This window comes from Bos taurus, chromosome 3 (assembly GCF_002263795.3).
Source record: "Bos taurus isolate L1 Dominette 01449 registration number 42190680 breed Hereford chromosome 3, ARS-UCD2.0, whole genome shotgun sequence".
Lineage (NCBI taxonomy): Eukaryota > Metazoa > Chordata > Mammalia > Artiodactyla > Bovidae > Bos > Bos taurus.
This window is the reverse complement of record NC_037330.1, coordinates 10,260,391-10,332,479: the sequence shown is the minus strand read 5'-3', so window position 1 is coordinate 10,332,479 and position 72,089 is coordinate 10,260,391. Positions and strand designations below refer to the sequence as shown.

Here is a 72,089-nt window from a genome sequence, read left to right as displayed (position 1 = left end):
ACTCTACACGCGAACATCACCAGATGGTCAATACCAAAATCAGGCTGACTATATTCTTTGTAGCCAAAGATGGAGAAACTCTAGATGGAGATACAGTCAGTAAAAACAAGACCAGAGACTAACTGTGGCTCAGATAATGAAATCCTTATTGCAAAATTTAGACTTAAATTGAAGAAAGTAGGGAAAACCACTAGGCCATACAGGTATGGTCTAAATCAAATCCCATATGATTATACACTGGAAGTGACAAATAGACTCAAGGGATTACATCTGTAAAACAGAGTGCCTGAAGAACTATGGACAAAGGTTTGTAACACTGTACAGGAGGTGATGGTCAAAATCATCCCCAAGACATAGAGAATTAACATATGGACATGGGGAGAGGGGAGGAGAGGATGAGATGTACAGAAAGAGTAACATAGAAACTTACATTAAATAGATAGCCAATAGGAATTTGCTGTATGGTTCAGGACACTGAAACAGGGGCTCTGTATCAACCTAGAGGGGTGGAATGGGGAGGGAGATGGGGGAGATGGGAGGGAGTTTCAAAAGGGAGGGAATATACGTATACCTATGGCTGATTCATGTTGAGGTTTGACAGAAAACAGCAAAATTCTGTAAAGCAGTTATCCTTCAATAAAAAATAAATTAATTAAAAAAAATCATCCCCAAGAAAAAGAAATGCAAGAAGGCAAACTGGTTGTATAAAGAGGCCTTACAAATAGCTGAAAAAAGAAGAGAAATGCAAGGCAAAGGAGAAAAGGAAATATATACCCATGTGAATTCAGAGTTCCAGAGAATAGCAAGGAGAGATAAGAAAGACTTTTTAAGTTTATGATGCAGAGAAATAGAGGAAAACAATAGAACAGGAAAGACTAGAGATCCCCTCAAGAAAATTAGAGATACCCAGGCTTCCCTGGTGACTCAGATGGTAAAGTGTCTGCCTGAAATGCAGGAGACCCAGGTTTGATGCCTGGGTTGGGAAGATCCCCAGGAGAAGAAAATGGCAATCCATTCCATTACTCTCACCTGGAAAATTCCATGGATGGAGGAGCCTGGTAGGCTAAAGTCCAAAGGGTTGCAAAGAGTCAGACATGACTGAGCAACTTCATTTTCAAGGGAACATTTCACACAAACATAGGCACAATAAAGGACAGAAATGGTATGGATCTAACAGAAGAAGAATATACTAAGAAGAGGTGGCAAGAATATACAAAATAACTATACAAAAAAGATCTTAATGACCTGGATAACCACGATGGTGTGATCAGTCATCTAGAGCCAGACATTCTGGAGTGTGAAGTCAAGTGGGCCTTAAGAAGCATAACTACGAACAAAACTAGTGGAGATGATGAAATGCCAGCTGAGCTATATCAAATGCTAAAAGATGATGTTGTTAAAGTGCTGCACTCAATATGACAGCAAATTTGGAAAACTCAGCAATGGCCACAGGCCTGGAATAGGTCAGTATTCATTCCAATCACAAAGACGGGCAATGCCAAAGAATGCTCAAGCTACCTACCACACAATTGCACTCACCTCACATGCTAGTAAAGTGATGCTCAAAATCCTTGAAGCTAGGCTTCAAGTATACATGAACTAAGAACTTCCAGATGTACAAGTTGGATTTAGAAAAGGCAGAGGAACCAGAGATCAAATTGCCAACAGCCATTGGATCATTGATGAAGCGAGAGAATTCCAAACAAACATCTACTTCTGCTTCATTGACTATGCAGAAGCCTTTGTCTGTGTAGATCACAGCAAACTGTGGAATATTCTTAAAGAAGTGGGAATACCAGGCCACCTTACCTGCCTCCTGTGAAACTATACGCAGGACAAGAAGCAACAGTTAGAACCGGACATGGAACGATGGACTGGTTCAAAATTGGGAAAGAAAGGAATATGTCAAGGCTGTATATTGTCACCCTGCTTATTTAACTTATATGGAGAGTACACCATGTGAAATGCTGGGCTGGATGAAGCACAAGCTGGAATCAAGATTGCGGGGAGAAATATAAATAACCTCAGATATGCAAATGACACCATCTTTACAGCAGAAAGTGAGAAGGGATTAAAGAGCCTCTTGATGAAGGTGAAAGAGGAGAGTGAAAAAGCTGGGTTAAAACTCAACATTCAAAAAATGAAGATCATGGCATCTGGTCCTGTCACTTCATGGCAGATAGATGGGGAAACGGTGGAAACAGTGCCAAATTTTATTTTCTTGGGCTCCATAATCACTGTGGATGGTTACTGCAGCCATGAAATTAAAAGACACTTGCTCCTTGGAAGAAAAGCAATGACACATCTGGACAGCATATTAAAAAGCAGAGCCATTACTTTGCCTGCAATGGTTCATATAGTCAAAGCTATGGTTTTTCCAGTAGTCATATACAGACATGAGAGCTGGACAATAAAAAAGGCTGAGGATCAAAGAATTGGTGCAATTGAACTGTGGTGTTGGAGAAGACTCTTGTGAGTCCCTTGGATAGCAAGGAGGTCAAACCAGTTAATCCTAAAGGAAATCAATGCTGAACATTCACTGGAAGGACTGATGCTGAAGCTGAAGCTCCAATATATTGTCCACCTAATGCAAAGAGCTGATTCATTGGAAAAGACCCTGTTGCTAGGAAAAAATGAAGGCAGGAGAAAAAGGGGATGACAGAGGATAGATGGCATCACTGACTCAATGGACATGAGTTTGAGCAAACTCTAGGAGATGATGATGCAGAGAAGACAATGGCACCCCCACTCCAGTCCTGGAAAACCCATGGACAGAGGAGCCTGGTAGGCTGCAGTCCATGAGGTCACGAAGAGTCAGACACGACTGAGTGACTTCACTTTCACTTTTCACTTTCATGCATTGGAGAAGGAAATGGCAACCCACTCCAGTGTTCTTGCCTGGAGAATCCTAGGGATGGGGGAGCCTGTTGGGCTGCCGTCTATGGGGTCACCGGACACGACTGAAGCGACTTAGCAGCAGCAGCAGCAGCAGGAGATGATGAAGGATAGGAAAGCCTGGCATGCTGCATTCCATGGGGTTGCAAAGAGTCAGACATACTGAATGACTGAACAGCAACAATTTGACTTAAAATACAACCATGTAACAGAACCAAAAATTGTATTTATGGACTTGTATAAAGTTGTATAAAGATATTATATATATATATATATATATATATATATATATATATATATATGTAGGAAATGGCAACACACTCGAGTAGTTTTACCTGAAAAATCCCATGAACAGAGGAGCCTGGTGGGCTACAGTCCATGGGATTGCGAAGAGTCGGACATGACTGAGTGACTGAGCACACATGTATGCGTATATGTGTATATGTGTGTGTATATATACACACACATATATATGTCAACACTTGTGCTAGTGGTAAAGAACCCACCTGGCAATGCAGGAGACACAAAAGACTTGGGTTCAATCCCTGGATCAGGTAGATCCCCTGAAGGAGTGCATGGCAACCCACTCCACTATTTTTGCCTGGAGAATTCCATGGGCAGAGGAGCTTGGTGGGCTACAGTCTATATGGTCACAAAGAGTCAGACACGACTGAAGCAACTTAGCATACATCTCAACAATAGCCTAAGGAGAGGTGAGGTAATTAAGCTATATTAGAACGAGGGCTTTGCATACTTTGCAAATTAAGTGGATGGAACAACAGACTGATCCCAAATAGGAAAAGGAGTACGTCAAGGCTGTATATTGTCACCCTGCTTATTTAACTTATATGCAGAGTACATCATGAGAAATTCTAGGCTGGAAGAAGCACAAGCTGGAGTCAAGATAGCCAGGAGAAATATCAATAACCTGAAATATGCAGATGACACCACCCTTATGGCACAAAGTGAAGAGGAACTAAAAAGCCTCTTGATGAAAGTGAAAGAGGAGAGTGAAAAAGTTGGCTTAAAGCTCAACATTCAGAAAACGAAGATCATGACATCTGGTCACATCACTTCATGGCAAATAGATGGGGAAACAGTGGAAACAGTGTCAGACTTTATTTTTTGGGGCTCCAAAATCACTGCAGATGGTGATTGCAGCCAGGAAATTAAAAGACTCTTACTCCTTGGAAGGAAAGTTATGACCAACCTAGAATGCATATTCAAAAGCAGAGACATTACTTTGCTAACAAAGGTCCGTCTAGTCAAGGCTATGGTTTTTCCAGTGGTCATGTATGGATGTGAGAGTTGGACTGTGAAGAAAGCTGAGTGCCAAATAATTGATGCTTTTGAACTGTGGTGTTGAAGACTCTTGAGAGTCCCTTGGACTGCAAGGAGATCCAACCAGTCCATTCTAAAGGAGATCAGTCCTGGGTGTTCTTTGGAAGGAATGATGCTAAAGCTGAAACTCCAGTACTTTGGCCACTTCATGCAAAGTGTTGACTCACTGGAAAAGACTCTGATGCTGGGAGGGATTGGGGGCAGGAGGAGAAGGGGACGACAGAGGATGACATGGCTGGATGGCATCACCGACTTGAAGGACATGAGTTTGAGTGAACTCTGGGAGTTGGTGATGCACAGGGAGGCCTTACGTGCTGTGATTCATGGCGTCACAAAGAGTTGGACATGACTGTGCCACTGAACTGAACTGAACTGAATAGGAACTAGAACTTTTAGTGTAAAAAATTACGTGCAATCTTTCTCAGGGCAGCCACTAAAAAAATCATTTTTAAAAATCTAGAGAAGGAAAAACAAAGAGAATGACAATGTTACACTAGAAAATATCTATTTAACAAATAGAAGGCAGTAAGAGATGACAAAAGGAAAAAAGAATGACATATAGGAAATAAGTAGTATAATGGGAGATTAGATCCTTCCTGGCCAGTAACTACATTAAATAGAAGGAAGCTTGATAATCCAATAAAGAGGTAGAGACTGGAAGAGTGAATTAAGAACATGTGATCTGACTATCCAGTGTTCACAGGATACAGACTATAGACTCAAAGACACAGATAGTTGTTACAGGTAAAAAAATGGAATAAGAGATACCATGCAAACAGTTACCAAAAAATAACATGGTACATTAATATCAACTAAGTTGACTTAAGACCAAAGTTGTTACAAGAGAAAAGATGTACATGTTATAGTGATAAAAGTTCAATCCATCAGGAAGACATAATGATTATAAATTGTACACATTCTGGATAACAAATCCCCAAAATACATGGAGCAAAAACTGACAGATTTGAAGGGAGAAATATACATAATAGTTAGAAACCTTAGAACTTCATCTCCAACAACAGATAAAACAACTAGGCATAAGATCAACATGGAAAAAGAAGACTTTAACAATACTACAAACCAAATAGAACAGACATCCAAGGAACATTCCAGTCTATAAAAATCCACATTCTTCTCAACAAGGACATTCTTTAGGACAGTCGATATATTAGGCCATTAAGTAAACATCAGGAAATTTAAAAGGATTGATCAAACAATGTATATTTCTGTGTAAAGAAATTAATTAGAAATCACTTACAAAAGGAAATTTGGAAAATTCACAAATATGTGACTATTAACACACTCCTAAATAATAACCAATGTATCAAAGAAAAAATCATAATGAAAATTAGAAACTACTTTAAAGGAAATGAAAACACATGCCAAAACTTAAGGAATACATAAAAATCAAGAGAGAAATATGTAAATGGGTATATTTTAAAAAAAGAAAGTTCTCAAGTTGGTAACCTAAGATTCCACCTTAAAAAAATGTAGAAAAAGAGCAAGCTAAATCTAAATAAACAAAATGAAAAAAAAAAAAAAAAGGAGTGGAGGAGAAGCAAATGATATGGATAATGAAAAACAATAGAAAAATTAACAAAACCTAAAGTTAGTTATTTAAAACAATCAACACAGTTAATGAAACTTGATGCTCGACTGACCAAGGGAAAAAGAGAGGACACAAGCTGCCAAAGGATGTGAAAGTCACTCAGTCGTGTCCGACTCTTTGCGATCCCTTGGACTGTAGCTTGCCAGGCTCCTCTGTCCATAGATTTTTCCAGGTAAGAATACTGGAGGGGGTTGCCATTCCCTTCTGCAGGGGATCTTCCTGTCCCAGGGATTTGAACCCAGGTCTCCTGCACTTCAGACAATTTTTTTTACCATCTGAGCCACCAGGAAGCCCAGAGAAAAGGAGAGAGAACACAAACTACCACAATCGGGAATTAAAGAGAAGATATTACCAGCGACCTCACAGAAATTTTAAAAGATCTTAATAGAATTATATGAACAACTGTATGCCAACAAATTAGACAGCCTAGATAAAATGGACAAATTCCCAGAAATTCATAAGCTATCAAAACCCACTTAAGAAATAGAATATCTGAATATACCTATAACAAGAACAAACTTCCCATAAAGAATAGCCTGGGACCAGATAATTTCCCTGGTGAAGTCAATGAAACATTAAGAATTTATTCCAATCGTTTATAAACTCATCCAAAAAATGAGAAGGAAATATTTTTCAGTGCATTATATGAGACTAGTATTGTATTTTTTTTGAGACTAGTATTATCTTAATATCAAAACCAGACAATGATATCACAAGAAAAAAATACTATCGGCCAATATTCCTTATGAATATAGATGCAAAAATCCTCACCAAAATGAAATCCAGCAATAATTCATTTCTAGGCATATATCCAAAGGAAATGAACACATGTTACTTTCATAACACCTAAAAAGTGGTATCAGTCCAAATTTCAATCAACTTGTGAATGGATAAACAAAAAGAGTTTATCAACATATTAGAATATTATTTAGTCATAAAAATGAGTGAAATATTGATACATGCTACAATATGGTTGAACCTTGAAAACATTACACTAAGCAAAATAAGCTAATCACAAAAAACAACATATTGTATGATTCCATTTATATAAAGTGTTCAGAACAGGCAAATCCATAGAGATAGAAAGTAGATTAGTATTTGTGAGCAGCTGAGAACGGGGAGAAATAGAGCAGCTGCTGATGGCTAATGCAGGGTATCTTTAGGGGTGATAAAAATGTTCTGAAATTAGACAGTGGTGATAGTTGCACAACTCTGTGAATTTAGTAAAAACCACTAAATTGCACACTTTGAAAGTCTGAACTTTATGTTCTGTGAATTATAGCTCAATAGAGCAGTTATATAAAAATATCCATTTACAGCAATAACAAAAACACCCGAGCACCTTACAAAAATACAGCAAAAATAGACAAGATCCTTCTGTAGAATATTACGTCAGTTTACTGAAGGACACAAAGAAATCACTGCATAAATGGAGCCATATCCATTGATGGGAAGATTTAAAGATGCAAAGTCAATCCACAAATTCAGTGCAGTCCTATTAACAAGCCCAGTAAGATGCTGCACACACACTGAAAAACTAATTCTAAAATTAGTGCATTCCTTTATTTAACAAATATTTATTGAGTGCTTACACTGTGTCACTTTTATTAAAGCTTCTAGGGGTGCAGCAATCAAGCTGATAAACAGTATCACTGCTTTCATGGGGCTTATATTTAGTAATGTGCTAAAATAGACAAAACTATTTAAGAAAAAATTACAATGGGTTTCTTCATCTGGCAAATATCAAGATATATCATAAATCTATATTAATTAAAACAACATAAAATTGGTACAAAAATAGCCGAAATTGATCTACACAAACGAATAGAATAAAATAATTTGTGTATAGATGTGTACACATATACTAATTTGACACATGGTAAAGAAGAAAGGAGTATGACTGAATAGACATGGCTTAGATATATGCAATAGTGAAGCTCTTTATCTTTAGACTTTTTAAACTGTACTTCTTGGCTCTGAACTGCAGTGCCCTTAGAGCCAATAACTTTAGAAAGGAAGGAAGGAAGGGAGGGAGGGGAGAAAAAGGGTCTCCTTTGATTCTCAGCAACTGATGTTACTAAGCACAGCGTAGGCTCTAATTTGCTGGCTGGGATTTAGGAATAAGAGAAAATCTACAAGAAAACAAATTTTGTAAAGCCCATCTCTTACACGTATACCAAAAAATAATGAGTGATGAGCGCCCCTTAGAACCTCTTGATCCCAGCTCTACATCTCATTTCCTCCCCTCCCCCATTCAGGCATTTTTTAATGCCACTTCCAATGGACCACAGAAATGCCCAAAGATGAAAGAGGCCCGTGACCTCCTCATTGGTCCCTTTACTTTCAAAAGTGATGCTTCCCTACTCCTACATCTAGCTCCTTTTTAAATTCTAAAGTCAGCGTGGTCAGGGCAAGGAGAGGAAACCTCAGCAAACACAGTTCACAACAGGTAGACAACATCTTACGCACTAGCTCAGACATGCTCAGAGTGGTCAGGGGATTCTTTTCAAGAGGTCTGTCAGGTCAAAACAATTTGCATGAGAATACTGACATTAATTCTCTTTTTCACTCATTCTCTTTTGTGAGAGGAGTTTTCCAGAGGCTACATAATATGTGAAATGGCATTGGTTGATATACAGAAATACACATGAGAATCCAAATATCTTCTGTTAAAACCAGATTTTAAAAAAAGATTTTCAAAAATCTAAATCAGTACCACTCTTGTAAATATGTTTTTGATTATACTTTTTTTCATAACATTTCATTTATGTTAGTATCTAATAGGCTTAATGCTATTTTTAAATTAATTAATAAAAAATATTTTCATTTTTTTTTTAGTTTTAATTCCTGCTAAAGTAAAATAATATAAACAAAATCTCTCAGGGTCTTCAATAATTTTTAAAGAGTTTAAAGTGTTCCTTGATCAAAAATTTTGAGATGGCTCCAGGCTTCTAAAAGCTAATTACACCACATCAATATAGACAGCTAATGAAGCCCTCAATAAACATCACTTAAATAAATGGGTGAATTAAAGGATAGATATACTAGGTTTTGAAGGATACAATACAGTTTAAATTATATAACTAGGGGTGGTCCTAAGATGGCAGAGGAATAAGATGGGGAGACCACTTTCTCCCCCACAAATTCGTCAAAAGATCATTTGAACGTTGAGCAAATACCACACAACAATTTCTGAACGCTGGTGGAGGACACCAGACACCCAGACAGGCATCCCATTGTCTTCAAAAGGAGGTAGGACAAAAGATAAAAGATAAAAAGAGAGACAAAAGAGTTAGGGGTGGAGACCCGTCCCTGGGAGGCAGTCATAAAAGAGGGAAGTTTTCAAACACCAGGAAACCCTCTCACCCGCGGGTCTGTGGGGAGTTTTGGAATCTCAGAGGGCAACATAACCAGGAGGGAAAAAATAAATAAAACCCACAGATTACATGCCTAACTGCAACTCCCAACGGAGAAGTAGCCCAGACACTTGCACCCGCCACCAGCAAGTGGGGGCTGCATTGCTTAGGGTAAGGACCGGGCCTGAATGCCCTGAGGGCAATCTGAGGGAGCTAATGTGAGATAGCAACCTAAACCTGGGATAGCCAGAGAAAGGGGGGAAAGAAGCTTTCCTGTGAAAAGCTCTAAACTAAGGCACTGCCAGGGCCTCTCACAGAACAAAGGACTGAGCGAATACCAAAGGAAAGCTAGTGGGCTGTGGACCGGCCCATCCCCTGCCAGAGGCAGGAAGGCAGGCAGGAGACAGCCAGAGCCAGCAGGCAAGGGGCAAACTTGGCCCCAGAGGTGGAATCCCCTACCAAACTGCGAGCAGGCTCCCAGTTGCTAACCAAGTCTTCCTGGGATCCTGGATGATTGGCATCCACCAGGAGGGTCGTGGCCAGGGATCAGGTCCCCAAAGGAGACACACTGCACACCTGAGATGGTGCTCCTGCTGCACACACAGGAAACTGAGCGACTGGGACGGGGAGGTGATAAAACGCACCGCCCCACCTGGGGAGAGTGAGCTTGCCAAGCACCTGGTCGCCTGAACTGCTCGGACCTGGAAAGGACACAAAACGCAGGCCCAACTGAGTCTCTTCCTTTTTGGAGTACCCAAGAACTTGAACCTGAATGGTTTAGACCTGGGAAGTACATGCAACCCAGGGCCCGCCTTAGACAGTTCCCCGGCAGAGCAACCTGGAGCCTAAGCAATGTAGACCGGGAAAGCACACACACCATGAGTGGGGGCAAACCCAGTGTGGCCCAGACATGCCAGTGATATTTGTTTGCAGTGTTCCTCCCTCCCTGCAGCACAATTGAACAAGTGAGCCTAAATTAATGACCACCTTCGCCCCCTTGTGTTAGGGTGGAAGTTAGATACTGAAGAGACTTGCAAACAGAGGAAGCCGAAATAAACAAAGAGGAGGGAACGGCTTTGGAAGTGACAGGTGCAACAGGTTAAAACTCTGTAGTTAGCACTAGTTACATTGGAAGGGACCTATAGACTTTGAGAAGAAGTATAAGCTGGAACAAGGAACTATCTGAAACTGAATTGACCCCACACTGCCCTCAACAGCTCCAGATAAATTCCTAGATATATTTTACTATTATCATTTTTTGATTTTTAAGTTCTTTATTACTCCTTTAATTTTCATTCTTAAAACCTATTACCTTGGGATAAAAAGACCCTAGTTTTAAAGCAAATTTATATTTTTAAAAAAGTTTTGTGATTCTGTTTTGTTTTTTGAATATTGTATTTTTGAGAGTCTAACCTCTACTATAGATTTCTATGCTTTTTGGTATTTGTTATCAATTCTGTACCTTAAAGAATCCAGTCTTCAGTACCCATTTTTACTTAGGAGTGTGATTACTGGCTTGATTGCTGTCTCCCTTTTTGACTCTCCTTTTTCTTCCCCAGGTCACCTCTATCTCCTCCCTCCCCCTTCTCTTCTCTACTTAACTCCTCTGTGAATCTCTTTGGGTGTTCCAGGCTGTGGAGAATACTTAGGGAACTGGTCACTGGCTAGACTGGTCTCTCTCCTTTTGAGTCCACCTCCTCTTCTCCTGGTCACCTCTATCTCCTTCCTCCCTCTTCTCTTCTCTCTGGAACTCCGTGAACCTTTCTGAGTGTTTCAGACTGTGGAGAGCAAATAGGGAATTGATTACTGGCTTGATTGCTCTCTCCCCTTTTGATTCCCCCTCTTCTCCTCCTGGTCACCTCTATCTCCCTCCTCCCTCTTCACTTCTTCATGTAATTCTGTGAACCTCTCTGGGTGTCCCTCACTGTGGAGAATCTTTTCACCATTAACCTAGATATTTTATCATTGGTGCTGTATGGATGGAGAAGTCTTGAGGCTACTGTAAGAATAATACTGAAAGCCAGAGGCAGGAGGCTTAAATCCAAAACTTGAGAACACCAGAAAACTCCAGACTCCAGCGAACATTAATTGATAAGAGGTCATCCAAAAGTCTCCATACCTACACAGAAACCAAGCTCCACCCAAGAGCCAACAAGTTTCAGAGCAAATCATACCAAGCTAATTTTCCATCAACGCAGGAATGTAACTCTGAGCACAAAAATACAGGCACCCAAAAGTCACACCAAACCCATAGAACCTCAAAACACTACTGGACACTTCATTGCACACCAGAGAGAAAAGATCCAGCTCCACCCACCAGAACACCGATGCAAGCTTCCCTAACCAGGAAACCTTGACAAGCCACTAGTCCAACCCCACCCACAGGGAAGAACCTCCACAATAAAGAGGAACCATAGACTTCCAGCATACAGAAAGGCCACCTCAAACACAGCAACCTAAACAAGATGAAAAGGCAGAGTATTTATCAGGTAAAGGAACATGATAAATGCCCACTAAACCAAACAAAAGAGGAGGAGATAGGGAGTCTACCTGAGAAAGAATTCAGAATAATGATAGTGAAAATGATCCAAAATTTTGAAAAGAAAATGGAGTTACACATAAATACTCTGGAGACAAGGATTGAGAAGATGCAAGAAATATTTAACAAGGACCTAGAATAAATAAAAAAGAGTCAATATATAATGAATAATGCAATAACTGAGATCAAAAGCACTCTGGAGGGAACCAACAGTAGAATAACTGAGGCAGAAGATAGGATAAGTGATGTGGAAGATAGAATGTTGGAGGTAAATGAAGCAGAGAAGAAAAAAGAATTAAAAGAAATGAGGACAACCTCAGAGATCTCTGGGACAATGTTAAATGCCCCAACATTCGAATCATAGGAGTCCCAGAAGAAGAAGACAAAAAGAAAGGCCATGAGAAAATACTTGAGGAGATAATAATTGAAAACCTCCCTAAAATGGGGAAGGAAATAGCTACCCAAATCCAAGAATCCTAGAGAGTCCCAAACAGGATGAAGCCAAGATGAAACACCCCAAGACACATAATAATCAAATTAACAAAGATCAAACACAAAGAACAAATATTAAAAGCAGCAAAGGAAAAACAACAAATAATCCACAAGGGAATCCCCATTAGGATAACAGCTGCTCTTTCAATAGAAACTCTTCAAGCCAGAAAGGAATGGCAGGACATAGTTAAAGTGATGAAAGAGGAAAACCTACAACCCAGATTACTGTACTCAGCAAGGATCTCATTCAAATACAAAGGAGAAATTAAAAGCTTTACAAACAAGCAAAAGCTCAGAGAATTCAGCACCACAAAACCAGCTCTTCAACAAATGCTAAAGCATCTTCTCTAGACAGGAAACACAGAAAAGGTTTATAAACTCAAACCCAAAACAACAAAGTAAATGGCAATGGGATCATACTTATCAATAATTACCTTAAATGTAAATGAGCTGAATGCCTCAACCAAAAGACAAAGACTGGCTGAATGGATACAAAAATAAGACCCCTATATATGCTGTCTACAAAAGACCCACCTCAAACCTAGGGAACCCATACAGACTGAAAGAGAAGCCTGGAAAAAGATATTTCATGCAAATGGAGACCAAAAGAAAGCAGGAGTAGCAATACTCATATCAGATAAAATAGACTTTGAAATAAACGCCATGAAAAGAGACAAAGGATACTACATAATGATCAAAGGATCAATCCAAGAAGAAGATATAACAATTATAAATATATATGCACCCAACATAGAATCACCAGTATATGTAAGGCAAATGCTAACAAATATGAAAGGGGAAATTAACAGTAACACAATAATAGTGAGAGACTTAAATACTCCACTAACACCTACAGATAAATCAACTAAACAGAAAATTAGCAAGCAAATGCAAACTTTAAATTATACAATGGACCAGTTAGACCTAATTGATGTCTATAGGACATTTCATCCTAAAACAATGAATTTCACCTTTTTCTAAAGTGCACACAGAAACTTCTCCAGGATAGATCACATCTTTGGCCATAAATCTAGCCTTAGTAAATTCAAAAAAATGAAATCATCTCAAGTATCTTTTCTGATCACAATGCAGTAAGATTAGATGTCAACTACAGGAAAAAAAAAAAAAAAAACAATTAAAAATACAAACACATGGAGGCTAAACAACACACTTCTGAATAACCAACAAATCACAGAAGAAATCAAAAAAGAAATCAAAATATGCACACAAACGAAAGAAAATGAAAACACAACAACCCAAAACCTATGGGATTCAGTAAAAGCAGTGCTAAGGGGAAGGTTCGTAGCAACACAAGTCTACCTCAAGAAACAGGAGAAAAATCAAATAAATAACCTGCTGCTGCTGCTGCTAGTCACTTCAGTCGTGTCTGACTCTGTGCGACCCCATAGACAGCAGCCCACCAGGCTCCCCTGTCCCTGGGATTCTCCAGGCAAGAACACTGGAGTGGGTTGTCATTTCCTTCTCCAATGCATGAAAGGGAAAAGTGAAAGTGAAGTCGCTCAATCGTGTCCAACTCTTCGCGACCCCATGGACTGCAGCCTACCAGGCTCCTTTGTCCATGGGATTTTCCAGGCAAGAGTAACTCCAACCAAATAAATAACCTAACTCACCTAAAGTAACTAGAGAAAAGAAGAAATGAAGCACCCCAGGGTTAGCAGAAGGAAAGAAATCATAAAAATTAGGACAGAAATAAAGGCAAAAGAAACAATAGCCAAAATCAACAAAGCTAAAAGCTGGTTCTTTGAGAAGATAAATAAAATAGACAAACCATTAGCCAGACTCATCAAGAAAAAAAGGGACAAGAATCAAATCAACAAAAACAAAAACAACAACAACAAAAGAAATGAAAATAGAGAAATCACAACAGACAACACAGAAATGCAAAGGATCATAAGAGACTACTATCAGCAACTATATGCCAATAAAATGGACAACTTGGAAGAAATGGACAAATGCTTAGAAAAGTGTAACTTCCCAAAACTGAACCAGGAAGAAATGGAAAATCTTAACAGATCCATCACAAGCACAGAAATCGAAACTGTAATCAGAAATCTTCCAACAAAAGCCCAGGACCAGATGGCTTCACAGCTGAATTCTACCAAAAATTTAGAGAAGAGCTAACACCTATCCTACTCAAACTCTTTCAGAAAATTGCAGAGGAAGGTAAACTTCCAAACTCATTCTATGAGGCCACCATCACCCTAATACCAAAACGATACAAAAGAGGCCACAAAAAAAGAAAGCTACAGGCCAATATCACTGATGAACATAGATGCAAAAATCCTTAACAAAATTCTAGCAAATAGTATCCAGATCAGATCAGATCAGATCAGTCGCTCAGTTGTGTCTGACTCTTTGCAACCCCATGAATCACAGCACGCCAGGCCTCCCTGTCCATCACCAACTCCTGGAGTTCACCGAGACTCACGTCCATCGAGTCAGCGATGCCATCCAGCCATCTCATCCTGTCATCCCCTTCTCTTCCTGCCCCCAATCCCTCCTAGCATCAGAGTCTTTTCCAATGAGTCAACTCTTCGCATGAGGTGGCCAAAGTACTGGGGTTTCAGCTTTAGCATCATTCCTTCCAAAGAAATCCCAGGGCTGATCTCCTTCAGAATGGACTGGTTGGATCTCCTTGTAGTCCAAGGGACTCTCAAGAGTCTTCTCCAATACCACAGTTCAAAAGCGTCAATTCTTTAGCACCCAGCCTTCTTCACAGTCCAACTCTCACAACCATACATGACCACAGGAAAAACCTTGACTAGATGAACCTTTGTTGGCAAAGTAATGTCTCTGCTTTTGAATATGCTATCTAAGTTGGTCATAACTTTCCTTCCAAGGAGTAAGCATCTTTTAATTTCATGGCTGCAGTCACCATCTGCAGTGATTTTGGAGCCAGAAAAATAAAGTCTGCCACTGATTCCACTCTTTCCCCATCTATTTCCCATGAAGTGGTGGGACCGGATGCCATGATCTTCGTTTTCTGAATGTTGAGCTTTAAGCCAACTTTTTCACTCTCCACTTTCACTTTCATCAAGAGGCTTTTGAGTTCCTCTTCACTTTCTGCCATAAGGGTGGTGTCATCTGAATATCTGAGGTTATTGATATTTCTCCCGGCAATCTTGATCCCAGTTTGTGTTTCGCATTTCTCATGATGTACTCTGCATATAAGTTAAATAAGCAGAGTGACAATATACAGCCTTGATGTACTCTTTTTCCTATTTGGAACCAGTCTGTTGTTCCAAGTCCAGTTCTAACTGTTGCTTCCTGATCTGCATACAAATTTCTCAAGAGGCAGATCAGGTGGTCTGGTATTTCCATCTCTTTCAGAATTTTCCACAGTTTATTGTGATGCACACAGTCAAAGGCTTTGGCATAGTCAATAAAGGAGAAATAGATGTTTTTCTGGAACTCTCTTGCTTTTTCTATGATCCAGTGGATGTTGGCAATTTGATCTCTGGTTCCTCTGCCTTTTCTAAAACCAGCTTGAACATCAGGAAGTTCATGGTTCACGTATTGCTGAAGCCTGACTTGGAGAATGTTGAGCATTACTTTACTAGCGTGTGTGACATATCAAAAAGATCATGCATCGTGACCAAGTGGGCTTTATCCTAGGGATGCAAGGATTCTTCAATATTTGCAAATCAATCAATGTGATACACCACATTAACAAATTGAAAGATAAAACCATACAATTATCTCAATAGATGCAGAGAAAGTCTTAGACAAAATTCAACATCCATTTATAATAAAAACCCTCCAGAAAGGAGGTATGGAAGGAACATACCTCAACATAATAAAAGCCATATATGATAAACCCACAGCAAACATTATCCTCAATGGTGAAAAATTGAAAGCATTTCCCCTAAAGTTAGGAACAAGACAAAGGTGCCCACTTTCACCATTACTATTCAACATAGTTTTGGAAGTTTTGGCCACAGCAATCAGAGCAGAAAAAGAAATAAAAGGAATCCAAATTGGAAAAAAAGAAGTAAAACTCTCACTGTTTGCAGATGACATGATCCTCTACATAGAAAACCCTAAAGACTCTACCAGAAAATTACTAGAGCTAATCAATGAATATAGTAAAGTTGTAGGATATAAAATCAACACACAGAAATCCCTTGCATTCCTATACACTAATAATGAGAAAACAGAAAGAGAAATTAAGGAAACAATTCCATTCACCATTGCAAAGAAAAGAATAAAATACTTAGGAATATATCTACCTAAAGAAACTAAAGACCTATATATAGAAAACTATAAAACACTGGTGAAAGAAATCAAAGAGGACACTAATAGATGGAGAAATATACCATGTTCATGGATTGGAAGAATCAATATAGTGAAAATGAGTATACTACCCAAAGCAATTTATAGATTCAATACAATCCCTATCAAGCTACCAATGGTATTCTTCACAGAGCTAGAACAAATAATTTCACAATTTGTATGGAAATACAAAAAACCTCAAATAGCCAAAGCAATCTTGAGAAAAAAGAATGGAACTGGAGGAATCAACCTGCCTGACTTCAGGCTCTACTACAAAGCCACAGTCATCAAGACAGTATGGTACTGGCACAAAGACAGAAATATAGATCAATGTAACAAAATAGAAAGCCCAGAGATAAACCCATGCACCTATGGACACCTTATCTTTGACAAAGGAGGCAAGAATATACAATGGAGAAAAGACAATCTCTTTAACAAGTGATACTGGGAAAACTGGTCTACCACTTGTAAAAGAATGAAACTAGAACACTTTCTAACATCATACACAAAAATAAACTCAAAATGGATTAAAGATCTAAACATAAGACCAGAAACTATAAAATTCCTAGAGGAGAACATAGGCAAAACACTCTCCGACATAAATCACAGCAGGATCCTCTATGACCCACCTCCCAGAATATTGGAAATAAAAGCAAAAATAAACAAATGGGACCTAATTAAAATTAAAAGCTTCTGCACAACAAAGGAAACTATAAGGAAGGTGAAAAGACAGCCTTCAGAATGGAAGAAAATAATAGAAATGAAGCAACTGACAAACAACTAATCTCAGAAATATACAAGCAACTCCTGCAGCTCAATTCCAGAAAAAAATGACCCAATCAAAAAATGGGCCAAAGAACTAAATAGACATTTCTCCAAAGAAGACATACAGATGGCTAACAAACACATGGAAAGATGCTCAACATCACTCATTATCAGAGAAATGCAAATGAAAACCACTATGATGTACCACTTCATGCCAGTCAGAATGGCTGTGATCCAAAAGTCTACAAGCAATAAATGCTGGAGAGGGTGTGGAAAAAAGGGAATCCTCTTACACTGTTGGTGGGAATGCAAACTAGTACAGCCACTATGGAGAACAGTGTGGAGATTCCTTAAAAAACTAGAAATAGAACTGCCTTATGACCCAGCAGTCCCACTGTGGGGCATACACACTGAGGAAACCAGAAATGAAAGAGACACGTGTATCCCAATGTTCATCACAGCACTGTTTATAATAGCCAGGACATGGAAGCAACCTAGATGTCCATCAGCAGATGAATGGATAAGAAAGCTGTGGTACATATACACAATGGAGTATTAGCCATTAAAAAGAATACATTTGAATCAGTTCTAATGAGGTGGATGAAACTGGAGCCTATTATACAGAGTGAAGTAAGCCAGAAGGAAAAACACCAATACAGTATACTAACGCATATATATGGAATTTAGAAAGATGGTAACGATAACCCTGTATACGAGACAGAAAAAGAGACACTGATGTATAGAACAGTCTTTGAACTCTGTGGGAGAGGGAGAATGGCATTGAAACATGTATAATATCATATATGAAACAAGTCGCCAGTCCAGGTTCAATGCACGATCTGGATGCTTGGGGCTGGTGCACTGGGACGTCCCAGAGGGATGGTACGGGGAGGGAGGAGGGTTCAGGATGGGGAAGACGTGTATACCTGTGGTGGATTCATGTTGATATATGGCAAAACCAATACAATACTGTAAAATTAAAAAAGAAAAATAAATAAATAAAATAAAAATAAAGAATTTTATCATCAGTGTGATATTAAGTCCCAGTCTTTATGCCCCATGTTAATGGTGGTGTAGAGCATGAGGTGGTAGTAGGGAGGAGAAACAGTATACAGGCGTGGCTCAGCACAGCTTCTGCAGGGTGGGGGTGAGAGAGAAGGGTACTTGTACCAAAGTTCATAAGCAATAACATGATGGGAAATGGTATAAGCAACAACTAAATTGACAAGTCTCAGCTTCCTTTCTGGAGGTTCTCCAACCTCAAAGCAGAGTAAAATTTCTAGAGCTTTTTCCAAGGTGTCTTTAACATGATTCTCACCTGTTTTGTATTATTTGGCAGGAGTAAGAGCTGACCTTCTTTTGATTATTTGACAGAAGTAAGAACTGACACTCAGTACCTTTTAGCTGGTGTTATGGGAATATGACTGGCAGTCTGAGGGGAGACATCTCCTGAGACAACATTGCAAGAACAGATCTCACAGGAGACTCCTGGTGTTGTGGAGAATGTTCCTGATCGTAAACACTTTGGCGGGGTGAGTATGTGAAGAGAAACTCTCACAGTCGGGATGCACTGACGGTTGAGTGGTATCTTCAGCGTGGCTGTGTGAAGCGCATCTCTGACCTCCTTGCTCCTTAGGTTGAACATGACAAGGTCCACCAGAGAGTGGACTGGTTGTTTCTCCGGAGAACTCTAATACAATGAGTGAATCCCAAGGAGGGGCATTGCAGATGGCCACATAGTGTTCATACTGCATAGCTGTGAGCAGAAAACAGTTGTTGGTTGCACAGAAATAGAAGAGCTGGATGGCATAGTTTTGAATGGCAATGGGCTTTAGAGTTCAGGATGATGGTCAATGCAGGGAATAAAAACCAGAGTATAGCAGGTCTCAGAGATGGACAACATGTTCAGAAAGAAGTACAACAGAGTGTAGCTGTGATGGCTCAAGCCAATTGTCATGAGGATATCATTGCCAGAGAGAGTCAGCAGGTACAAAGGCAAAAGGTCAAAAAACAGAACAAGCCCATGCTACCACCTAAAGCTGGAGAAATCTTTAAAGAAAATCTCAGTAACAACAATAGTGGTGGTGGTGGTTTAGTTGCTAAGTCATGTCAAACTCTTGCAACCCTATGTACTATAGCCTGCCAGGCTCCTTTGTCCATGGGATTTCCCAGGCAAGAATACTGGAGTGGGTTGCCATTTCCTTCTCCAGGGGATCTTCCCAACCCAGTGATTAAACCCAGGTCTCCTGCATTGGAAGGTGGATTCTTTACCAACTGAGCCACGAGGGAAACCTCAAAAGCAAGAGTTTGGCACAAACTCTAAGGAAGATCTGGATCTGAATGAGGTGGACAAAGGAAAGGGAGGGGTGAGGCTCTAACCACACAATGGATTACACAGTACTCTGAGAAGCACTCTTGAATAATGTTCCAGGAGCAGGGGAACATCAGTGCTCTTCCACTGGCCAAAAGCTCCAGCATCCTTGGGAATAAATCAAGAAATTTCTAATGATTCACTGAATTTGGGACAGGGGTTGGAAGAAGGAAATTTTTCAACATAAAATAAACAGCAGAATTATGAAAACAACTACCCTACTTGACCATCACAGAGACAGGTTCAGGTCAAAGAAGATGAAGGTGTTGAGTGAACTTCACACTTCAGCTCCTCCTGTATTCAGCTTTGATCTGGGCCTTTGATGAAAAAATGAGGAAGCAGCAACACAGTGAAGAATGATGAATATCTGTGACTGATCCATTCATGTCTGTCAAAATGTCTGCCAACACAAAGTATGAGACCCGGGAATATGTCAGAACAGTATCTTGAGCCCTGGGCTCTCCTTTTCTCAGCCCTGCTACTTTGTGTAGAGAATATGACTAGTACACAGTCAGGTTTTTGGAGGGTCATTCAGGCTACCATACTAGCCATGTATCAAGACACAGAGGTCAATGTTCTTTTAAGGTAAATTTTGACATGCCTCTTTCTTGATTTGTACAGCATACTCCCTAGAGAGAAGAAAAGTTATGACCAACCTAGATAGCATATTGAAAAGCAGAGACATTACTTTGCCAACAAAGGTCCATCTAGTCAAGGCTATGGTTTTTCCAGTGGTCATGTATGGATGTGAGAGTTGGACTGTGAAGAAAGCTGAGCACCGAAAAATTGATGCTTTTGAACTGTGGTGTTGGAGAAGACTCTTGATAGTCCCTTGGACTGCAAGGAGATCCAACCAGTCCATTCTGAAGGAGATCAGCCCTGGAATTTCTTTGGAAGGAAAGATGCTGAAGCTGAAACCCAAGTACTTTGGCCACCTCATGCGAAGAGTTGACTCATTGGAAAAGACTCTGATGCTAGGAGCGATTGGGGGCAGGAGGAGAAGGGGATGACAGAGGATGAGATGGCTGGATGGTGTCACTGACTCAATGGGACATGAGTCTGAGTGAACTCCGGGAGTTGGTGATGGACAGGGAGGCCTGGCATGCTGTGATTCATGGGGTCACAAAGAGTCGGACATGACTGAGCGACTGAACTGACTGACTGACTGACCTGGTGTTAAAAGAAAATGTTTACTTCTCTAAATCTCTTCCTAATGTGAAAATTTCCATGAAAATTGTACATAGAGGTGAGTGAGTTATTTTTCAAGGATTTTTTTTCTGCCCCTAAGCCTGTACTTCATCACAATGGCTGATAATGTCATCCCTGGGACTATAATCCTCAGTGGCTTTCACTTTCACATCCCCCCTGTGTTTCTTTTAGTGTCCTGTTTCCTTCAAAGATCTTCAGCATGAACAGTATCTCATTTTGCTTTCAAGTCTTGTAGATGAGAATCCATATCTCCATGGGGAACTCTGAGACCTGAGCATCATCTTTGCTTTCTTATCACCAACAGTAATGGGGTAGTCCCATATCATGGGCATCTGCAAGCCACTCTTACTCAATTCAAGAACTGGAGGACCTGTGTGTCTTCTGCTGGCATCCTCACTGTGTACAACAGGATTGCTTCTATCACTGGTTCAGGCTGTGGCCCTTCTCTAGCTAACCTTTTGTGATCCACTCACTGTTCATTTTCTCTATTATGTGCAAGTCATGTTGAACTTGATTCTGCTAGTCCAATCACTGATCTTGCTACTGAGTCTTCTGACTACTACTTTTGCCATTGTCTTTTGACTCTTATGCCTTCATTATCTCTACCATTTTCAGAACAGCATTAGCCAAGGGCCTAAAGAAGGCATTGTCTCTGTGTTTCCCATCTCACCATGGTGAGCATCTGGTAAAACTGTACCTTTAGAGCTTAATTCAAACATGGTAGTGAGATAAGCAAAGGGTACAATTAGTCGATCTCAATGACCAACTCTAATCAGAGTCCGCAACACTTAAAAATAAAGGTGTCAAGAATGCCTTGACAAAGTTGTAGATAATAAAGCTCTTTCCCAGGATTATTAAAAAGGTATTAAAATATCTTCTCAAATAGTTTCACAAATTTTTCATACAGAAATATTGTAAATAAAGCCATTGGAGTCAGTTTCAGGTTAACTGGTAACATGTCGTGACACAATGAGGACTAGCATAAAAGTGAGCTTTAAGTACAAACTTCAAAATAAAAGTTCTTACAATCTCAGCCTATTGTTAATGAAAGAATATAGATTACTCCACAGGCCTCTAAATTGATACCCACTGATTCTAGTCCCAAGAGATTTCTATGAGGACAAAATATGGTCTATAGCATAAAGTTCAAGCTTAAAGTGTTGAGTTTATAGCATACATTGAAGAATTCAGTTCAGTTCAGTTCAGTCGCTCAGTCGTGTCTAAAACTATAATAAAACATATGTATATTAGTTTATACATGATATATGTATATCACGTCCAACTCTTTGTGACCCCATGGACTGTAGCCCGCCAGGCTCCTCTGTCCATGGGATTTCCCAGGCCAGAATACTGGAGTGGGTTGCCATTCCCTTCTCCAGGGAATCTTCCCAATCCAGGGATTGAACCCAGGTCTCCTGCATTGCAGGCATATTCTTTATCATCTGAGCAACCAGGGAAGCAATAAAACATATAGCTAAGTAAATCTAGAATTAATTCAATTTGGATGTTTGAAAGGGAATTTATTTGAAAGATTTTTGTTAAAAAAAAAATCTGATTGGGAATTTTGGTTCAACACATAAGGAGCAGCGAACACACACCATTCTATCCTAACAACGAATGAAAGGCTGAACAGGCTGAACAATCAACAGTTCTTGAATCCATAAGAAAGGTGAAGACACAGGAAAACCTACTACCCTTAAGACTGAAGATACAGGAAAATATAAGGAGTCAAAGTTCATGGGAGGAGAGATGCATGCATGAAACCACTATGGGAGCCAGAGCTGGAGTAGGAAAGGAAAGGTATATGATCACTTTCGATATTAAAATATAAGTTAAATAAAAGCATACATTTATGCTTAATTTCAAATAATTTATTACCATTGGTACTTTTAATTTTTTGTATGAATTCCAATTATTGTAGTGTCACCTCCTTACAGCTTGAAAAACTTCCTTTTTTACTCTGCTAGCAACAAATGCTCTCAAGTCTTTGGCTACCTGAGAGTGTCTTTATTTCACCTTCATTGCTTAATGATAGTTTTGCTAAATATAGAATTCTCGATCTTAAGACATTATTATTTCAAAGTTTCAGATTGTGTTTAAGAGGAGGCTATAGATCATTCCCTACAGACATTATTCTTTCAAAGTTTCAGATTGTGTTTAAGAGGAGGCTATAGATCATTCCCTACAGACATCCTTGAGATCCACAGTCACTTGCATTTCTTTTCCTGAAGTCACTTTTTATGTTTGGCTACTTTAAACAACAAACTTCCCTGGTGGCTCAGATGGTAAAAGCATCTGCCTACAATGCAGGAGACCCAGGTTCGATCCCTGGGTTGGGAAGATCCACTGGAGAAGGAAATGGCAACCCACTCCAGTATTCTTGCCTGGAAAATCCCATGGATAGAGGAGCCTGGCAGGCTATAGTCCATGGGGTTGCAAAGAGTCTGACACGACTGAGTGACTTCACTTCACTTCACTTTAAACATCTCCTTTAAAAGAAAACTTGGAGGAAAAAATAAAATTGATGAACAGGATTTTCCCCTAACAATTTAGATGTGTCCCATTGACTCTGGGCTCTACTGTCCAAAGAGAAGTCAGCTGTTCATTGTATTTTGGGTCCATGTGTCTCATCTTTCTTGGATGAATAGATTAATGTCTCTCATCAAATTTAGAAGGAAGATTTGACACTGAAACCCACAGGGGTAACTGAGGAAGGAAGACACAAGAAAACGTCTTTTCTTTGGAGAAAGCAGTTGGTGCTGGATCTCCAACTTCAGCTCCAGCTGTTTTCTCTTTCTGCACAGCACTTTCTTTCCAGACAGCATCCAGACCACTGGATTTGTTGAGGAAGAAATGGAATGCCAGTGTGGCAAGTTTACTCTTTGTCTTGCTTACCTGAATTGGTGCAGCTGGAATTTTTCCTCCTCTCCAAAGAATGACTCAGTTACTTAAAGAAATAATGAATATAGGGGGATTAAAGTTTACTTGCTTCTAAGCTGTTCTAGAATTCATGGAATTTAGTCACCATTCATGGAATGTAATCTCAGCCACAAACATAAATTGCATTTCTCCTCTCCCTTTCTTCTACAAATGGCCCTGCTTCAATCTAAGAAATTTAGAGCATTCTGAACTTTTTTTTTTGTTTTAACTCAGTCATATCACAGATGCTCTTTCTCTGTTGGTTGCTTCTACTCTGCCCCTATATATTGAAATGACATAGGACCTAGATCTGGGATTTTTCAATTATTCTCTCTGAATTGCTTCCATCTAATGATTTAGTTTCTTTCATTCTTTCTTCCTTTCTTTCTTCCAATTCTTTTGTTGAACAAGCAATACAGAGACATTGTACAACAATCCAAAAGTAAAATAGGTTTATAGTTAAATATTAGTCTTCTTTCAGTTTCCTTCCTGTTACCTTTAGAATACTGATTCCTTGAAAATGCTACCCAAATAACCTACTGATAAACAAGGCTGAGTTTATCCTTACTTTGATAAGGGAGAATACCACCCTGACCAAGTATTAGTACAAGTTAGATGGAAGTGAAAAGTAAGGCTATTTATAAAGTTTTGGAGTATGCTTTATATCAGTCTTTCAATTCATGGACTTAATTAGGATTGGGTAAGGAGCATGATCTAATAGTTTTGGACTGGTAAACTCAAAAAAGTAATACTTTTGAGACTGGAATTTCAATTGCCTTAGAGAGTTAACAGTCATTTGATGTTATTTATTAAAAAGTTGAACAATTCAGATGTGGTACAAATATACAGTGGAATATTACTCATCCATAAAAAGAATGAATTTGAGTCAGTTCTAGTGAGACTTTTATACAGAGTGAATTAAGTCAGAAAGAGAAAAACAAATATAGTATATTAATGCATATATATGGAACGTAGACAAACGGTGTTAATGAACCTATTTGCAGGGAAGGAATGGATACGCAGATATAGAGAACAGACTTGTGGACATGGTAAGGGAAGGAGAGAATGGGACAAATAGAGAAAGTAACATCGACATATATATGCTGCTGCTGCTGCTAAGTCGCTTCAGTCATGCCCGACTCTGTGCAACCCCATAGACGGCAGCCCTCCAGGCTCCTCTGTCCCTGGGATCCTCCAGGCAAAAACACAGGAGTGGGTTGCCATTTCCTTCTCCAATGCATGAAAGGGAAAAGTGAAAGTGAAGTCGCTCAGTCATATCCGACTCTTAGTGACCCCATGGACTGCAGCCTACCAGGCTCCTCCGCCCATGGGATTTTCCAGGCAAGAGTACTGGAGTGGGTTGCCATTGCCTTCTCCGACATATATGTACTACCATATGTAAAATAAATAATTGGTGAGAAGCTGCTATATAACATAGGCAGCCCAGCCTGGCGCTCTGTGATAACTTAGAGAGGTGGGATGAGGGAAAGGGAGAGAGGCTTAATGGGAAAGGATACATATAGAATTACGGTTGATTTGCATTTCTGTATGGCAGAAACCAACACAATATTATAAAACAATTTTTCTCGAATTAAAAAGTAAAAATAAAAAAAATATAGAAAGAATTTCAAAAAAAGAAAAATGATATATATGAATCTATTTGCAGGGAAGAAATGGAGATGCAGATATAGAGAACAGACTTGTGGACACAGTGGTGGAAGGAAAGAGTGGGAGGAACAGAGCAACATATATACACTACCATGTGTCAAGTAGATAGCTGGTGAGAAGTTGCTATATAACATGGGAGCCCAGCCTGGTGCTCTGTGATGACCTAGAGGGGTGGGATGGGGAGCAGGAGGAGGCTCAAGACATATATGTATTATCATGACTGATTTGTGCTGTTGTGCAGCAGAAACCAAGACAACATTGTAAAGAAATTTTCCTCCAATTAAAAAATAAATTTAAAAAATCAGAATATTGGGGGGGGGGGGGGAAGAGCTGAATAGTTCAATGGTTATTGATATAAGTTTTTGGTGGAGGTTCCTAATAAACTTCTGTCTTCCTGGGAAAGAATTTTTTGAAATAAGGCCACATCGAGGAAGATAATGCAGTAGTAGAGTTCTATTACTGAAAACAACTAAATAGCAAAGTCATGTTAAGTAGTTACCCTTTCTCCCTGCACCCCTCCACCCTATAGTCTTTCCTGGAAATAGATAGTAAATAAATAGAGATGCCATATATATACTAGTCGGGTCTTCCCTGGTGACTCAGAATCCACTTGCAATCTGGGTAACCTGGGTTCGATTCCTGGGTTGGGAAGATCTCCTGGAGGAGAGCATGGCAACCTGCTCCAGTATTCTTGCCTGGAGAATCCGCATTGACAGAATAGCCTGGTGGGCTATAGTCCATGGACACATAGCAAAGAGTCGGACACGACTGACTGACTAAGCACACATATATACAAGCTAATAAAAACAAATATGTGTTCAAATATACATTAATACTTTCCCCACTATATTTAACAATATCTGTAATGAGCTCCATAGAGTACTTGAAGAATTATCTGAATTTTTTCAATGGTAGGATAACTTTTGACCTTATAGATATGTCCTTTTTGTTAACTAAGTTTATTGCTGATGGATGTTTTGGTCCTTTTTGTCCCCAGCTGTTGTCATTGCAAACAATTCTGGAATAGAAAACTCTGTAAACATGCCATTTCACACATAAATGAACACCAGCAAGTGAAAAGGGAAAGTTAAAAACTCTGTGCATGCTAAACCTTAATAGAGTATTTAATAGACCATTGTTCTTCTCTACAAAATTTGTATCAAATGGTCTCTCACAACTAATGTATCAAAATGCAGTTTGCGATCATTATGCCCTATAGAGAAAATAGACAGTAATGAGAGACAGTAGGGCCCGGTGATTAAAAGCATAGACTCTAGATTCACTCTGCCCAGGACTGAATTCTGTTTCCTGCAATTCCTAGGTAATCACAGGTAGGTTACTTAACTTCTCTGTGTCTGTTTCCTTATCTTTAACATGGGCTTAATGATAGCATCTTCTTCACAGAGTTGTGAGGACTAACTTCTTGATTTATGCAAAGTGGTCAGGAAAGTGTCTGGCAGCTATTAAAAGATATATAAGTAAACTCTAAGTATATATAATGTTTGAGGCTTCTCATTAGTAGAGATCCTTAAACATGAAGTAGTTAACCAGGGCTTCCCTGGTGGTTCAAACAGTAAAGAATCTGCCTGCAATGTGGAAGACCCAGTTTGATCCTTGGGACAGGAAAATTCCCTGGAGAAGGAAATGGCAGCCCACTCCAGTGTTCTTGCCTGGAGAATTCCATGGACAGAGGAGCCTGGCAGGCCCCAGTCCATTGGGTTGCAAAGAGTTGGACACAATTATGTGACTAAAACACACACAAACACACTTAACCAGGAAGACTTCCAGTGATCAGTTTAGAGTAGGAATTAGAAGCTAAAGCTAAAAGGCAATACTTATAGGAAGCTTGCATGAATGCAATTAGTTTTATTCAATGTGGTTATGCAATTAACTCCTATATTTTTCTATGAAATTAGCTTAAAAAATTCAAAATTGATCTTGAGGGGAAAAGAACCCCAAAGATGAGTATTCATTTATTTGTCCATCAAATATTTCTGATTCCCCTACTATGTGCTATGATCTATGGATTCAATGGCTACTGCATACTTGTTTCTCAATAACTATTTATTGAATAAATAATGAATTGGAAAGAATCCCCGGTGTTAAAAACTTAGAACATCATTAGAGAAGAAAGGTAAGTGGGAATGAGAGTACAGAGTAATGAGTGTTGTGATGGAGATTAGTACAGGATGGTATAGACGCATAAAGGAGGGGCATCTAACTCAGCCTTGAGGTCAGAGTGTACTAACAAAGAGGTATTATCCAAGACAGTGAGGGAAAGGCAAATGATGCATGTGTCACTGGGGGCATTTAGAGGGACCAACACTTATAAAGATACAGATGAAGCAGCAAGAGAATCACTACAGTTCAATAGTTAAGGACAGAGGCTCTGACATCATAGCTTCCTACGACTGAACCTTATTTCAACTTGGGCAAGGTGTGATCCCCTCTGCAACACACTTTCCACATCAATACTAGTCCTTCACTCAGAAGAATGTGTGAGGCTCAAACAGGTTAATGCATAAAACATTAAGCAAAATGACAGACACAAAGTAAGATCTCAAAAAATGTTGGCCATGATTATTATCATTATTAAAGAAAATCATGTCACTTTTAGGGACAAAAGTATCCTTCTGAAGGAGTGTAGGGCTCTGTGGTTCAGAGAAGCTTTAAAGAGGCTGAGTCCTTGGGGCCTCCTGTAAGGAAGAAGGAGAACCCAGCTGAGAATGACCCTGAAGTCAAAGAGTGCCTTGGTGTGTGGGATTTTCCAAAATACAAAGGTTGAATTCGATTGAAGTAAATATGTCATCATGTTCTTTCTAGTATTGTGTGAGCTGAATGAGCCTGTATTAGCTCTGTTCACACCATTCATAATGTACTGAAGTAAATTACATCCCCTCTCTGCTTCTGCCACTGCAGACTCCAGAGTCTCTGTCTTATCAGGCTACTTGCACATGGGAGCCCTTGCCACTCTCTCAAGGGCATTTCCCAGCTCTTCTCTGAACCTTCTCAAGTAGCATGGATGAAGAGTCACCTGCACTGCATGACGGTAAACCAAGGATTTGTGTGAGGGTTCTTGCTTTTGTTTGTACTGCTCCCTAATTAAATCTATTTTAAAAAAACCTTTAGGAATAACTCATAGTAACTTCAAATTATACTTTCTTTTTAATCAACAACTCTGAGAACTGTGTGCTTTAATCATACTCTATGCTCTCTTTTTCTAATGCCTTATTTTTCATTTTCTCACTGAAACTTACCTGCCTCTTGACAGCTGCAAAGAAATTCCTGCCATTTATTTTCATTTGACTTCATATTTTCACACCTTTGAGGAGTATATACATTTCTATGAAGATAAATAACCATTTATCTTGACCTTTATTACCTATATCTAGTATACTCATAATAGATAAGTCTTCTTCATTTTAATGGCTCAAATGTTACAGAGTCCTTCCAAATTTTAAACTAAAAGTGTATGATTTCTCTTATTTACACAGCAGATGGTTCATCTAGGCTCTTAAACAACTTATTCACCTTATAAAAGCCACTTTGCTTTTCCTGCATAGGTGATCCTCAATGTTGTACACTATATTATAGAGGCCAACATTAACCCCCACCCACTGCTACACACAACACATTGTCCTTCCTTTTAGATTTTGCTGTATGTATTTGAACTCTGACAGTTCTCTCTTATGAGCAGACACATTGACTGCCTTTGTTCCAGATTATTATTTCAAGGGAAATTTTTTATAGTGAACAGCCTTGGAAGATAGAGCATAGGGTAGGTTTAATGCACAGTATCTCATATTCAGCTTCTTTAAGCTCAGGGTTCTGTTTTTCTAATAACACTAGTTTTCTAGTGTTTTCTAATAACACTAGTTTTCTAATAACACTAGTAACTTACTAAGTGTTCAGGTACTCCTGGCTCTCTCTGTATTGTAAGAATTGGGGCTCAGAGAGGTGGTGCAAATGTTGATATTATTGCTGTGAGTAATAACGTCTTTTGTCTCATTCCAAGATATCTCGGGGCTTTTGCCTGCATCCATGGAACCACAGCAGGCTCATTGGTAAGCATGGAAGGAAGGTAAATCTCACATCCTTCAGAGTTCTCAACAAAGACTTCATTTCAACTTTCTTAATTCTTTAAATGTGGCTCTTTCAGAACATGCAGAGTGGGGGTTCCTTCTCCACTCTGCATAGCAAAGTCAATGTCTCTCCCACATTCAGGTAAAATACTGGAGATTTACATTTTCCAGAGATATTTGCAGAACTAAAGGAAAATGCTGTGTAGAAAATAGGGGAAGAAGAGAAAGCCTACATATCAAGCAGAGAGATTTCTTCTCAATCTCCTTCCTCTCTCTCATGGTCTCCCACGATTCTGGCAACAAGATGTATAGTCATCAGAAAGAACATTAGAGGAATCCTCCCTGGGGAAATGGAGAATCCCCAGAGAATACATCTATAGATATTTACATGGGTACTTCTCAGTGAAAAGTGATTTGTCGCTTTATTGCCTTGTATGCATAGACACACATCTAGAATTTCCTATTGGCTCATTAGAGCTCCTCTTTTAGATATAAATGAAAAATCAAGGTGGTTTCTAACATGAAAGACCACGATGGAACAAACAGAAAAATATATGAACGTTGGAGAAAGGAGAGACAATGCATAGAGAAGAGAAAATATTTAAATATAGATGCATGGGTAATTGCCAACATCCGCTGGATTATCGCAAAAGCAAGAGAGTTCCAGAAAAACATTTATTTCTGTTTTATTGACTATACCAAAGCCTTTGACCGTGTGTGGGAATACCAGACCACCTGACCTGCCTCTTGAGAAACCTATATGCAGGTCAGGAAGCAACAGTTAGAACTGGACATGGAACAACAGACTGGTTCCAAATAGGAAAAGGAGTATATCAAGGCTATATATTGTCACCTTGCTTATTTAACTTATATGCAAAGTATATCATGAGAAACGCTGGGCTGGAAGAAGTACAAGCTGGAATCAAGATTGCCGGGAGAAATATCAATAACCTCAGATATGCAGATGATACCACCCTTATGGCAGAAAGTGAAGAGGAACTAAAAAGCCTCTTGATGAAACTGAAAGAAGAGGAGCGTGAAAAAGTTGGCTTAAAGCTCAACATTCAGAAAACTAATATGGCATCCGGTCCCATCACTTCATGGGTAATAGATGGGGAAACAGTGGCAGACTTTATTTTTCTGGGCTCCAAAATCACTGCAGATGGTGATTGCAACCATGAAATTAAAAGACGCTTAGTCCTTGGAAGGAAAGTTATGACCAACCTAGATAGCATATTCAAAAGCAGAGACATTACTTTGCCAACAAAGCTCTGTCTAGTGAAGGTTATAATTTTTCCAGTGGTCATGTATGGATGTGAGAGTTGGACTGTGAAGAAAGCTGAGTGCCAAAGAATTGATGCTTTTGAACTGTGGTGTTGGAGAAGACTATTGCGAGTTCCTTGGACTGCAAGGAGATCCAACCAGTCCATCCTAAAGGAGACCACTCCTGGGTGTTCATTGGAAGGACTGATGCTGAGGCTGAAACTCCAATACTTTGGCCACCTCATGTGAACAGTTGACTCATTGGAAAAGACCCTGATGTTGGGAGGGATTGGGGGCAGGAGGAGAAGGGGACGACAGAGGATGAGATGGCTGGACGGCATCACCGACTCGATGCACATGAGTTTGGGTGAACTCCGGGAGTTGGTGATGGACAGGGGGCCTGGCATGCTGCGATTCATGGGGTCACAGAGTTGGACATGACTGAGCAACTGAACTGAACTGAATATTCTTAAAAAGATGAGAAGTAGAAGTGAAAGTCACTCAGTCGTGTCCAACTCTTTGTGATCCCATGGACTATACAGTTCATGGAATTCTCCAGGCCAGAATACTGGAGTGGGTAGCCTTTCCCATCTTCAGGGGATTTTTCCAACCCAGGGATAGAACCCAGGTCTCCCACATTGTGGGCAGCTTCTTTACCAGCTGAGCCACAAGGGAAGCCCAAGAATACTAGAGTGGGTAGCCTATCCCTTCTCCAGCAGATCTTCCCGACCCAGGAATCGAACTGCAGTCTCCTGCATTTCAGGTGGATTCTTTACCAACTGAGTTATCAGAGAAGCCCCAAAAGATGAGAGAATAGAGTGTAAACACAAAATTTAAAAAGGCTTATATAACAAAAATTGTTATAGAAGATAATTTATTCCATTAATAAATTCAAAAATTGGAAGAGAATGTTGAAAAAAGTCTTCAAGAAAGTGTATCAAAAAGAAGAAAAAAAGTTAGATAATGAAAGAAAGAATACAAAGTGTGAGGATCAATAGAAGAGGTTTAAATGTTTAAATAGAAGAGGTTTAAATGTCCAACATCAGTTTCAGAGCAATAAAAGAGACAACATCAATGAAAGGAATATTTCACAATATTAAAGATCATCAGGACTGAGTGACTAGCATAGTGACTAGCATAGCATAGGAAAAAAAATAACAGAGAATATATATTGAAAAGTATGCTAAAAGTTTACAAAAAGAGAAAGGGGGGGGGGAATATCACATTATAAAGATTGATAATTCAAATGAAATTAGATTTTTTAACAATCACCCTAGAAATTAGAGAGCAATGGAGTAATGTCTTCAATATTAAAAGGGCAATTACTTCTAAGCTAAATAAATATACTTGGCAAACTATTCACAACATATAGGAATATAATAAAGATATTTTCACAAAAGTAATATTTTAAGGAATATATAACCCATACTTTGTTTTCAGTGTATTATTGAAAAGGTATACCCTCAAAATGAGGGATTCAGGAAATAGGGAAATTAATATTGGCAAGAGTTCAGGAAATCTCAGGATGCTGGTGGCCAGGTATATGAAAAGGTGCTCAATACCCAATCACCAAGGAAATGTAATTTAAAACTGCAATGAGATATCACTCCCATCTGTTGGAGTAGCCATTATCAAAAAGACAAGAAATAACCAAAGCTGGCAAGGATAAAAAGGGAACCCTTGTACACTACTGGTGGGAAAGTAAACTATTTACAGCCACTGTGGAAAACAGCATGGAGGTTCCTTTAAAAATTGAAAATAGGGACTTCATTGGTGGTCCATGGTCTTCCCTGGTGGCTCGCTGGTAAAGAATCCACCTGCAGTGTGGAAGACCTGGGTTCAATCTCTGGGTTGGGAAGATCCCCTGGAGAAGGGAATGGCAACCCACTCCAGTATTCTGGCCTGGAGAATTCTATGGACTGTATAGTCCATGGGGTCACAAAGAGCTGGACACGACTGAGCTACTTTCACTTTCTGGTAGTCCAGTGGTTAAGAAACTGCCTTCCAATGCAGGGGATACAGGTGTGATCCTTGGTGGAGGAACTAAGATCCCACATTCTGTGGAGCAACTAAGTCCACATGCTGCAACTAGAGAGCCTATGCATCACAACTATTGAACCTATACGCTTTACATCATGTGTACCAGAACTGGAGATGCCCCTTCATGCTGCAACTAGAGAAAAAGCCAGCACCCCAGCATTATTCACAATAGCCAAGTTGTGGAAACATTCTAAGCATACATCAACAGATGATTGAATAAAGAAAACGTGGGAGAATTTAAACACATCTGTATGCACACATTCATGCATACATACACAGTGGAATATTATTAAGCCATACAAAAGGAGGAAATTATGGTATTTACAACAGGATAAATAAACCTGGAGGATATTATGCTAAGCCTAAGTGAAATAAATCTAATACAGAAGTATAAATACAATATGATCTCACTTTTATGCAGTATCCAAAAATGTTGAACTCACTAAAGCAGAGAGTAGAATGGTGGTTGCCAGGGGCAGGGAGAAAAGGGGAACACGTTGGCCAAAGGGTACAAGTTTTCATTATAAGTCAGTTGTATAGTTTGGTGACTAAGGTTAATGATGCTTTATTGAAGTTTTGAAATTTCCCAGGAGAATCGATTTTAAGTGTTCTTAGTACATAAGATTGGAGAAGGCAATGGCACCCCACTCCAGTACTCTTGCCTGGAAAATCCCATGGATGGAGGAGCCTGGTAGGCTGCAGTCCATGGGGTCGCTGAGAGTCGGACACAACTGAATGACTTCACTTTGACTTTTCACTTTCATGCATTGGAGAAGGAAATGGCAATCCACTCCAGTGTTCTTGCTTGGAGAATTCCAGGGATGGGGAAGCCTGGTGGGCTGCCATCTATGGGGTCACACAGGGTCGGACATGACTGAAGCGACTTAGCAGCAGCAGCAGCAGTATATAAGAACATTAAAAAAAGTAATTGTATGAGGCAATGGCTGTGTGAATAATCTTGACTGTGGTAATCATTCACAATGTAAATGTGTATCAAATCATCATACTGTAACATTCTAAATATATACCATTTTTGTCTGTTATAATTTAATAAGTGTGGAGGATGGGAGGACTCCTGGTGAGGGAAAGCTCCAGGATTACAGCAGCAGGCCTACAGAGCAACCCAAGAGTTGGATTGGCAAATGTGGGAAGAGATGACCTTAATATGAAAAGAAACTGAGAATTTCCTAGCAGTCCAGTGGTTAGGACTAGATTCTCTCACTTCCAGGCCCCTGGTTCAATCCATGGTCAGGGAAATAAGATCCTGCAAGCCATGCAGTGTGGCCAAAAATAAGATAAAAAGAAACTAACTAGGAGTCCAACTAACAAGACAGATAGATAGATTAATGTGACTTGGGAATATTACCTAACTATGTTGTTGTTCAGTAGCTAAGTCATGTCTGACTCTTTGAAACCCCATGAATTGCACATTCATATTCATGAACTGCATATGCATATTCATATCTAACTATGGAAGAAGGTTTTGTTGTTCTGGTGGAAGACAGGAGCCTGGATTAATTATAGCTACTTGAAGACTAAACAAATGAACTTGTCAACTGAAAAAATTACACAGCCTATAAGTTGAGAATTACATTATATTTGGTGGACAAAACCAAGGACTTAAAGCCAGGACTCAGCCTCTCAGATATCTCTGAGAGACTACTCCAAAGAGGTAAGAGAGGAGTCAGGATATGTGAGAATTTTTGCAACAAAGATCAAGTGGTAGGAGCTTTGAAAGATTATTGTTAATTAAAGAAAACTGAGTATTTCAAGTTAAGGAATTTAATGCTTTTCTATGTATGGGCCCATGGAAGAGTCTGGACTCACTTAAATCATCCTTTTGATATACACCTTATCATCCAGAGTCATGTGTGTGTGTGTATGCGTGCACTAAGTTGTTTCAGTCATATCCAACTCTTTGCAACCCCATGGACTGTAGTCCACCAGGCTCCTCTGTTCATGAGATTCTCCAGGCAAGAAAACAGGAGTGGGTTGCTGTGCCCTCCTCCAGGGGATCTTCCTGATCCAGGGATCAAGGGTCTCCTGGATTGGCAGGCAGGTTCTTGGCCACTAGTGACACCTGGGGAACCCCATCCAGGGCCAGTATTCATTTTTTCCCTGTTACAGTCCCTTCAGAGAGCACGGTCAGGGTAGGGGTGGCTGTGGTGGCTGAGACTTGGTAGGAGGCATTCTGTTTCCATCCCAAGTTCCCTCAGGGCTCATCCCTGGGGGTGGCTGTAATGTGATGGCTTGATGGCAGCAATATCCTTTGTTCACTGATATGGCAGGCAACATTTTTCCTTCACAGATTCAATTACTAAAATTCAGCAAGAAAACAATAATTGCACTGGAAGAGATGTACACTTATGGCTTGCTGCATGGCTCAGTTGTAATATTTGCATATTATAATAATGTATGCTCTGAAAATAGATTTATTTTGGCTGGGAGTATGTCAAGAGGAGAAGTATTTGCACATGTTTGTCTTCATGTGTAAAAATGCTGGTGTTGTAAATGAGCTAGGAATAGATAAGGTCTAAAATTTAGGAATTAAGAAATACTATTACATGCATTTTATATATATTATAGCAGAAATACAGAGGTTAATAACATGAGAAACAGGGAAGAGTTGAAAATAGGTGCTTCTATGAAGCAAGAATTATGGGTGGAAGCACAAAGTATTTTAATAATGTACTATTTTGTACTTTTAATTCTACATTTGAATTATTTATCAAAAATAAAATTAAATTGTAAAAATTAAGGTTAACTATTAGATAAATAGGAAGGATATATATATATATAACTTTCTAACCAGAAAATGGAACAAACTAATCAGTCAAACAAAAAGATTTATTGAGAAACAGAGATTAAGAAACCTTAGTGCATGGAAAATACAAAATAAGATGGCAGTAATGTTTAATAACTTCTCTAATTATAATAAATGTGACTGAATTAAGCTAATCAATTGTAATACAGAGGCCTTCAGATTGAGTTTTAATAATCTACACTACGCTATTAAAATAACATGTCACAGGTTGAAAATGAAGAGGTATAAGTGTTATCCAGGAAAATACTGACCAAAAGAAAATTGATATAACATTACGAGTATCAGACAAAATATCTTTCTAAGTGAAAACTTCAGCACTATTGCCAAAGAAGCTGAAGTTCAACAATTCTATGAAGACCGACAAGACCTCCTAGAACTAACAACCAAAAAAGATGTCCTTTTCATCACAGGGGACTCGAATGCAAAATTAGGAAGTCAAGAGATATCTGGAATAACAGGCAAGTATGGCCTTGGAGTACAAAATGAAGCAGGGCAAAGGCTAAAAGAGTTTTGCCAAGGGAACACACTGGTCATAGCAAATGCCCTCTTCCAACAATGCAAGGGACAATTCTACACGTGGACATCACCAAATGGTCAATACCAAAATCAGATTGATTATATTTTTTTGCAGCTGAAAGTGGAGAAGATCTATACAGTCAGAAAAAAAAAAAAAGACCCGGACCAGGCTGTGGCTCAGATGAACAGCTCCTTATTGTGGAATTCAGGCTCAAATTGAAGAAAGTAGGGAAAACTACTAGGCCATTCAGGTATGATCTAAATCAAATCTCTTATGGTTATATAGTGGAGATGATGAATAGATTCAAGGGATTAGATCTTGTAGACAGAGTGCCTGAAGTGCTATGGGCAGAGGTTGTAACACTGTACAGCAGGTAGTGACCAAAACCATTCCCAAGAAAAAGAAATGCAAGAAAGCAAAGTGGTTGTCTGAGGAGGCCTTACAAATAGCTGAGAAAAGAAAAGAAGTGAAAGGCAAAGGAGAAGGAAAAGATATACCCCTCTGAATGCAGAGTTCCAGAGAATAGGAAGGAGAGATAAGAAAGCCTTCTTAAGTGAACAACACAAAGAAACAGAGGAAAACAATAGAATGGAAAAGACTAGAGATCTCTTTAAGAAAATTGGAGATACCAAGGGAATATTTCATGCAAAGATAGGCACAATAAAGGACAAAGGCAGCAAGAACCTAACAGAAGCAGAAAGGATTAAGAAAAGATGGCAAGAGCAAACAGAAGAACTGTACAAAAAAGTTCTTAATAACCCAGATAACCACAATGGTGTGGTCACTCAACTACAGCCAGACATCTTGGAGTGTGAGGTCAAGTGGGCCTCAGGAAGCATCACTATGAACAAAGTTAGTGAAGGTGATGGAATTCCAACTGAGGTATTTCAAATCCTAAAAGATGATACTGTTAAAGTGCTGCATTCATTTTAACAGCAAATTTGGAAAACTCAGCAGTGGCTGCAGGACTGGAAAAGGTCAGTTTTAACTCCAATCTCAAAGAATGGCACAGCCAAAAAATATTCAAATTACTGTATAATTGCACTTTTTTCACATGCTAGCAAAATTATGCTCCAAATCCTTCAAGCTATGCTTCAGCAGTATGCGAACTGAGAAATTCCAGATGTACAAGCTGGATTTATAAAAGGTAAAGGATCCAGAGATCAAATTGCCAACATACTCTAGATCATAGAAAAAGCAAGGGAAGTCCAATCAAAAACATCTACTTCTGCTTCACTAGACCATAGAAAAAGCAATGAAATTCCAAGAAAAAACATCTATTTCTACTTCATTGACTATGTTAAAGCCTTTGACTGTGTGGATCACAACAAACTGCGGAATATTTTTAAAGAGATGGGAATACCAGACCACATTACCTGACTCCTGAGAAACTTGTATGCAGAACAAGAAGCAATAGTTAGAACCAGATATGGAAAAACGGACTGGTTCAAAACTGGGAAAGGAAGGAATACATCAAGGCTGTATATTGTCACCCTGCTTATTTAACTTATATGCAAAATACATCATGTGAAATGCCAGGCTGGATGAAGCACAAGCTGGAATCAAGATTGTGGGGAGAAATATAAATAACCTCAGCTATGCAGATGACACCATCTTTATGGCAGATAGTGTGGAGGAATTAAACAACCTCTTGATGAAGGTGAAAGAGGAGAGTGAAAAAGCTGGGTGAAAACTCAACATTTCAAAAAATGAAGACCATGGCAACTGGTCCCATCACTTCATACAAATAGATGGGGAAATGTGGAAACAGTATCAGATTTCATTTTCTTAGGTTCCAAAATCAATGTAGAGGGTGACTGCAGCCATAAAATTTAAAGATGCTTGCTCCTAGGAAGGAAAGCTATGATAAACCTAGACCGTTTATGAAAAAGCAGAGACATCACTTTGCCAGCAAAGGTCCATCTAGTCAAAGCTATGGTTTTTCCAGTAGTCATGGATGGATGTGAGAGTTGGACCATAAAGAAGGCTGACTGTGGAAAAATTAATGGTTTTGAACTGTGGTGCTGGAGTAGACTCTTGAAAGTCCCTTGGACTGCAAGGAGATCAAACCAGTCAATCCTAAAGGAAATCAACCCTGAATATTTATTAGAAGGATTGATGCTGAAGCTCCAATCCTTTGGCTACATGTTGCAAAGAGCCAACTCACTGGAAAAGACCCTGATGCTGGGAAAGATTGAGGTAAAGGGGAAAGGGGGGAGACAGAAGATGAGATGGTTGGATGGCATCACTGACAATGGACATGAGTTGGAGCAAGCTCAGTGAGATAGTGAAGGACAGGGCAGGTTGGCGTGCTACAGTTCACGGGATCACAAATAGTCGGACACGACCCAGGGACTGAAAACGACAAGATGAACATCACTAAGGGACTTACATTGATAAATAAAACAATTCACCAGGAAGGTATTCCATTAATGAATTTATAAGATCCTAGCAGCATAGCTTCAAAATGTATATGCAAAAGACAGTAAAACTACAGGGATAAACTGACAAACACCATAGTAGATGATACTACTACACATTTCTTTTGAACTAATAAATTAATCAATGAGTTAATAGGATCACAACAGTTATGACAAGTAATAAGCTTAACTTAATACTCAATTTATGCAGAGACTGTTAAGTCTTTTGACCCTAGTGAAGTGAAAGTTGGTTAGTCTTGTCCGACTATTTGCCACCCCATGTACTATACAGTCCATGGAATTCTCCAGGCCAGAACTGGAATGGGTAGCCTATCCCTTCTCCAGGGGATCTTCCCAACCCAGGAATTGAACTAGGGTCTCCGGCACTGCAGGCAGATTCTTTACCAACTGAGCTATCAGGGAAGCCTGATATTTTTGACTCTAAGGATGCCTCAACAAATTCTGAAACAAGGGTATTATACAAATAGTCTTCATGGACCACAATGCTATAGAATAAGAAATCAATAAAAGAAAGTAGCCAAACTTTCCATTACCCCTCCTTATAGTATTGAAGATTTATTTTATAAGCACTTACATAGCACTTACTATATGCCAGCCATTATTCTAAGAACTTTCAAATATTTACTCATTCAATCCTCACAACAGTTGTTTAAGGTCAAACTATTATTCTTCGCATTTCACAAATAAGGAAATTGAGGCACAGAGGGGAGGGCCATGTGCCCAAGGTCACCTATAGCAGTAGCAGATGGATCACAAACCCAGGCACCCTGACTCCAGGATCTGAGCTCTTCGGTATTAAGTGTATTATCCTAACATAAACATATAAATAAACTGAGAGTTAAAGAAAAAATAAAAACAAAAATTTTAAATTATATAGTATAACTCAACAATAGCACTGTACATCAGAATGACTAAGGTAAATCTGAAGCAGTTCTCAGAAAGAAATTTATAACCTTATAATATTTACTGTAAAGCAAGAGGAAAAAATATTTTAATTCAAGAAGCTTAAAAAATAAAAATAAAATCAAAGAAAGTTGAAACAAATAATAGTGAAATAAAGTTAAATTACTAAAGCAAGTATGAAATAATTGTTTTTATTCAGTCACTGAGTCATGTCTGATTCATTGTGATCCCCATGGACTGCAGCAATAGTAAATGTGATGCCCATGAACTGAACTATAGTAAATATTATAAGGCTATAAATTTCTTTCTGAGAACTTCTTCAGATTTACCTTGTTCATTTAATTGTAATGCTGGAGAGGACTCTTGAGAATCCCTTGGACTGCAAGGAGGTCAAACCAGTTAATCCTAAAGGAAATCACCCTGAATATTCATTGGAAGGACTGATGCTGAAGCTGAAGCTCCAATGTGTTGGCCATCTGAAACAAATAAGAATGAAATAAAATTAATTAAAATACTAAAGGAAATATAAAACAGAAACAAAAAATTGATCTTTGGAAATATTAACTGAAAAATATAGTCTCTAACAACTATGATAAATTGGAGAGATATAATTTAAAAAATCAAATAGGAAAAAAGATAAGAGGGCAGATACAGATGAGTAAAATAATTATAAAAGCATATCATGAACAACTTTTTATTAATCTATTTGAAAAAGAATGCAAAATGGGAAAATTCAGAAGAAGATACAAATTACCATAACTATACCATGAAGCAATGGAAAATTTACTTGAATAATAATCCTTAAAAATGGAAATAAAGGAAAATCTATTCTCTCACAAAACAAGCAAGCAACAACAAAAAAGACACCAGGCTCAGAGCACAGAAAAGAAGCAAAATCTTCCCAGCATTTAAACAGGTTGCTGATTGAAAACTTTTGGTATCAAAGTTAAAGTAGGGAATGATAATTATCAACCAATAAGGAATGAATAAAAAAATAGCAACCTGAATTCAACAGTGTATAAAAAGAACAAGCACAGGTTTTCTTTTAAAATGAATAAATCAAAATCAGAACAGTCTATTAATGTAGAAAGAAAGCATATTAAAGAATAAAAAGAAAGAAAGCATCCTAACCAATTAAAGAAAGAAAGCACATTAAAGAATACAAAGCATAAAAATTATATCAGTGGATACAGAAAAGGAATGAGGCCATTGAACAGACTGTTAGTGATGAACTTGCAAACGAAACAGGAATAGAAGGGAAATTCCTTAATGTGATAAAGTTTATCTGTCTGAGATTTACAACAAGCATCACATTTAATGGTGGCTGAAACATGAGAAGCATTTAAATTAAATTTGTAAAAAGACAAAAAGGCCTCTATAACTGCCTTTATTCAATCCTGTATTATAGTTCATAACTAATGTGATAAATCAAAAGAGGTAAAGATATTAAAAAATCAGAATGGAAAAGACAAAACTTCCCAAACATACCAATGATATACTCATTCCTTTTTCAGAAAAACAACAAACAAACAAAAAAAACCCCACCAAACTTCCATCCACTCCAGATTTTTCAGTCTTTTTCAGATATGTGCAATAAGAATCATATATTTTTTAAAAGTCATTTCTCAGTTCATAATTTCAATATCAGGGTTTCTTTTCCTTTCTCATGGGTTTCAACTCCATTTCTATTTCTAATTTCAGAGATACATATTTAAACAGAGCTACCAGAAAAACTGTGAAGAATGGACATTGATTAATAAGGTCCAAGATTTAATGATTATTTTAAAGTCTTGCTAAGATCTGCTGCCAAGCTTTAAGCCCTCTTTCAGCTGCTCCCTAAAGGATTTCAAACAGTTCTAATGAGGCTATGCACTAGTCATTCCCAAGTTGTAATAAATATGCTATGTATCTATTTCTTAGCTCTAGGTCTCTGGACCTTAATGGCTTATGAGCCTGAGTATTTGCAGTTTCTCTTGGATAAATGTTTGAGGGCCTTGAAAGAGATTATGTGGAACTAAACCAAATGCCTAGCAACTATCCCATGCTGTCAGCCTCTCTCAGTTTACTTGCCTTATCAAAGACACCACAGTGAACTGCCTTGCTTTCAGGTATTCATTTCTCAGTCCACTGGTGTTTAGGAAAGGAACCTTTCCTACTTTTGGTGTCTCTAAGAGAAAGGCATAAGCAGGGTACCAGAACTAGGGATTAGAAGAACCCAAGTTCCAGTGGAACCTGGTAGAATTGATATCTGATTCTCCTTCAACCTCTGGAAAGGCCCATCTTAGGCTGACATTATAAAAGGCAGACAAGGCTGGGCCTACCATCTCTCAGTCATGTCCGACTCTTGCAACCCCATGGATTGTAGACTTCCAGAATCCTCTGTCCATGGGATTCTCCAGGCAAGAATACTAGAGTGGGTTGCCATTTCCTTCTCCAGGGGATCTTCCCAACCCAGGGATCAAACCCGGGTCTCCTGCATTGCAGGCAGACTCTTTACCGACTGAGCCATGAGGGAAGCCAAGCAAATACTTAAATACTGGGAAAGAGAAAGAGGGCAAATGCAGGAAGAACTGCAATGGGGGCCTTCCTTCTCATCTCACTCAAGGAGAAAGTGCTCAGGTTTTCCTGTGCAATGCACAGCGATGTAGCTTACAGTGAATGATGTCAGTTTTGTGATCTCCAAAGAAGATTTACCTTCAGGACCAGGGACCAGGGTTAATCACTCAAGAGCTTTTGTGTAGCAGAGTTTTATTAAAGTGAAAAAGGAACAGAGAACACTTCTGACACGGACATCAGAAGGGGGATGGAGAGTGCCCCCCACCCCCGCTAGTCTTAGCAAGGAAGCTATCTACTTTTTCAGTTGGTTATTACAGTAAATCAAAAGAACGTCTTAATGTTGCAAAGGTCTTACTAAGCCCACTACCACAATTTACATTTTAAGATAACAGGATTAGAACTAAAAATAGAAAGATCTTACCAGACCCACTTACCATTCAATATTACAGTAATCCAAGTCTATGCCCTGACCATTAATGCTGAAGAAAGGTTCTATGAAGACCTACAAGACCTTCTGAATTAATACCCAAAAAAGATGTCCTTTTCATTATAGGGGACTGGAATGCAAAAGTAGGAAGTCAAGAAACAGAGTAACAGGCAAATTTGGCCTTGGAATACAGAATGAAGCAGGGGAAAGGCTAATAGAGTTTTGCCAAGAGAACGCACTGGTCATAGCAAACACCCTCTTTCAACAACACAAGAGAAGACTCTACACATGGACATCAACAGATGGTCTACACCTAAATCAGATTGATTATATTCTTTGTGGCCAAAGATGGAGAAGTTCTATACAGTCAGCAAAAAAAAAAAGACTGGGAGCTGACTGTGGCTCAGATCATGAACTCCTTATTGCCAAATTCAGACTTAAATTGAAGAAAGTAGGGAAAACCATTAGACCATTCAGTTCAGTCACTCAGTCTTGTCCGACTCTTTGCAACTCCATGAATCACAGTACGCCAGGACTCCCTGTCCATCACCAACTCCTGGAGTTTACTCAAACTCATGTTCATCGAGTCAGTGATACCATCCAGCCATCTCATCCTCTGTCATTGCCTTTTCCTCCTGCCCGCAATCCCTCCCAGCACCAGTGTCTTTTCCAATGAATCAACTCTTCTCATGAGGTGGCCAAAGTATTGGAGTTTCAGCTTTAGCATCAGTCCTTCCAATGAACACCCAGGCCTGATCTCCTTTAGACCATTCAAGTGCGACCTAATCAAATCCCTAATGATTATACACTGGAAGTGAGAAATAGATTTAAGGGACTAAATCTGATAGACAGAGTGCTTGATGAACTATGGACAGAGGTTCGTGACATTGTACAGGAGACAGGGATCAAGACTATCCCCAAGAAAAAGATATGCAAAACAGAAAAATGGCTGCCTGAGGAGGCTGTCTGGAGAAGACAATGGCACCCCACTCCAGCACTCTTGCCTGGAAAATCCCATGGACAGAGGAGCCTGGTAGGCTGCAGTCCATGGGGTCGTTAAGAGACACGACTGAGCGACTTCACTTTCAATTTTCACTTTCATGCATTGGAGAAGGAAATGGTAAACCACCCCAGTGTTCTTGCCTGAAGAATCCCAGGGATGGGGAAGCCTGGTGGGCTGCTGTTGATGGGGTCGCACAGAGTTGGACATAACTAAAGCGACTTAGCAGCAGCAGCAGCAGCAGCAGCAGAGGAGGCCTTACAAATAGCTGTGAAAAAAAGGGAAGTGAAAAGCAGAGGAGAAAAGGAAAGATATACCCATTTGAATGCACAGTTCCAAAGAATAGCAAGGAGAGATAAGAAAGCCCTCTTCAGTGATCAGTGCAAAGAAATAGAGGAAAACAATAGAATGGGAAAGACTAGAGATCTCTTCAAGGAAATTAGAGATACCAAGGGAACATTTCATGCAAAGATGGGCTCAGTAAAGGACAGAAATGATATGGACCTAACAGAAGTAGAGGATATTAAGAAGAGGTGGCAAGAATACACAGAAGAACTGTACAAAAAAGACATTCATGACTCAGTTAATCACAGTGGTGTGATCAGTCACCTAGAGCCAGACATCCTGGAATGTGAAGTCAAGTGGGCCTCAGGAAGCATCACTATGAACAAAGCTAGTGGAGGTGATGAAATTCCAGTTGAGCTCTTTCAAATCCTGAAAGATGATGCTGTGAAAGTGCTGCACTCAATGTGACAACAGATTTGGAAAACTAGGCAGTGGCCACAGGACTGGAAAAGGTCAGTTTTCATTCCAATCCCTAAGAAAGGCAATGCCAAAGAATGCTCAAACTACTGCACAATGTCACTCATCACACACACTAATAAAGTAATGCTCAAAATTCTCCAAGCCAGATTTCAACAATACATGAACCGTAAACTTCCAGATGTTCAAGCTGGTTTTAGAAAAGGCAGAAGAACCAGAGATCAAATTGCCACCATCCACTGGATCATTGAAAAAGCGAGGGAGTTCCAGAAAAACATTTATTTCTGCTTTATCGACTATGCTAAAGCCTTTGACTGTGTGGATCACAATAAACTGTTGAAAATTCTGAAAGAGATGGGAATATCAGACCACCTGACCTGCGTCTTGAGAAACCTCTATGCACGTCAGGAAGCAACAGTTAGAACTGGACGTGGAACAACAGACTGGTTCCAAATAGGAAAAGGAGTACATCAAGGCTGTATACTGTCACCCTGCTTATTTAACTTCTATGCAGAGTACATCATGAGAAACGCTGGGCTGGAAGAAGCACAAGCTGGAATCAAGATTGCTGGGAGAAATATCAATAACCTCAGATATGCAGATGACACCACTCTTATGGCAGAAAGTGAAGAGGAACTAAAAAGCCTCTTGATGAAAGTGAAAGAGGAGAGTGAAAAAGTTGGCTTAAAGCTCAACATTCAGAAAACAAAGATCATGGCATCTTTTCTCATCACTTCTTGGCAAAAGACGGAGAAACAGTGGAAACAGTGACTGACTTTATTTTGGGGGGCTCCAAAATCACTGCAGATGGTGATTGCAGCCATGAAATTAAAAGACACTACTTCTTGGGAGAAAAGTTATGACCAACCTAGACAGCATATTAAAAGGCAGAGACATTACTTTGCCAACAAAGGTCCATCTAGTCAAGGCTATGGTTTTTCTACTAGTCAGCTTTGGATGTGAGAGTTGAACTGTAAAGAACGCTGAGTGCCAAAGAATTGATGCTTTTGAACTATGGTGTTGAAGAAGACTCTTGAGAGTCCCATGGACTGCAAGGAGATCCAACCATACATCCTAAAGGAAATCGGTCCTGAATATTCATTGGAAGGACTGATGCTGAAGCTGAAACTCCAATACTTTGGCTACCTGATGTGAAGAACAGACTCCCTGGAAAAGACCCTGATGCTAGGAAAGATTGAAGGTGGGAGGAAAAGGGGACAACAGAAGATGAGTTGCTTGGATGACATCACTGACTCAATGGACATGAGTTTGAGTAAACTCCGGGAGTTGGTGATGGACAGGGAGGCCTGGTGTGCTGCAGTCCATGGGGTTGCAGAGTCGGACATGACTGACTGACTTCACTGAGCTGAACTGAACCAGACCCAGTCCCACAGTATACATTTTAAGATGACAGGATTAGTCAGAAGGTTCTTAACAGGCAGAAACCTGTCCTGGGGCACAATACATTGTGGTTACATAATCATTGATACAGAGTTTAAGGGAAAATATATCCTTGAGCAAGATGAGTTGTTTTGTTGTGTAATTATTAGCTTTGGGCTTTAAAAAAACAAATGTTTTATGTGCTTAAGACAAAGGAATGTAGAAAAAAAAATTTACCTTTTTATCCTCCTAGAGAACTCCTTCCTTGTCCTCCTCTTCCTCCTCTTTGTCCCCCGTTTCTCCTCCTCCCTCCCGTCCCCCTCCCCTTCCCCCAGGACCCCTGACTTCTTATCAACTTACCTAAGACTTAACTCTCTCAATGCCTTGCAGTCTGTTGGGCAAAACCAGCAGGACTAGTGTGTAGGACAAATGTCATGTCTTTGTTCTGCTGTGTTCCATGTACCTTGATGTGAGTATCACAAAATGAGTATTTGTTGAAGGAATCACTGAATGAATGATTCGCAGTTTCCAGAACTTTCAAACTGGAAGAGACATCAGAGTCAGATCCTTTGACCCTGAGGGTACAGAGACCTTAGCCTGAGTGGCCTATCTAATAAAGCTGCACCCTTAAACATGGTTGGGCTCCACAATGTCATAGACCCTTTCTACAATGATGTTCATGGAGTCAAGAGCTCCTCTTCCTCCTTCATCCACTGAACAGAGCAAGACCATGGTCTAATGAGACAATCTGTTCCTATGGAAACCCTCAATCATCTATGTAGGGGAACAAAACATGCCACCCCAAAATGTCTCTCTGGCGTGCAGATTATTTTGAGCTGAAAACAATTAAGTCTCAAAAGACTCAGGAAGAACATTTGACCTTCCCCCAACTGCCTTAAAGAATGTAGATGGAGGACAGGTTCCAGGAAAGGAGCCATCACATAGATAACTGTAGTATGAATCAGGCAGTAGACAGGGGGAACCTAGGAATGTCTGTTTATTAAAATTTGTTTCTGCATTCCATTGTCTTTGCAAGGCCCAGCACACATTGATTTACTAAACTTTTGCTTTTCTATCTATATGGATTGCCTTTCTCCCCTTTGAAGTCCCAAATCTCTACCTGCAACATTCTTTTTTGTCTTTGGTTGAAGTTGGTATTTAAGGTGAGGTTTTTGGACATTTTGGCAAGTTACTCAGTTTTCCTGGGTTTCTCCTCATCTATTTTTGTTGTTGTTTAGCTGCTCAGTCATGTCCAACTCGGTGGCAACCCCATGGACTGTAGCCAATAGGCTCCTCTGTCCATGGGATTCCCAGGCAAGAATACTGAAGTGGGTTGCCATTTCCTTCTTCAGGGAATTTTCCCCACCCAGGGATGAAACCCATCTGTCCTGCACTACAAGCAGATTCTTTACCATTGAGCCACTGGGGAACCCACTTCTTTTATATACACATGTCATTAAAACTTGTTTGATTTTCTCATGTTAATCTGTCTCACATCACTTTAATTCTTAGACCACTAGGAGAACCTGAAAGGACAATTTCTTCCTCCCTGACACCTACATACTATCTACATGAGCGGGTTGATGAGCCCCATTGTTAATGAGATCCCCAGACGTCACAGTGTTTGGATCTTATGAATGTTACCTTGGGGACAGTCACTGTGACTTTGGGGAGAGGGACCCCAGAGTCCTGGGGCACAAGAGAATTGTCCTCTCTGACAGACTGCAATCCAGATGAAAGGAATAGGGCTGTGAGGAGACACAGGAGAGCTGATATAGCTTTCTATTTGTTACTCCCAGATCTGACCAATCAGAGAAAGGAATGAACAAACTGACCCTGGTGGACTCTGTATTTTTCTTTTAGTCCTCCCTTTCAGAAGATTCTCTGGGAGCCTTGTCTGCCACACACAGCAGGAGTCCTGCCAGTCCTTGTTCTATCCTCACAAGTCTTACTCTCCTAGAAGACAGTGCTTCAGCCCTGCCTGTGAGATGTAAGTTACATCCCATGACTCAGTGAAGCATGATTCTCGTCTGGCTAGATGTAGCTTTATGACCCTTGCCTCATGGACTGTCACCTTCTTATTTTCTTTCCTAGGAATATTGTCAAGCGGAAAAATGAATGTATGGCTGTGTCACAACCCTTGGGAAATAAAGACCATTATAAATACTAAAAAGTCAGGCATGAAGTGTTGTTTGGGCATTAGTTATATAAAAATCTCAGAAGTTTCAAAGAACTTAGCTGAATCTCAACATATATGAATGAAGCATGGTAATTGGGGGCATCAAGTCCCATCTTCTCCCCTCAGCCCTCTATCACATTCCTGGCCTGTAGGGACTGAAGAAGAAAAATGGAACATCTGATTCTGGTTGAGCAAACCTAATTTTCCCCCTCTATTCTAGAAAAAATGTATTCTCTGAACACAGAAGTCCCCACCTAGTCCTGCCCCAGATATCATACAGAGGCCAGGAAGGGAGAGTCAGTGAAAGGCTAGCTGGCTGGCTGAAATATTGGGTCCATGAGTGTAGGAGTTCAAGGCAGAGGTCCTGGACACAGGCACGCCTGTAGTATTGCAGCATTGGGAGTGGCTTTTCCATTCCAACCCAATGCAGATCCTCCTCTGATCCTTGGGATTATCTCCCCTCCTTGAATATTGTGTTTCCTCCCCCACTACCTCCTTATCCTCACATCTCCAAAAGACAGAAAAACATCCTCTAATCTGCAAGCTGTGCCACAAGTATTAGCTAGATGGAGACCAACCACCTTCTTGAAGTCAGGCTTGGGAGAGGAGAAGGGAAGATAACACAATAACCTTTGAAATCTGTGCTCACCTTTCCCAACAGTTACCATTTATTGATGGCATGATCTACATTGGGGCCTCTGCCAAATGCCGTATGGGCATCTTCCCATGTAATCCTTTATCAGTCCTCTGAGATAGTTATTAGTACTGTGTTCATCTTACAGGTGAATAAACTGAAGCCCAAGAAATGAAGAAATGTTTGTAAGGTCACATGTGAAGTAAGAGGAGCTGGCCTTACTTCTGAAAATAGACCAGCCCTATGCCCAACCCCATTGTGAATCTAGAGTTGGAGAGGAAGGGAAAGTGAGGATTGGACTTTTCAATTAATAGAGCTTGAAGAAATTCATGACAAAAATCATCCCCAAACACAAGAGAAAGAGAGTGAGAGAGAATGAGAGAGAGGGAAATGGGGGAGGGAGGAAGAAAGGGAGAATAAATATATGTGTGTTTAGGTGGGTCTCACATGCAAATAGAACCCAGAATCAGGCAGAGTGGGGTTGGGGAGAACAGATGAAGAGAGAAAAACAGAAATGTAATGTATTGTTTGCCTATTACGTATCAAGAACTGTGCTTGGCTATTTACATACAGTAATTCATGTAATCTCCATAGTAACACTATGAGTAGATATTATCCCCTCAATTTTATAGATGAGCCAATAGAGACAAATGAAATGAGCACACAAAAAATTAAGCATCCCTTGACTTACACTGGGGTTAAAGCTGGAGATTTCTATAAAGTTTAATATTTTGTTGTTTTCATCTGTTTACAGTTACTGGTACTTCAAACTCTTAATAAGTTTCAGTCTCTTTATTGTGTTTACAGACTAGACAATGGCAGCAGAAACTACAGATACATTCCACAAAGAAGAAAGGAGACTTGGGTATTAGAACAAATGGTATTTGGAGAACATAAAAAGAAAGCAGGGCTGAAAAGAAAAGAGTTAGCGCTAGATCACAGAACATCCTGGGTCCACACACTAGAATCTCAAATAAAAAAAGTAATAATTACTTTAAAAAAGAAAAGTAGTCTCTCTTCTCATGGCCTTATTCCAGACATTAACTATGGTGTTTTAGATGCTAAGTCATGTCTGATTCTTGCGACCCTGTGAACTATAGCCTGCCAGGCTCCTCTGTCCATGGGATTCTCCAGGAAAAAATACTGGAATGGGTTGCTATTTCCTTATCCAGAGGATCTTCCCCACCCAAGGATTGAACCTGGGTCTCCTGCATTGCAGGAAGATTCTTTACTGGCTTAGCTACAAGGGAAGTCTTGTAGACATTAGCTATTTTGAATTTAATTTGAACCATGAAAGCAAGTAGTGCTATGTATCTTTATTGTCCAAGCCCTTCTGACCAGAGTTGGAGCTGGCCTCTTACCTCTCAGAAGTGTGACTTAAGTAGGTTTCTGTCCCTGGCTTGGATTCTCTCTGTATGCATACACCTTTACACTATGTCTCTAACATGTTTAGACCATTGCTGGTCTAAACAGATGACTATGGATGGAGTTCCAGGGCTGTGTCTGCTCTGGTCTATCATTCAATCTATTTTTCTGGTCCATCTACCTACCTCTCCACCTTTCAACTTCTAACCAAGCTTTTTAGGTGTTTTCACTACTCCCTTTACATATCTTCTCTCTTCCATCCCTACTATATCTGCCTCCAATGCCAGGCCCCCAAGTATCCTAAGAGGTCTTCACAGAATTGGCCAGTGTCTGAATGCTGAGAGCTTCTGTAACCCAGAGCTACTCCCACTGTGAGTCTCTGCTCGTGGCTGATGATGGCCCTGGACCAGTAAACTGTTTCCAGCCTGGATGTTCAACCATCTCACTTCATCTCTTTCAGACCCAGATTCTCAATGCCAAGACCTAATTTCACAGCTGTGGCAGAGTTTACCTTTGAAGGCTTTTCCATTTTTGGATGGCAGCCCAGACTCATCCTCTTTGTGGTCTTTTTGGTCTTGTACCTGTTGACCCTTGCCAGCAATGCTATCATCTTGACAGTCATCTGCCTCAACCATCAGCTTCACACACCGATGTACTTCTTCCTGAGTGTGCTGTCCATTTCTGAGACCTGTTACACAGTGGCCATCATCCCTCGAATGCTGTTCAGTCTCCTCAGCCCCCAACATGCTATCTCTATTCCAGACTGTGCCACTCAGCTCTTCTTCTATCTCACTTTTGGTGTCAACAACTGCTTCCTGCTCACAGCCATGGGGTATGACCGCTATGTGGCCATCTGCAACCCCCTACGATATTCAGTCATCATGGGCAAGAAGACTTGTATACAACTGGCAGGGGGATCCTGGAGCATTGGCTTGAGCACAGCCACCATTCAAGTATCCTCTGTGTTCAGCTTGCCTTTCTGTGATGCCAGTGTCATCTCCCACTTCTTTTGTGACATCCGGCCCCTAATGAAGCTTGCTTGTGCTGATATCACCATCAAAGAATTGACCACTTTGCTCATCAGTCTGTGCGTCCTTGTTCTGCCCATGGTCTTGATCTTTATCTCCTATGTCCTGATTGTCTGCACCATCCTCAAGATGGCATCTGCTGAGGGTAGGAAAAAGGCTTTTGCCACATGTGCCTCACACCTCACAGTAGTCATTGTCCACTATGGCTGTACCTCCTTCATCTACCTAAAACCCAAATCACAAAACTCCCTGCAGGACAGACTGATCTCTGTAACCTACACTGTCATTACCCCGCTCCTAAACCCCGTTGTATACAGCCTCAGAAACAAAGAGGTCAAGGATGCCTTGCTCAGAGCTTTGGGCAGGAAGTCCCTCTCTTAGGTGTTAGTCATTCTCAGTAACATTAAAATTTTAAATGTTTGATGAGGTGTGGCAGTGAGGGAGCTAATCAAATAAGAGATAGTATGAGGGCTCCAGGTACCTAATCTGGGAAGCATCTGGGAAATCAGAGGAATAGAGTGAAACAAGAAGGCAAAGATTAAAATGAAGGAATTGATGGATGGATTTTCCAAGACTGATAGATGGGTATACCATGCTTGATAGAAATTAGATAAGATAAAGCATATTCAGGTGCTGTACTATAATGTTAGACATTGCTTTTGTTACCCTTGGCATAAGGATTGTAAACCAGCAGTGTGGGTGGGAAGAAAATACGGTATCATAACAGAGGAATCTATATAATCTAAACCTGGCCTCAGCATGAAAATCAGGGACATGAAATAACAAGTTCTCCATTATTTACATGCAACACTTCCTATGCTATATTTTCCACTATAATTTCTTACAAAATCACTCCATTAATGATCTACCCTGTGCCTGTTACTACATATATAAACCCTAGAAAGCTATGTCAGACACAGACTCTGATGGCAAACTTACAAACTGGTTGAGAAGTGTAAATTTTGAGCAGCCGAAGCAACAACCATAAAAATGGCTTTCTGTATAACTGAAAATTGCAAAAGAAGAGCCCTCATCTTCATATCCATTCCCCTTTCTCCAAAGGGCCTGGGTCCTATAAAAAACCTTATCAATGCTCTGCCCAGGTCTCCTCTACTGGGCTGGCCCACCCATATCCAGCCTTGTGAATGCTGGAGTGCTGACACCTCATAGCTGCCCTCCTCTCTGAGGATTTGCCATTGGCTGAAAGGGAACTTTCTTAGATGTGACATATACCCCACACCCACCCCTTACAAGGGACGGTCTACAGCCAAGGCCTGGCTAAACAGAAGGTACAAAGGCCACTGACATAGTTTCAAGATGGGACCAACTTTAGAGTGTAATTGTAGAGTCCTCCACTGAATCAGGCTGAAGTTAGACTCAAGTGAGCCCGCAGCCTTGCTCAGCTCTCCCCTCATCCCACCCTGCGGCCCTCACCCCCTTTCCTCGGAGGATACTCCATAACCGATCACCTGCACCTGGGCCCTTGTTGCAGCCTCTGCTTCAGAGAACCCCCACCCGAACCAGGTGACACCCATATCATCACTCAGATGTCACTCTTTGAGTGTCTTCTCTGCATCTGTTGCAGTTAAAACAGTGCCCAGTACATAGTAACTACTCAATAACTATTAAAAGAATGAAGAAAGGGGGACTTCCCTGGTTGTCCAGTGATTGAGACTCTGTCCTCCCAAGGCAAGAGCACTAGTTCAATCCCTGGTTGGGGAACTAAGATCCCACATGCCATACAACATGGCCAGGAAAAAAAAGAACAGAAAGAAGAAAGGAAGGAAGGAAGAAATCTGTGGACAGCTAAAACACAATTAGCATCAGCAGACAGTCCTTCTCCCTTTTTTCTTTTTTTATTTCATTACTCCTAGGTCGTTCCACCCCCGCCACCCCCTGCCACATACACCTTGGTGATATCCCTTTTTGGTGAATGTATTGAATATCTCCTAAAGAGCAGGCATAAGTTTACTCACTTGACTCATTTAATCCTCACTGTAAATTTATAAGGTGTTTTATTAAACTTATTTTACAGACAAGAAAACTGAGACCTGAAAAGATTAAGTAAATTCCTTAAGGTCATATTGCTAGTATGTGGCAGAATCAAGATTTAAAAACAAGCAATTCACCCCAGAATTTATAGCTGCATTATGATCTCATGATGATTATTTGAACTGGCTTTCTCCTTTATAGTTGTTAAAGACTAGTAGAAGAAGGAGCTCCATACATTGTGGATTTATACACATCTCAAATCTTATTTGAATGTCCTTGGATCTTGGAAAATCAGTCTGGAAGTTCAGAGATCATGTATTATAGCATACTTTCTCCTCAGATATCTTGGTTATCCTTTCTCCACTTAGCACAGTTCCAAAGATGAAAGGACAAAAGGAAATCTCAAGTGGGTCAAAGTCCACTGGAGAAAGCAGGTACCTGGACTATTAGATCATTAACCTCTGTACCCAACATCATACCCATATTTATTTTTGTTCCTGTTCCCCCCTTTCAACATGCTGACAGCCTCAAGTAGAAGATGCTGAGAAAGTGCAAGATTGTAGATGGAGTACAGCCTTTTGGGCCAGAGAAGCATGTGCCCCAATCCTGGGTCCTATATTATAAGCATGTGTCCTAGGGATAGTCACTTAACCTCCCTGGCTTTTGTGTCCTATCTACACAGCGGGGCTGACAATTATCAACCACCCAAGGTTATTGTGAGGAGTCAAAATGGTTACAGACACATAATGTCTCCAGGTAGCAGGAAGCGGGATGGCTATTGGCTCTACAACCCAGCACCCCAATGCTGTTTTTTATCTCACTCTGAAGGGACAGTTTTAGCAGAAGTTTTAACAACAGAGTTGTCATTCATAGAATGAGTTCCCTCTTCCCAGGAGGTCCTGAGTTTGTAAATAGGCTTCCCCTCTAGTCTTTGATCCCATGTTACAGTAAAAGGCACTAACTATCCTCCAGGGTCTTCCAAGAGTTACTTCCTGGATACACCTGTCATGTCATAATAAACCACTCAGCTGCCTTTCTATGTCCCTACCCAGAGTCCCTTGACCTGTGCCCAACCCGCTGACGGGTCTGACCAAATACTCAGAGCATCAGTCTTTCTCACTTCTCTCCTTGGTGCCTCAGAGACATGGCAAGGAGTCTGAGAATTCATGTATGCAGTCAACCTTCATAAGTAGGATGTATAAATACTTACATAGACATGTGTGACTATTTTTAAATGTACCATAAATTATTTGAAAGCACAAATTACTAAATTCGTAGTTCTCTTTTCAGGAACCTTTTTTTCTATCAATTGTTATAAGTAGTACAACTATTATTATCCAACCCTCATCAAGCTGGAGATATGAACTGTTGGAGCATTCACATCCAAAAAAAATGGAGACAGGGATAGTCTGAAAGTATATATAAGTTGAGTGCTATGGATTGAACTGTGTCCTCCTACCACCAGCCCCATATTGTAGAGATTAAGCTCTTATGTGATGGGATTTGGAGACAGAGCCTGCCAGAAGTAGGTTTAGATGAGGTCAAGACGGTGAGTGGGGTCCTCCTGATGGGATTCAGCTCAGTTCAGTCAGTTAGTCTTGTCTGACTCTTTGTAATCCCATGGGCTGCAACACACCAGGCTTCCCTGTCCATCACCAACTCCCAGAGCTTTATCAAACTCACGTCCATCGAATAGGTGATGCCATCCAACCATCTCATTCTCTGTTGTCCCCTTCTCCTCTTGCCTTCAATCTGGGTCTTTTCCAATGAGGCACTTCTTCGCATCAGGTGGTCAAAATATTGGAGCTTCAGCTTCAGCATCAGTCCTTCCAATGAATATTCAGGATTGATTTTTCCTTTAGGATTGACTGGTTTGATCTCCTTTCTGACCAAGAGACTCTCAAGAGTCTTCTCCAGCACCATAATTTAAAACCATCAATTCCTTGGTGCTCGGCTTTCTTTATGTTCCAACTCTCACATCCATACATGTCTATTGGAAAAACCATAGCTTTCACTATACAGACCTTTGTCGTTAATGTCTCTGCTTTTTAATATGCTGTCTAGGTTTGTCATAGATTTTTTTCCAAGGAGCAAGCGTCTTTTAATTTCATGGCTGCAGTCACCATCTGCAGTGATTTTGGAGCACAAGAAAATGAAGTCTGTCACTGTTTCCCTTGTTTCCCCATCTACTAGTCATGAAGTGAAGTGATGGGATTAGGGTCCTTTAAGAAGAGATAAAGGGCTCTCTCTACCACTCTTTCTCCACCATGTGAGGACACAGAGAAAAGGCAGCCATCTGCAATCCAGAGAGAAAAGTCTTACCAAGGAATCAAATCTTCTAGCACTTTGATCTTGGATTCCCAGGCTCCAGAAATGAGAAGTAAATGCCTGTCATTTAAGCCACATGGTCTGTGGTATCTGTTATAGCAGCCCAAGCTAAGACACTCAGGCACAATGCTGACCTCAGTTAACCATGTTGTGAGTCCTATTCGTGGCTCTGAAAGACTCCCGTTGACAATCCTAAAACATCATTAGGAGGGCTTTGACCTGGGATCCTAAACTACTGTGAATGGCATGCATAAACTAGGACTACTTGAATATGGTCCCCAAATTAAGCAGTTTATAGCAGATCTTCTTGGCTGTTTCCCCAGTTTTGTTTTTATAGTCACCACACATTCATTTCCATTTAGCACCAAATAGGGAAACCTGGCGTGCTGCAGTCCATGGGGTCACAAAGAGTCAGACACGACTGACTGAACTGAACTGAACCAACAGACTTACTGTTGATGGAGTAATAGATTCCTCATAACTTATCCTCTGTAAAATGAAATAGTACTAATGACTTTATAGGGTCATTTGGAGGATTAAGTGAGACAAAAAAGTGTGAAAGTATTCAATAAATATTAGTTGACTCAGAAGCTGAAAACCTCTTTTTCCCCAGCACCACATTTTTATACCATCTACCAAGGGCCCCATTTCCAAAATCTTCCTGATTTGTCCCAAAGCAATGGCATCATAAAGCACTGGGCTATTTTGCTCAGTTCTACTCTTGCTGCTGAGATCCTATAGCCACCAATCATACCTAATGATAATTTAATATAAAGATCATTTATTTGATTTATCAGTTATTACAAAAAGCTATGCATATTATGAATAATCAGGGAACTGATGTGAATGAACCTGATGGGAGTAGTTTATATAATGATTCGTTCTTTCTTCTCCCTTGCTCCATACATTGATTCAGTTATAAGCCCTCTTGGTTTTCCTCATATGTCTGTCCTACCTCTCCCTCTCTTATGGGCCATTGTCAACCCATATAGATCAATCCCAATTATCTCTGGCCTGACCTGTTGTGTCAGCAACCACGCTGCTTCTTTTCACCAACCTCAAATCCATCTTTGTACTGCTGCCAAATCAATCTATAAAATTCCAGTGCTGAGTATCTTTTTTTTTTACCAGCATGGAACAAAATCACCAGAGAAACAAGAAGAGGGTGCAGGGTAGCTGATGAGGGCTGGTGGTCCTTTAGAGACAAGTTGCTAAGGACAGTGAAGCCCATGAACAGGAGGGATAAGTGAAATAATAATTTGAAAGGCCCTTAAAAGTGATGAAGTCTCTGTGTGTGTGTTCAGCTGTACCTACTCTTTGCGACTCCATGGACTATAGTCCACCAGGCTCCTCTGTCCATGAAATTTTCCAGCCAAGACTACTGAAGTGGGTTGCCATTTCCTACTCTGTGGGATTTTTCCAACCCAAGGATTGAACCCACAACTCCTGTGTCTGCTGCTTGGCAGGTGGCTTCTTTACCACTGTGCCACCTGGGAAGCAATTCTAAAATTTTTTGTAAACTGGTCTTACTTTACCTACAACATATTTTTCTGTAATCAACCTGAGTCTAATCAAGAACCATCTTCTTCCTGTCCCACTTACTTGTGGCATTATTTCAGTCTACTTGTCTATCACTTATAACTGTATAATCATAAGGGATTTGATTTAGGTCATACCTGAATAGCCTAGTGGTTTTTCCTACTTTCTTCAATTTAAGCCTGAATTTTGCAATGAGGAGCTCATGATCTGAGCCACAGTCAGCTCCCGGTCTTGTTTTTGTTGACTGTATACAGCTTCTCCATCTTCGGTTTCAAAGAATATAATCAATCTGATTTTGGTGTTGACCATCTGATCATGTCCATGTGTAGAGTCTTCTCTTGTGTTGTTGGAAGAGGGTGTTTGCTATAACCAGTGTGCTCTCTTGGCAAAACTCTGTTAGCCTTTGCCCTGTTTCACTTTGTACTCTAAGGCCAAACTTGCCTGCTACTCCAGGCATCTCTTGACTTCCTAGTTTTGCATTCCAACCCCCTAAAATTAAAAGGACATCTTTTCTTGGTGTTAGTTCTAGAAGGTTTTGCAGGTCTGTAGAACTTCTCAGCTTCAGCTTCTTTGGCATTAGTGATTGGGGCATAGACTTAGATTACTGTGATGTTGAACGGTTTGCCTTGTTAACAAACTAAGATTATTCTTTTTGAGATTGTACCCAAGTACTGTATTTTGGACTCTTTTTGTTGACTATGAGGACTATTCCATTTAGTAATCTTTTAAGGGATTCTTGACGACAGTGGTATATATAATGGTCATCTGAATTAAATTCACCTTTCCCTGTCCATTTTAGTTCACTGATTCCTAAAATGTTGATGTTCACTCTTGCCATCTCCTACTTGACCACATCCAATTTACCTTGATTCATAGACCTAACATTCCAGATTCCTATGCAATATTGTTCTTTATAGCATTGAACTTTACTTTTACCACCAGATATATCACAACTGAGCATCATTTCTGCTTTGGCCTGGCCTCTTCATTCTTTCTGGAGCTATTTCTCCACTCTTTACCAAGCTGGGGGGCTCATCTTCTGGTGTCATATCTTTTTGCTCTTTCATACTGTTCATGGGGTTCTTGAAAGGAGTACATCAACAACGTATACTGCCACTCTGATTATTTAACTTACATGCAGAGTACATCATGGGAAATACCAGGTTGGATGAAGCACAAGCTGGAATAAGGATTACCAGGAAAAATATCAACAGTCTCAGATATGCAGTCTCTAATGGCAGAAAGCGAAGAAGAACTAAAGAGCCTCTTGACGAAGGTGAAAGAGAAGAGTGAAAAAGCTGGCTTAAAACTCAATATTCAAAAAACAAAGATCATGGCATCTGGTCCCATCACTTCATGGCAAATAGATGGGGAAGCCATGGAAACAGTGGCAGATTTTATCTTCTTGGGCTCCAAAACCACTGTGGATACTGACTGCAGCCATGAAATTAAAAGATACTTACTCTTTGGAAGAAAAGCTATGACAAATCTAGACAATGTATTAAGAAGCAGAAGCATCAGTTTGCCAGCAAAGGTTCATCTAGTCAAAGCTATGGTTTTTCCAGTAGTCACGTATGGATGTGAGAGTTGGACCATAAAGAAGGCTGAGTACTGAAGAATTGATGCTTTTGAACTGTGGCGCTGGAGAAGACTCTTGAGAGTCCCTTGGACATAAAGGAGATCAAACCAGTTAATCCAAAAGGAAATTATCCCTGAATGTTCATTGGAAGGATTGATGCTGAAGCTTCAATCCTTTGGCTACCTGTTGCAAAGAACCGACTCATTGGAAAAGACCCTAATGTTGGCAAAGATTGAGAGCAGAATGAAAAGTGGGCAACAGAGGTTGAGATGGTTGGACAGCATCACCAACTCAATGGACATGAGTTTGAGCAAACTCTGGGAGATAGTGAAGGGCAGGGAAGCCTGGCATACTGCGGTCCATGGGATTGCAAAGAATCAGACATGACTTAGTGACTTTAGTGTAACTAAACAGTGAGCCCTTCAAAGGTTTATAAAGCATCTCATCCACTGCTGTTTGCCCAGCAATGAGCACAAGGTCCAGCATATGCTTAGTGCTCCAAGAATGAATGGACATAGATAATACCTCATTTTAAAGAAAGACAATGTTATAGAAGCAATAAACTAACTCATGGAAAGTCTTCAGTGAAAAGTAAATTCTGAGGCTGAAACTCGACAAACTAGTAGAAGTTTGCCAAATGGAGAGGAGGAGGTAATCTGAGTAATGAGAACAATGTTCAGAGGCTCATCTCTGTTTCCTAACCCCCAAGAGAGGATCCCTGGATCTAAAGAAAATGTCTCCCAATTCTGAATGTCACAGGGGCAGAAAGACAGGCAGCATGAACTGTTCTCTGCAGAACCATGGCCATATTTGACTACTTTCATTCCAAAGAGAGAACCCTGGGTAGAAATCCTCCCTATAAAAAAAAGGGAGGGGAGTTAAAATTCATGAGATCCAAAGTAATATGGCTCCAAGCTTGAGCTGCCTAGATTTGTAAACTATGGATTTCCAAGGCACATATGTAAAAAAGCACAATGTACTTATTCATTATTTTATTATTAATACCACACTAACCAACTGAGCTAACTGGCCAATAATAATGTGCTTATTTGAACAAGTTACAGTGAACTAAATAAACCAGCTTCCTCTAATTCTGTTGCTCCTTGAAGCAAAAACTCTCCCCAGACTCCCCAAATGCCATCCCTAGGATTGGGTAAATAAGCCCTACACATAATGAGCCCCCCAGGAACCTACTGTCTGTATCCTCCCAGCCCCAGTGTGGCTCTGAGGATGTCTACAGGGAGTTACCTCCAGGAGCCCCACTGGCTGCTCCTGGGGGAACTCCTTCTTTGGCTTTGAAGACTTCTCCACACAGGGGCTGTCAAGGATGACTGCAGCTCCCAAGCCCAACCACGTTCCTGCCAGTTTGTATTTACCTGCTACCCGCTCAACCTGTCACAGTTCTTTTTGGTTACCTTGCCCTTCCCTGACCTGCACCCTGAGGCCAAGAGAGTCAGACGCTTACATCTTCACTCCTCAGCCTCCTCAAGCTGAGCTCTCTTGTTGTGCCTCAGCTCTAGGCAGTTACAGGCAAGTGTTCTTTAGAAAAAGAACTGACTTGGGTGTTATTGCTCATGGACAACTTTAACTTATGGTGTATAACAGTTCTTGTTATAACTGGGGTAGGTCTTCATTAGCTTATGTTTGCTTGTCTTGCCCTTGATTTTTTTGGAAGAATTATAGGCTCCATAGGGTGGTGGATACTAATCAGGTTATAGCAGCCATTCATCCACCTCAAGACAGTTAGACTTCAGCCAGAATCAGATGACACTCTAGCCCTGGGTTTCTTGGGAGAAGCCCTATTGGTATTTGGAATAGGAAAGTTCTTCCTTGAGTGGGATCATCACATGTACTGCAGGACATTTAGCACCACTAATTGCTAGCAGCATCCGTGACCATCATTAGAACAATCAAAAGCTCTAACACACATTTTTTATTTCATAGTAGAGGTGCCATACCACCCCATGGCTGGACCACTGCCTAGTTTATGCCTAGAGGCCTCTCAGAAGATAACTGTCTTTAGCCATGTATTTTAAGTCAAATGAATTTCCCTATTGGGAAATATTTTCTGTTGCAACTTTACTCTCTTTTAGCATTCTTAATGTAAGTGATTAACAGCTGGTCTTCAATTTCTCTTAAGTAAGTTTTTATGAACTAGAAGGAGGTCTCTATGTCTACTAAGCTTCCTCACTGATATGATTTACTTTATGCAAAAAGTCTTTTTCTGAATATGCATAAGGAAATCAGAATATAATTTAAATAGCCTACAGGAACTTACTGTCTAAAGGAACCTAAATGTGAAATATTACATGAATTGGACTGAGCCCCATCTTTCAACAAAATGATGTATGTTTAGTGTAACTCTGTTCTTTATATTCAGAGCCTGCTTTTACTTTAGATGAAGGACACATGAATTTGCTGCATCTTCCCTGGTACGATTGTTCACCTCTGCAGAGTAGGTGTATTCCTACTCACAAAGTTGTATTGGCTGTAAATTTGCCTTCTAGTTTAGGGAAAATGAAGATGTACCATGGTTTACAATATACGTGAGTCAGTGCTATGAAGTGTCAGCCAACTTCCATCATTCAGACAGCAGTGTTGATGGTGGCTGGCTAAGATTCACCTTTTCCTTCTTGAAAACAAGATGAACATTTCTGAATCTGCTTTGCTTTTATTTCCTAAAGGATATGCAAGGGGATGATTCACAGCCCTGAAATAAAAGAACTTTCCAGTCAATCCCTAAACAAGTTGTTTTCAAGCATCAAATTCATGCATAATCCTGAGTCAGTGAGATACGCAGATGTAAAAGGTATAAAGCCACAGAGTGCACAGACGGATGACAATAATCCAAACATGAAAATTTCAGAGGACAATATGCATTAATGGAGGAGAAGACATGCATTAGTCTTGAGGACAATTTACTTAAGAGGAGGAAGATAGGATGAGCATTCCAGATGACAAGGATGAAGAGTACAGTGAAGTGGGAATGTACATGGTTATACAGTGCAGGGGAAAAACTTAGATGATTCTAGCATGCATAGGAAATTGTATTATAATGGATGGGCACAGAACAAAAATATTTTAAATGAAGATCAGTAAACCTAAAGATTAACTGTATTCCACTGCCACTGGAAAATGTATCCCCAGGTTAATAAAGGAGAACAAAGTTCAGTTTCAGAAATGGATTAAATTGCTTTACTGAGATTATGTAACTTTTATTCTCCTACACTTCCAATCTAGTGGCCACTCAACGAAGAGCGAGAACCACACTCTCACCACTGAGTTTGTTTTACAAGGTTTCTCCAGCTTCCACGAGCACCAGCTCACTCTTTTTGTGATGTTTCTTGCACCATACATCTTAACCCTAGCAGGTAATATAATTATCGTGATCATTATCCGAATCGATCATCATCTCCATACCCCCATGTACTTCTTCCTCAGCATGCTGTCCACTTCAGAGACTATATATACACTAGTTATCCTTCCAAGAATGCTGTCCAGCCTTGTGGGTATGAGCCAGTCCATTTCATTGGCAGGTTGTGCCACACAGATGTTCTTTTTTGTAACCTTTGGGATCACTAACTGCTTCCTGCTCACAGCGATGGGCTACGACCGCTATGTGGCCATTTGCCATCCCTTGAGGTACACAGTTATCATGAACAGGAGGGTGTGCATCCAGCTGGTGTGGGGGGCCTGCAGCATCGGGCTGATTGTGGCCATGACACAGGTAACATCTGTATTCAGGTTACCCTTCTGTGCCACAAAGGTGGCCCACTTCTTCTGTGACATCCGGCCTGTGATGAAGCTCTCCTGCATTGACACGACTGTCAATGAGATCCTGACTTTGATCATCAGTGTTTTCGTGCTCGTTGTGCCTATGGGTCTGGTCTTCATCTCTTACATCCTCATCATCTCCACCATCCTTAAAATTGCCTCAGCTGAAGGTCGGAAGAAGGCCTTTGCCACCTGCGCCTCCCACCTCACTGTGGTCATTGTCCACTATGGCTGTGCCTCCATTGCCTACCTCAAGCCCAAGTCAGAGAACAGCAAGGATGAGGATCAGCTGATCTCAGTGACCTACACTGTCGTCACCCCACTACTGAACCCTGTGGTGTACACCCTGAGGAACAAAGAGGCCAAGGATGCTCTGCTCCGGGCCATTGGCAGGAAGCTTTCCTGACAGTCTGGGGACTGGTTTTCTGAGGCTCTTAGCACTCTAAGCAGGACTGTGAGGAGCTGAGCCCCATATCCTTGGCTCCCGGAGACCTGCCCCTTGCGGAGGAGGAAAAGAGAGGAACTGAAGCAGCATCCAACTAGGAGTCTGGAAGCTTTAAATAAAGTCCCTGGGTGAAGTGCTGGCCCTATTTTTATGGATAATTAAACAAACAAGGATGGGATATGCCTGAAGAAGAGGTTGAAGAGTAGTGTGGGCCAAGGAGTTTTCACTGACCTCTTGGTTTCCTTGTGGCTCTCTGCTTAGTGAAGAGGGTCCTTTAGAAAAAAAACAGAATCAAGGACATACATTTTTCCCTATAATCCCTTCCTTCCTTCTTAAGAGCATGAGAATTTCTCAATCTGGACTCTCTGTTGGAATCTGTTTATACATGACATACCAAGTCATAAATCACTGTGTGGACAGGAAAAGTAGCCTCAGAATGAGGGAGAAAACAGATTTCCTCTCCCAGAAACTTAATTTATCCCAGTTTCTAGCAAAACTGTTTATTAAAGATGGTGACCACTGACAGTTTAATTAGAGATCCTAGCAATCTTGTCAGCCATGTTAACAGTCATTTGAGGGCACATCCCAAGATCCTCCCAGGTCAGTTCAGCCGCCATTAATCCAGAAAGCAAGTAATGGGCAATGTGGATGAACCAGGTGGTAGACTGGGTCTGGGGAAACAAAAATGAAAAGAAACCTTATTGCCTGGCTTCAAAAAACTCAAACTCTAGTGACAAAGGCAAACATTTAAAAATTCGGATTTGGAACTTCCCTAGTTTAACCACTTCCAATGGTTAAGACTTCACCTTCCAATGCAGGGAGTGCGGGTTTAACCCTGGTCAGGAAGCTAAGATCCCACATGCTGGGCAACCAAAAAACCAAAACATAAAACAGAAGTAATATTGTAACAAATTCAATAAAGACTTTAAAAACGGTCCACATCAAAAAGAAATCTTTAAATAAATATATAGTTTCACTTCTACACATCAAGTGATGTATTGACAATTGAAGGGAAATAGGAGAGAGAGAAACAAAGAGAAACTTCATTGGAGATGTCAGAAATCTTCAGAGAGGAGATGATCTGTAATCTGGACTGGTCTTAAAACACTTACAAGAAGAGATTATCTGATGGGCAAGTTTTTATAGGAAAAGAATTTCAAAGAGAAGTAATAATGTATTCACATGTATGAAAGTAAGAGGAATGTTCAGGAAATGAAAAGTGACTGTGTGCTGACAGTGGGGTACAAGAAAAGAAATGGAGAGATAAGACCAGAAGGGTGAGATGGAGTCAGCTTGTGAAGGACTTGCTGAAGGAATTCTAGCTTCAACTTTTAAACAGTCAGAATCACCTAAGACTCAGGAAAACTAGGATTCAGTTTATGAGGCATCTATGTGAATTTCTGCCATCCTTGTTGTCCTTACTTAGCTCCACCAAAATATCTAAGAAGTTGTATGAATCTATAGTCTCTAAGCCAAGAAAATAGTGGGGCAAAAGGAAATAAGGCTATAATATTTGGATGTCACACATAGAAATAATTATGCCCTTGTGATGAAGTCGAATCAGACAGTCATAGAGAGCAGGGGAGCAGAGGCTGACCAAGGAACTTCATGTAGATTTGGGGCTTGTGATTCAAATGAGTACCTGGTGAGGAGAAGAAGGGACTAGCTGTCAAGTCAGTGTCTAGGCTAGACTTCAGACATGGGGACATGATGGCCCCTGAACACAACTTGCACTAGAATTAAAGGGTAGACTCATTACTCAGAAGAGTCTTCAAAAGAAGGTACAGAGACCCAAACAGCACATGTGTCTGCTCTCCAGACCATAACAGAAATACCAGGCCCACTCTCAGGATCAATAGAAGCAATGGCAACTATCAAAGTATGCCTAAAGTTCTCTGAGTATATAAAATGGCTAAAAGAAATTAAGAGAAATTGTTAACTGGAAAATAAAAAAACTGAATGATGAAAAACAAAGTATTGCAGGCAAAAGGTTTGACAGTCTTTCAATAAGCATTCATGGAATCTTTACTATATGCCAGATGCTGGACTAGACAAGGAAAATATCAGAATAAACTGCACTATTCCTTGAACAAAGGAGCTTCTAGTCTTGCAGGGGAGATAGGATTGCACAGAACTCACCATAATGCAATGTGATAGAGAAATGGGCAAAGCATGTTTAATAATTAATAACAAAGACATAAGCCTTGGGATATTTTTTTGTGATCTATATAAAGCTAATCTCATCAAACCAAGAAAGAGTCCTGCATGCTGAGCTTCAGTGAAATAAATGTTTGTTACCTGGGCAATAGGGCTGTCTTGATCTATGTATAGGACCATCTCCTAGGGCTAAGGACTATGCAGCTGCTGACAGGCATCATTCAGAATAGCTTATCACTGTGGACTTCTAGAATATTTATCACCCAGGTTTTCCAGAAGCCTTGTTTGAACAGAATAGCTTCACAGTCACACACTATAGAATCAGATGTTTTCAACAGCCTTTTCTACAGCCCATTCAGGACCTAGCCACAGAACTTCTGAACTGCTAAACAGTTCCAGCCTCTCACTGAATATTTGGCTGGATTAAACAACCCAAGAAGAACCTTTCCTGTTCCTTAGGATTATTTTGGTTACTACTCATGCCCAGAATCATTTTATGGCAAGTAACTCTTCCATAATGTGGCAAAACGCTTTCCCGGAAATTATCTCACTAGGTCTTCAGAAGAGTCCTTGGAGGAAGGCAGGGATAAGGCTCCCAACTGTACAGATAATAAGGCTAAGACAGAAAAGTGATGAAGGCAGAATTGAATTTACACCACCTGGCTGGCATTTTCTGTTTACCTAGAGTATATGGTAAAGAAAATGCCTGTAATTCAGGAGACACAGGATTGATCCCTGGGTTGGGAAGATCCCCTGGAGAAGGAAACGGCAGCCCACTCCAGCATTCTTGCCTGGGTAATCCCATAGACAGAGGAGTCTGGCGGGTTTATAGTCCATGGGGTCGCAATGGGGACACGACTGAGCAACTAACACTCACACAGAGTATATCACCATTCAAGGGCAACTCACAGTATAGATAATGATGGACAAGAGAAATCAAGCTAAGCAAAGTTCAAATCCCCCAGGGCCTTCGACTTCCCAAATAAAACAAAACCTCATCCCTGAGCCTTTTTCAAAAGAGAAGAATCCTCTGTGAAATAGTCACCTGGGATCCTCATTCTAGACAATGCAGATCCTCAAAGGAAGAGCATTTCCACCAGCAGTTCAAGCTGTACAGTCTTATTCATATAGAATCAGTTAAGATTTTAGGGAACATGACTATCTACTTCCTCCCATATTAAATCAAATCCAAGAAAAGCATTTAGAGCTTCACAAGCAAACCTGGCCGTTACTTAAAGGGGTTAGATCCAGTGCTAAGTGCTGGGAGTACAGTGGTAAATTATGCTGATTGCAATATATGTAATATATAAAATACATAGTGTAACATATAATATACACAAGCATTATATCAAATATAATACATAACATACATTTGGCAGAAAGATGAATGCTAAATGAAAACTTTAAACAGGTAATGAGAGCACAAAAGTAAGAAACTTTTAGTTCTAGTAAATATTTTTGAATCAGAAATAAGGGAAGACAAATTCAGGTTCTTGGCCAGTCAATTCACTTCTCCTTAATCACATATCACTCCCTATCACTGGTAGAGAGTGAGGCTACGTGTTTAACAGTGAGATTTTTTAAGTCACTACTGTGGTCTATAGTGCTCTCATTTGTTAGAGAACCTGCAACAGCTCAAGCTGTAAGTCTGGTAAGAAACTCAGTTCTAGCTCCAATAAAAATAAATATTCTTCATGTCTTTACCTTCCCAACCCTACTGAGCAGATCCTTAGATTTGTTTAGACAAATCTACTTCCCATAAGAGGAGAGTTCTCTTTTGTGAACGCTGGGGCAACATGGTGGACTTTGGTTTGGAACCCAACTGTACCAGTCACACACTGCCAGCTGCACCATGAGGAACAGGAAGAGTGGGAGTCAGTAGACTGAATTCAGGCCCTGGGTCTCTCACTTATTAACTCTGTATTCCTGGTTGAGTCACAAATTTTCTCAATTCCACAAGGTCCTGTGAGTGAATCTTTAACCAGCATCTCCGCTCATGGAAGTGTGGGAAGACGCAAGGCCTTTAGGATGAAAGTAAAATACGAGATGAGATGGAGGGAATATAGAGAATATTGAAATAGATTTCTGACTCATTTCTCATTTTTTAATTGAAGTATAGTTGACATGCAATATCAGTTTCAGGTGTACAGTATAGTGTTTCAACATTTGTGTACACTATGAAATAATCTCTTCAATAAGCTTAGTAATGATCTGTTACTATATAAAGTGACTATAATATTCTTGTATTACCGATGCTGTACATAACACCCCCATGACTTATTCGTTGTGTAACTGGAAGTTTATACCTCTTACTCCACTCCACCTATTTGGTCCATTCCCACATTCCCAGCACCTTTGGCAAAAACCAAAGCTTTTTTTATTTTTTTCCATAAGTCTGTTTCTGTCTGTTTGGTTTTTTTAGACTACATATATAAATGAAATCGTAAAGGATTTGTCTTTAAAAAAAATCTTCACTTATTTATTTTTGGCTGTTCTGGTTCTCTGTTGATGCGTGGGCTTTTCTCTCGTTGTGGCCAGCTGGGCTACTCTTCATTGCAGTGTGCAGGCTTCTTACTGCAGTGGCTTCTCTTGTTGCAGAGCATGGGCTGCAGGGCACATGGGCTCCAGTAGTTGTGGCACGTGGGCTCATTAGTTGTGGCTCCTGAGTTAGAGAGCGCAGGCTCAATAGTTGTGGCACACCGGCTTAATTGCTCCACAGCATGGGGGAACATCCCAGATCAAGGACTGAACCCGTGTCTCCTGCATTAGCACGTGAATTCTTTACCCATGAGCCACCAGGGAAGCCCATATTTTTCTTTCTTGGCTTGATTTATTTCACTTAATATAATAACCTCTAGGTCCATTTACATTGTTGCAAATGGCAAGATTTCATTCTTTTTTACGAATGACTGATACTTCAGTGTGTGTGTGTGTGTGTGTGTGTGTGTGCGCGCGCGCATACGTGCATCACCTCTTCTCATGTACTCATCTATCAGTGGGTACTTAGTTTGCTTTCATATCTTGGCTATTGTAAAATTATGCTGCAATAAAAATAGGGGTGCATATATCTCCTCAAATGAGTCTTAATTTCTTTGTATAGATACCCAGGAGTGGAATTGTTGTATTATATAATAAATGTGTTTTTTTTTTAATTTTATTTTGTTTTTAAACTTTATATAATTGTATTAGTTTTGCCAAATATCAAAATGAATCCATCACAGGTATACATGTGCTCCCCATCCTGAACCCTCCTCCCTCCTGCCTCCCCATACCATCCCTCTGGGTCATCCCAGTGCACTAGCCCCAAGCATCCAGCATTGAACCTGGACTGGCATCTCGTTTCATACATGATATTTTACATGTTTCAATGCCATTCTCCCAAATCTTCCCACCCTCTCCCTCTCCCGCAGAGTCCATAAGACTGTTCTATACATCAGTGTCTCTTTTGCTGTCTCGTACACAGGGTTATTGTTATCATCTTTCTAAATTCTATATATATGCGTTAGTATACTGTATTGGTGTTTTTCCTTCTGGCTTACTTCACTCTGTATAATAGGCTCCAGTTTCATCCACCTCATTAGAACTGATTCAAATGAATTCTTTTTAATGGCTGAGTAATACTCCATTGTGTATATGTACCACAGCTTTCTTATCCATTCATCTGCTGATGGACATCTAGGTTGCTTCCATGTCCTGGCTATTATAAACAGTGCTGCGATGAACATTGGGGTACACGTGTCTCTTTCCCTTCTGGTTTCCTCAGTGTGTATGCCCAGCAGTGCGATTGCTGGATCATAAGGCAGTTCTATTTCCAGTTTTTTAAGGAATCTCCACACTGTTCTCCATAGTGGCTGTACTAGTTTGCATTCCCACCAACAGTGTAAGAGGGTTCCCTTTTTTCCACACCCTCTCCAACATTTATTATTTGTAGACTTTTGGATCGCAGCCATTCTGACTGGTGTGAAATGGTACCTCATAGTGGTCTTGATTTGCATTTCTCTGATAATGAGTGATGTTGAGCATCTTTTCATGTGTTTGTTAGCCATCTGTATGTCTTCTTTGGAGAAATGTCTATTTAGTTCTTTGGCCCATTTTTTGATTGGGTCATTTATTTTTCTGTAGTTGAGCTGTAGGAGTTGCTTGTGTATTTTTGAGATTAGTTGTTTGTCAGTTGCTTCATTTGCTATTATTTTCTCCCATTCTGAAGGCTGTCTTTTCACCTTGCTGATAGTTTCCTTTGATGTGCAGAAGCTTTTAAGGTTAAAACTACAGGCCAATATCACTGATGAACATAGATGCAAAAATCCTTAACAAAATTCTAACAATCAGAATCCAACAACACATTAAAAAGATCATACACCATGACCAAGTGGGCTTTATCCCAGGGATGCAAGGATTCTTCAATATCCACAAATCAATCAATGTAATACACCACATTAACAAATTGAAAAATAAAAACCATATGATTATCTCAATAGATGCAGAGAAAGCCTTTGACAAAATTCAACACCCATTTATGATAAAAACTCTCCAGAAAGCAGGAATAGAAGGAACATACCTCAACATAATAAAAGCTATATATGACAAACCCACAGCAAACATTATCCTCAATGGTGAAAAATTGAAAGCATTTCCTCTAAAGTCAGGAACAAGACAAGGGTGCCCACTTTCACCATTACTATTCAACATAGTTTTGGAAGTTTTGGCCACAGCAATCAGAGCAGAAAAAGAAATAAAAGGAATCCAAATTGGAAAAGAAGAAGTAAAACTCTCACTATTTGCAGATGACATGATCCTCTACATAGAAAACCCTAAAGACTCCACCAGAAAATTACTAGAAATAATCAATGAATATAGTAAAGTTGCAGGATATAAAATCAACACACAGAAATCCCTTGCATTCCTATACACTAATAATGAGAAAACAGAAAGAGAAATTAAGGAAACAATTCCATTCACCATTGCAACGGAAAGAATAAAATACTTAGGAATATATCTACCTAAAGAAACTAAAGACCTATATATAGAAAACTATAAAACACTGGTGAAAGAAATCAAAGAGGACACTAATAGATGGAGAAATATACCATGTTCATGGATTGGAAGAATCAATATAGTGAAAATGAGTATACTACCCAAAGCAATTTATAGATTCAATGCAATCCCTATCAAGCTACCAACAGTATTCTTCACAGAGCTAGAACAAATAATTTCACAATTTGTATGGAAATACAAAAAACCTCGAATAGCCAAAGCAATCTTGAGAAAGAAGAATGGAACTGGAGGAATCAACCTACCTGACCTCAGGCTCTACTACAAAGCCACAGTTATCAAGACAGTATGGTACTGGCACAAAGACAGAAATATAGATCAATGGAACAAAATAGAAAGCCCAGAGATAAATCCACGCATATATGGACACCTTATCTTTGACAAAGGAGGCAAGAATATACAATGGATTAAAGACAATCTCTTTAACAAGTGGTGCTGGGAAAACTGGTCAACCACTTGTAAAAGAATGAAACTAGACCACTTTCTAACACCATACACAAAAATAAACTCAAAATGGATTAAAGATCTAAACATAAGACCAGAAACTATAAAACTCCTAGAGGAGAACATAGGCAAAACACTCTCTAACATACATCACAGCAGGATCCTCTATGACCCACCTCCCAGAATATCAGAAATAAAAGCAAAAATAAATGTGTTTTTAATTTTTTTGAGGAACCTCCATACCATTTTCCATAGTATATGCATCAATTTACATATTCACCAAGTATAAAAGGGCTTCTTTCTCTCACTTGGCCAAAATTTCCTATTTGCTTAGGAAATTTTTTTAATAGCCATTCTGACAGGTTCAAGGTGATATCTCATTGTGGTTTTGATTTGCATTTCCTGATAGCTAGTGTTACTGAGCGTCTATTCATGTGGTCTGTTGGCTATCCTATGTGTTCTCTTTGGAAAAATGTCTATTCAGGCCCTCTACTCATTTTTAATCACTTTTTTTTTTTTTTTTTGAGTTGAATGAGTTCTTTGTGCATTTTAGACATTAACCCCTTAACAGATATATCATTTGCAAATACCTTTTCCCTTTCAGTCAGTTGCCTTTATATGTTTTGTTGATGGCTTCCATCACTGTGCAAAAGCTTTTTAGTTTGATATTTATTTATTTATTTTTAACTTTGTTGTCCTTGTCTAAGGAGACAGATCCAAAAAATGCATTGCTTAGACCAATGGAAAAGGATTTACTGCCTATGTTTTCTTCTAGGAGTTTTATAATTTCTGATCTAATGTTTAAATCTGTTATCCATTTTGAGTTTACATTTGTATGAGGTATAAGAAAGTGATCCAATTTAATTTTGGCAGCATGTAGCTGCTAAGTTTTCCCAACATCATTACTGAAGAGAATTTTTTCTCACTTTATATTTTTGCCTCATTTGTCATAGATCAATTGACCATATGGGCTTCCTAGATAGCATAGTGATAAAGAATCTGCCTGTCAATGCAGGAGATATGGGTTTGATCCTTGGGTCAGGAAAATCCCCTGGAGTAGGAAATGGCAACTCACTCTAGTATTCTTGCCTGGAGAATTCCATAGGCAGATGAGCCTAGCAGGCTAGAGTCTGTGGGATTGCAAAGAGTCAGACACAACTGAGTGACTGAGAGCAATTGACCTTATAAGCATTGGTTTATTTCTGGGCTTTCTAGTCTGTTCCATTGGCCTATGTGTCTGTTTTTGTGCTGGTACCACACTATTTGGGTTACTATAGCTTTATAGTGTAGTTTGAAATTGGAAAGCATGATATCTCCAGCTTTGTTCTTTTTCAAGATTTCTTTTGACTATTTGCAATCTTTTGTGCTTCCATACAAATTTTAGAATTATTTGTTATACTTCTGTGAGAAATTCTATTGGTATTTATATGAATTCCATTGAATCTAGAGACTGCTTTGGGTAATATAGCAATTTGGACAAAATTATTCTTCTACTCCATAGGCTATACCTTTCCACTTATTTGTATCATCCTCAATTTCTTTCGTCAATGTCCTATAGTTTTCAGAATACAGGTATTTGACCTCCTTGGTTCATTTATTCCTATTCCATTCTTTTTGACGCAATTGTAAATTGGTTTTCTTAATTTTGCTTTCTGATAGTTCTATATTAGTGGATAGAAGCACAATGGATTTCTGTATATTCTTATACTACTACTTTACTGGATTCATTAATTACTTCAAATAGTGTTTTGGTGCAGTCTTTAGGGCTCTCTGTATATAGGATCATGTCATCTATAGTGACAGTTTTACTTTTTCTTTTCCAATTCAGTTTCCTTTTATTTCTTTTTCTTTTCTGATTGTTGTGGCTAGGATTTCCAACACTGTATCAAATAAAAGTGGTGAGAGAGGGCATCCTTGTTTT

At 39.9% G+C, this 72,089-nt stretch overlaps 1 protein-coding gene, 1 non-coding gene and 1 pseudogene across 2 annotated transcripts; all 3 read left to right on the top strand.

Moving 5' to 3' along the window:
* Nucleotides 1–23,137: 23,137 nt before the first annotated feature.
* Nucleotides 23,138–23,210, top strand: TRNAC-ACA (transfer RNA cysteine (anticodon ACA)). The gene has a single exon. It is a non-coding gene; the product is annotated as a tRNA-Cys (tRNA).
* A 27,093-nt stretch (nucleotides 23,211–50,303) lies between these two features.
* Nucleotides 50,304–51,881, top strand: OR10J4 (olfactory receptor family 10 subfamily J member 4). Its single transcript, XM_002685874.3, has one exon. The coding sequence runs from the start codon at nucleotides 50,304–50,306 to the stop codon at nucleotides 51,237–51,239; it is 936 nt and encodes a 311-aa protein (XP_002685920.3). The 3' UTR covers nucleotides 51,240–51,881.
* On the top strand, nucleotides 61,634–62,476 carry OR10J1BP (olfactory receptor family 10 subfamily J member 1B, pseudogene; annotated as a pseudogene).

What these genes read in the sequence shown, in the direction of transcription:
- OR10J4 (XM_002685874.3), top strand. Translation starts at nt 50,304, where the DNA reads ATGCCAAGACCTAATTTCACAGCTGTGGCAGAGTTTACCTTTGAAGGC.